The sequence below is a fragment of the Pinus tabuliformis genome, chromosome 9, assembly GCF_031772625.1.
Source record: "Pinus tabuliformis cultivar Carrire ecotype Pingquan chromosome 9, CPIR1, whole genome shotgun sequence".
Classification (NCBI taxonomy): Eukaryota; Viridiplantae; Streptophyta; class Pinopsida; order Pinales; family Pinaceae; genus Pinus; species Pinus tabuliformis.
The window spans coordinates 671,264,220-671,336,308 of NC_142307.1; positions in this window are offsets into that span (position 1 = coordinate 671,264,220).

Here is a 72,089-nt window from a genome sequence, read left to right on the forward strand (position 1 = left end):
GGAATCACTGATCCCAAAAACTATGCAGACCTATCCTATCTAGTCCCTCTACTACCCAGTCCTACCTTTCCTTATAAAACTAAGTAAACCTTCCTCCCAGGGTCCCACCTTGCAGCTATGACTGATGATCTCAGCTACACAATCCTTCCTCCCAGTGGCCTCTGTGCAATTTTTCTCGATAGTGAAGACTATGCTGAAGAGTTCCTTAGCCAAGTCTAAGTTGTGCTCTGTGCAGTCTCAGTGACCGGTCTCCCTCCCTGACACTTGGAACTATTGAATGCACAGTTACTGGACCCTGATTCCCAACTTGTCATTTGTCCTAGGCCCAATCCATGGATAGAAATGCATCATCTTAGACTAGGGGTTTTTTGGATTTTATGTCGTCCCATCATGAGTGAATTGTAGGAACATGTACATTGTTAGATCATGGAAAGATGATGAAGGAGATGAAGAAGGAGCGAACATGCTAGAAGAATCACTTGCAGCTACATGGACAAAAGAAGCTCATCAAGAGGAAGCAAAGGGAACACATGCATGCAATTTCCTTTCAATACCACAGATCATTGAAGACCTCGCATCATCAAGCCATCCAGAGGAGAAAAGAAAGCACATCCATGAACACATCTATCACTCAGCAATAATAGCGGCTTAACACTATCACCTTAGCAAGAAACTCCACTTTAGCATTATCATGTCATTTTGTGTCATGCGTTGTCAAAGGCCACAACACTATTATGGGCCATATATGTTGTAAATTGAGTGTAATTTAAAGTGGAAGTCTAATGGACACAGATGAATATGAAGAGTCGTGCAAATCAAAAGGTCATAGGAAGTTGAATAGTCACAACGAAAGTACAAGAGTCACAAGGATCAAGTATCACCCTTGGTTATATATACCACCCTCATTGTAAAAGCAAGGACTTTTCACCTTAGCCCCTCCCATGAAGCACAGAGAGTTTTTAGTCAATTCTTTGAGGAGCAAGGAGTGGCTCCAATGTCCCACAACTGGGGCTAGTGATGTATGATGTAAATATGTGTCTTGTAACCTTTTATTAACACAAAACCTTGTTTAGGCCAGCACATTTTCATGCATTTCTTGTGGATGTTTGTAAGACTATTCTTTTGGCATTTGTAATTCATGTGTTGTTTCACATGTACTAATATTTTTGAACTATTTTGGTTGTTTTAGTACTTTCAAATCTTAGATTTCTTTGATTCATGCTTTTTTGTACTAAGTTTTCTGGATCCATCACATCATAGAATTTTTCATCGACGTTTTGAACCTTCTACTGAGGTTCATTATTAAGATGTAGAAATAAGATTCATGTTTTAGTACTTACCTCGTTGGGAATGTGTTGTATTGGTTATCACTATTGTCTCATCCTTGTGGACTACTTCGTAGGATACTAGACATACCTTCTTCGCTTATTGGTTATAACGAGTGTCACATTCATTATGGATTACTCCACTGGATGGTGGATGGGTCTTCCCTTGTACTTTGGTTTAATGGTTGCCTCATCTACTGTGGACTATTCCACTGGATGTTGAACAAACCTTTTTGGTTCGCATGTGTCTCTTCTTGGGTTGTACTAGTACCTCTCACTTAGAGGATCACTTTATTTCCCCCCTTTTGGAGTAAGAAAGCATAGACATAGTTACATTAAAGACTCACCATGCACACTCACCTCGCTTTTTGAAGATATCAGTGTAACACTCTCATGTTTTGAACAACAAGAGCCGATGCAAACCTTTAAGTAAATGGCAACCAGACCATCATACTAGATGGGAATCCTACACCAAATGTTGTGAGGTCTAATTGGGACTTTATATTGGGGAGATCCCCTCAATGTTGGGGGATCCAGCACCTTCAACAAGTTCATTATCTCAAATGGCCAACTGTATTGGAAGGATCCAGTGGGGATATTACTATTGTGTCTGGTGGAAGAGGAGGTTCATAAGATGGTAATGAGTTCCATAGATGTGTTTGTGGATGACATTATAACTTGAGAGCTATGACCCATAATATTCTAAAGGTTGGTTTCTGTTGGCCTGGGTTATTTGGTGAAGTTCATTCTTATGTCAGAGACTATGAAAAATTCCAAATATTTGCTAAGAAGCAAAGGTTAGCACCCCTTCCTATGATCTCTGTTTTTGTAGAAGATCCATTCAGGCAATGGAGGACAAATTTCATTGGGGAAATACATCCGCCATCTAGTGGTCAACATAAGTGGATACTCACATTAATAGATTATTTCACTAAATGAGTGGAGGCCATCCCTACGAGGAATGCAACTGATGTAGTGGTCATTAAATTTAATGGGAATATTATTTCTAGATTTGGTTATCTAAGGAATATCGTCACTGATAATGCTCACACATTCAAATCAGCCAATTTTATTAACTTATGTTAGAATTACAATATCCTTTTTGGACATTCCACGACTTATTGTCCACAGGGAAATGGATTAGCAAAATCTTAAAACAAAACCTTAGTGAGAATTCTAAAGAAGACCATAGTAGAAAATAAAAAAAATTGGGACTCACAACAATAATTTGAATTATGGGCTAATAGAGTTACTACCAAGAGATCAACTGGGAAGTCTCCTTTTGAACTAGTATATGGAACTGCTGCAATTTTCCCTGTCCAATTAGCTATTCCAATGGAGAAATTCTTACAGGATGCTGAGGAGGATACCAACTGTTTAACCAAGAGTGTTGTGGGGAAAAATTCCTATGCAGGACGATCCTATCCAGCTAAGGTGTGACAGCGCCTTAGCAACAAACAAATACAGCTACTATGATTTCTTCCTTTATGAAATATGAAAGAGGGGAGATCGGCAGACTTACCGTTGTCTTGCGGTTGTCCCTCGATCTAGATCCTCTTCTCTTTGTGTATCCACAGCTACTTGAATCCCACGAGATCACAAGAGAACAACTACCTGTGACAAGAGAACAGCTACTTGCGACAAGAGAAGAACACAATACAAAGGAAAATATACATATTCATAAATGATTCAGGATTAGAAGTAAATCAAATATACTAATGCAATTATACAAAATACACCAGCATATAGGAAAGAATCAAGATAGCTTTATTGAAAGTAACAGGATTCAGGAAGAGATACAACCCATAGGGCTCCAACCCAGCATCTCCTTCCCAGCAGAATGGAATTCCTTCTTCAGCTCCTTTCAAAGCATAACACACCCAATGTTTCTAGCCACAAACCAACAGTAATTCTTTGCAAATACCAAATTCCAGCCTCCCTTGACCTCATGGAGAGAGATCTATATATAGGGATATTGGAGAGAGGATGAGTCAGTTTGAGACTGGTCTGAGACTGACTAGTGTCCTCTCTCACTTCAGTTCTTGAGTCCACTTGGAGGTTCTTGCTTCCACTTGGAGATTTGGAACCTCTTACTCATCACCAGTCGAATTCCTTGATCCAAGTGTCATTTTGGAAGCTTCCTGGGCATTGACACCTTGAGGAATGACTTTGCCACTTGTCCAAACTCGCTCAGCGCAGGTAGCCTTCTTTGCAGTTGACATTCAACGCAGGTAGACAGTGGATTAGTTGACATTCAGCGCAGATGCTTAGTGGAGCAGTTGACATGATCCAGAATTGCCTTGTTTTTGAGTGTTTTCAGGTGGAGAACTTTTGTGAATTGCTGTGGTTACTTGGCCTTGTTCCTCTAGGGGTAGGAACAACATGTTTAGGGACTTTGGATCCCTTGATTATTGACATTTCATGCTCAGTGATGCCAGGCACAAAAATTTCTATAACAGTTGCCCCCTAAAGTATGAGGCCGTTTATCGGGTGAAATGCTTTATCCAGGAGGGTCTGAAGTTCATCCATCTGCTGGGAGGAGACCTGTAATAAAATACAATACAATACATTATGATTCATACTGCTTTCATGATCTAGCTGAGGCAGGCATTCCCATGCTCAGCTTTATAAATTCATTTTTGTACATAGAACAGACGATCGTCTGATGGTAGACTAATAATTTTGGTGAAAATTATCATCCTTTGAGTAGGATGATCATCTGCTGCAATGATGTACATGTCAAATGTCTTTATTTTTCCTGAATATATATCGCAGCCCGGATGGATGAAACTAGATCCGGGGTCTTCAAACTCGTTCGATCTTCACTCTAAGTACAAGTCGATCCATGCGAGAATTACGCTGAAGTCGAACATGGAAAGACATCGCTTGATTACCGGTCAATGATGTAAACCGTTAACAAGCGCGAGAGGAATCACCGATAATGATAATGACCCTCAAGGTACTGCAGTACAATTCACGTGGTGTGAATAAAGGACTTGGCGTCGAACACCACGCAAAATCTTCTGGTCGAAGGTCATTGATGTATACCTGTCGCCGGAAGTGAGAAACTTGCCATTGAGGCATGCAAGCTTCAAAGTACTGAAGGGGTTGTTCCTAGATCAACTCCTTGGATAATGAGTTGATGTCGACAAGGAGTGACCCGTCAAAGGAGGGCCTTAATGAATCCCACATCAGTGACACGGAACGGAGCTAATGATTTTAATGGAGGTGAAAACAATCTGTGACATATGATTCAAGGTGGCGGTCATGAATGGATGAAGGATAATGTATGGCAGTGGATGGGACCCAGTTGACTCTTTCTGAACGACTTCTCTTGAACATATGGCGACACTGATGCGATGGATTGGTAGCATTACCCCAAATATGGATGGTATGGCAAGACCATGGTGATGTGACCGGTGAATGAAACAACCCAACCCGATTGTTGTACGGAGGAAAAGTGTCATGTTCAAGAGCGACCTGCTACCATCAAAGTTTTCTTGATTTTTCCCAATTTTTCCCCAGTCATTGCTGACCAGTACCTCTTTATTTTTGTCAAGCTTGAGGAGGATAACATATGCTTGTTCTATAACCTGCCCTTCGGGCAAGCCCATCGCTATGTTTTAACGAGCCTAGCGATAGGGAAACTCGTTCTCGTCTAAAGACAAGTTTGTCGCTATTTAATAATTTTAACGAGTCTAACGACAAGGATAACTCGGTCCTTTTCATTTTTAGAGAGTCTGAAAAGGTACATAAAGTTAACTCCAAAATTCCTTTTTCGTCATCTAATCCCTTAAGTCTAAAAAAGTATAAAACAATACAAAAGGGATGAGTTTTCGATAACTTTAACGAGCCGAATAAAACAAGCGCTCGACCTTTTTGTGCAATAATCCCTCAGGTCCAAAAAGATTAAAATCTAGAGGAGGGATAGCTCTTCCTGTCCTTTTAACGAGCTGGAAGGCCAAAACTCGGCAATCTTTTCATATTTTACGAGTCAGTTGAAAAGAGCTTAAAGAAGACTCGTCTTTTGAGGAACGAGTGATAAACAGGGATAGCAACTGATTCCAGGTACAGGTTGGAATTTTCCAATCACGGCAGTGTCACAAGGATGGCTAGGTGAAATCACTCTTCGCAGATGTTCCTCAAAATGGGTAAACAATCATATGGGGGTGAACGATCGGCCAAATGAAAGATGGAGGTGGCAGGTGCAAACACGACCAAGGTTTTTATGGCTGATAAATTTACGATCACAGTGGTTATTTACCGGGATAGGTTCATTTTTTAGATAAAAATGAGCTTAAACTCTGGAGGAAACATTGCTCACTGCATATATTTATTTTTTAACGAGCATGAAGACCGCGTTAAAACTGCTCGGATCTTGCGTTTATTTTTTAACGAGCATGAACTTTATGCTAAAACTGCTCGATTTACCCAGTCTTTTGATAAGAGTGTCTCATCAAGATTCTATTTTTTATGGAGCTTCATCTCACTAAGCTTTGCTCCCCATCCTTTCTTTATACAAGTTAGGAAACGACTAACCCAAAAAATAGATAAATAACCGCTCTTTGCTTGCACTCCAAAAGGTTTGCATGCCCCCAGGTATAAAACAGAGTTTCAAGGTTACCTCTACTTACCCTCCGCCAAAACATTTGTTTTAATCGAGAGAGGCTTACCTCTTTCAGGTTACCCAAAGATTGTCTCGTTAATCTTTCAAACAAAACACTTCCTCGGCAATGTCTACCGAAATAGACAAGGGTGAATGACTGGTGTCAAACACGTAACTTTGACAAAAGAATCCTATTCTAGAACAACCCCTCTTCCAACAACGGACGGGGTACGGACTAGTCATATTCTCCCGCGGAAACCTATCCTATACCCAAAGTTTCCCTGCCGAAGCAGGCCAGGATGCATGCCCCCTGGGTTCCAGTCATATCCTCCCGGATTACTCGCGCTCATCAGGAGGACGGACCGTGGGTTGAGACACTTCTTGCGTGAATAGACCATTTAGGGATGGCACATGACTATTTGCGATGTGTGATCCGGGAAACGAAAGTTGGTCCACGAGCTTGACCATTCTTCCTTCATGCGGAAAACACATTACTCTAAAGAGTGAGGAGACTACAGCTCCCATGCAATATATATAGTCTCGTCCAAGGAGTAGGTTATAATCCAAGGGTCCTTGAACGACCATCACGTTCATATGAACGGTCTTCCATTTCAATGTTATGGCCACATTGGGGAGGATCCCTAAAGGTCGACTGGTTCCTTTATCAAAACCTGATAGATTTCTCATCTCAGGTAAAAGCGCCGGCGAACCAAGAGCTTTCCAAGCAATAGAGGAAAGGATACTCACAGATGCCCCCTCATCAATGATAGTGCCAGCCATTACCATTCTGTATATTTGACAAATAATTCTGAATGGCACACTGGCTGGCAACCGGGGTCTGCCTAGTTGGTTCCAATCAAAGGACACAACCATGTTGCTTGGTGGTGGGACCGAATATACGGCCGAATAGCGCTCTGATGAACTTCCTTCCTGCGACAAAGGAATGGTGGCATTGCCCCCTTGATTATCAGAGTCAGTGCTGATGAAGAGAACCTGGACGGTGTCATCTGTATTCTCCTCTGTGATGGTGTCATTCGAAGATGGAGCCTCTGAAGGCAAAACCGGGTCAACTGCCGTATCAACCTTTTGACTTTCGTCAGGCATGGATCCAGACGGTTCTTCTTCAATGACAGGTGCTTCGGCTGACCATCTAAGTGGCTCAGCCAGATTCTCAACTAGTGAGGGACTTGGCAGGAGTCTTTGATATCCAGGAGGAAGATTCGCTCGTAAAATCGGGCGCTCTTCCAGAACTCTTTTTGCCTCGTCTAAGAAGGGACAACGGTGGATGGCGTGATCGCCTTCACACAGTTTGCAGGAAAATTTAACTCTCCCATTCTGTCCTGGAGCTTCACTCCCACTAGTTGACGGTGAGCAGTCGACATGGCTATCAGAGGTCGATGCTCCCGAATTGTGCAAACGGGGGGACCAGTCTCTTAGTATCCGTGGGATATAGGGACAATCTCTATGGAAATGGTCTCCCCTGCATATGACGCATGGCGATTTAGGCCTTACGAGTGCGGTGTGTGGATTTTTGTTAGATGACATTTGTTTGCCCCCAGTCGCCTTAGGCTCCTTCTTCTTCTTTTCTTTCTTCTTCTTCTCCTTCTTCTCCTTAGGAACCTGATTTTTTGATCGACCAATTCCGTCAAGCGAAGAGGAAGGAGGGGAGGAAGATGAGGTGGAAGGCTGGGAGGCAACTCTTGTCTGATCTAACTGTTGACTCGACTGTTCAGGAGTGGTGGTATTCTGAATGACATTGGTCGAAAAGAGCCAAACTAGTAGGCCAATTGTCAGTCCTGGAAGCGACAATGTGGCCATGTGGGGCGCACCAACATCTCCCCAAGAGGAGAAGGGACTAGGATTTCCACCCAAGGGAACTCCTTGGTTGGTGTGCTCCATCTTTTCAACCTAAAGATCAACGCAGGATTAAAGGGTGATTGTTCTGTTTAAAATAAATTGTTAACGACGCTTTTTAGACACAACTTGCTTTTTCAGTTTTAAAGAGTCGAGAAAAAGCTAAAGATGACTCTAGTCTCCTTCGATGTTTTAACGAGCCCGAAGTGACAAATGCTCGGATGGAATTTTTCTGTTATAGAGTCTGAAAAAGGCCAAAAGAAACTGCTCTGGAGATCTAGGCAGAGGGTGTGCCAAACTTTTCGCAAAACCACAGAATACTTTTTACGGTACGGGTGGTCGATCTTCGTGAATGCTGTGTTCACTGCATTGCGATCAGTAGGGCGGCCGACACGGCTTCCTAAGGATAAAAGATATATGCCTATAGGGGTCTCCCAATATATACGACGGTACGTGGGAGCACAAATCCGTATTAGCGCTACCGTCTCTCAGGAGGAATCACCCACCTTCTTCGAGATCGACAGTCACTATGTTTAACGACGCCGGAACACGTCTCTAGCCTAGACCTCTATGTTGTGCGTTATGTTACAAAGAATTGTTAGGTTCATTCAGTTTATTTTAGGTTGATCTTTTTAAAGTTTGCCTTTCAAGGTTCACCACGAGATGTATGATACAAATTCCTAAATGCAGTCTAAGATGATAAGCAAGCTTTATTATCTTTCAACTTTGAAAATCCTAGCTACTAAGGGAAAAGAATAACATAATCTTTTCTCAAAGAGAAATCAACACACTCTAATGCACTTTCCCTAAATCCAACATGCAAACTATCAAATGCAAAATGCACAATGCAGGTGTTTGTTTTCACTTTCTTAGTATAAATGCCTACAAAGAAAGCTTTTTGCACAACTTTGAATTTGCTTTTACAATGATCAAAATAAACAAGTTCACTTTCTTCGAAATCAACAAGGGTAGAAGAGATTACAATCACTTTGCGATTTTCGAAATAAAGACTTGTTTTGATACTTTGAAGGAGACAAATTCAAACCAATAAGCAAAAGTAAAACTATAATCAATCTGAACAAACAACCAATGAACTCTCTTCTAAGATCACTCTCAATCAGATCCGAATCAAAGGCTACAGAAAGACTACTTTACTTATGCAAAGGAAGACTGTAAATGACACCACAAACACATAAAAACATTCACAATATTTTTGTACAAAAATGGGGCAGAATTCAGGCAAAGAAAAGGGTTATCAGGCTAGTACCTATGCTGGTTAAAGGCTGCAAAAAACAGAGATCAAAACAGGGCAACAAAGGACAAAGAACCCCAACTGCTCAAGGCCACACTGGTTCAGCGCAGGTCCAACACTGTCAGTTTGACATTCAGCGTAGGTAGCCCCTTCGGGACCTGCGTTGAAATGCAGACTGCCTTCACAGTGCCTGCGCTGAAGAGAGAAACTCTCGTTTCTCTTGGTTTCTGGGTCACAAAATGCTCAAAAATCAATTGTTTCAGGCCAAATCAGAAACACAAGCAAGGTATAAACAGAGGGATGCTTTGATAGGGTACTAAAGACTATCACAAGGATCAATCAAATCATTTGTGGATCTAGTTTAGATCATAGACAAGTCCAACATACTGGATCAAAGCAGCAACTTTTACTTTGCATCCGGGAAAGATGCAGTTCAAGAATTGCTGTCAAGTCTATGAAGTAAACAAATGACGGAAACAAAAATGAAATGAATAAACAAGTTCTCCCCAGCGGAGTCGCCAATTTGTTGTGGGGAAAAATGCCTATGCAAGATGATCCTATCCACCTAAGGTGTGACAGTGCCTTAGCAACAAATGAATACAGCTACTATGATTTCTTCCTTTATGAAATATGAAAGAGGGGAGATCGGCAGACTTACCGTTGTCTTGCGGTTGTCCCTCGATCTAGATCCTCTTCTCTTTGTGTATCCACAGCTACTTGCCTCCTCGCTTGATCAAGAGAACAACTACTTGAATCCCACGAGATCACAAGAGAACAGCTACCTGTGACAAGAGAACAGCTACTTGCGACAAGAGAAGAACACAATACAAAGGCAAATATACATATTCATAAATGATTCAGGATTAGAAGTAAATCAAATATACTAATGCAATTATACAAAATACACCAGCATATAGGAAAGAATCAAGATAGCTTTATTGAAAGTAACAGGATTCAGGAAGAGATACAACCCATAGGGCTCCAACCCAGCATCTCCTTCCCAGCAGAATGGAATTCCTTCTTCAGCTCCTTTCAAAGCATAACACACCCAATGTTTCTAGCCACAAACCAACAACAATTCTTTGCAAATACCAAATTCCAGCCTCCCTTGACCTCATGGAGAGAGATCTATATATAGGGATATTAGAGAGAGGATGAGTCAGTTTGAGACTGGTCTGAGACTGACTAGTGTCCTCTCTCACTTCAGTTCTTGAGTCCACTTGGAGGTTCTTGCTTCCACTTGGAGATTTGGAACCTCTTACTCATCACCAGTCGAATTCCTTGATCCAAGTGTCATTTTGGAAGCTTCCTGGGCATTGACACCTTGAGGAATGACTTTGCCACTTGTCCAAACTCGCTCAGCGCAGGTAGCCTTCTTTGCAGTTGACATTCAACGCAGGTAGACAGTGGAGTAGTTGACATTCAGCGCAGATGCTCAGTGGAGCAGTTGACATGATCCAGAATTGCCTTGTTTTTGAGTGTTTTCAGGTGGAGAACTTTTGTGAATTGCTGTGGTTACTTGGCCTTGTTCCTCTAGGGGTAGGAACAACATGTTTAGGGACTTTGGATCCCTTGATTATTGACATTTCATGCTCAATGATGCCAGGCACAAAAATGTCTATAACAAAGAGGATAAATCAGCTAGTGGAAACTCAAGAATGTAGAGGGCAAGTAACTCAAAATCTAATCAGATATCAGGGGAAGATGAAGGCTCTCTTTGAAATAATGGTAAAGGAAATATCCCTACAACCAAGGGATTTAGTGCTTAGGTGGGATGTTAGGAGAGAAGATAAAGGAAAGCATGTGAAATTTGATCCTCTGTGGTTCATACCTTTTAGGATAGCTAAAGCAAAGGGAAATAATACCTTCTTGCTGGAGAACTTGGATGGTGAAGTGCTTGAACTGCCTGTAAATGGGAAGTTTCTCAAGATATATTTCCAACATTAAATAATTCCACTCCCATTCACTGTATATACTGATGAGCCATTGTACATACTAGATATATTTTTATATTGTCACTGCTTTTGTTTTAACTTTATACACACCTAAATAAATTGATTCTATGCCCAATGGATAAGGCACTAATCTACATGTTCTCAACGTGTTTCTTGCAATGCACTATCCCTAGTTTGAGCCGATGTTGTTCTCCTCTTTAGCATGATTAAAGATTCATTGAATGGTCCTAGATTTATCCCAATGCTGGTGAAGAAAAAATACACCTAGGTTAGCAAAAGGAAAAGAAAATATAGGTACTTTTTGAACACTAAACATGCTCAAGAAAAGGTAACAATAAACACTTTTATATTTGCAAATGCAACAATAAAATAGCTAGAGGTTAATGGAAGTTAGGATCCTTTTCTTGAAATCTAAGCAGGTTTCAGGCAACTCTTCATTAATTGCAACCCGTCCAAGCCCTAGAAGCATTACAGGGTGAGAACGATGCCACTGTTACATTGGCACCACCTCTCGGAAGAGAAAATACAACAAAGTACATTTGGAGGATTGATGGCCAAGATTAACTCTGGGGGGTCTCGGCTCGATCCCAAATCCCATTTATCCACCCACTGGAGAATGGTACAGACCACGTACACCACACCATACACCGAGGTGCCATCATTGTCATCAATCAAACGTTGTGGTAAAAGGTAAAAATATTCCCATTTCAATTGTCATCCAATCATCCCCGCAATCCCCTACCTCCATGTATCACCTTCTCATGAATCTGACTCATTAGCCATTTGAATTAAGAATTATATTGATTGTAGTCAAGTCCTCTTAGCACTCCATTGGTCCACAACATTGTTCACCTATCAGAAATCCAGAGCTTCCTCAATGTCATTTGTCCAAAATTTACCCGGTCAACCAGGTAACCCACATGCCTTCTATTTATATTTTTTATCCTTATGCTCAAAATGATAAGCCTATGCCTTAAACCCCTAAACTATGAGATTTTAATCCCTCTTCTAAAATTGAGCCTGTCATGGGCATAGAATCTAAAATCTATGACTCGCCATGCCTCTACCACTTGTCAGACCTCTGTTTCAACATGTATGATCACCATTTCAAGGGAGAATACCCCTTTAGGGTAGTGGATTCAAGGTTGTATTACAAAATTTCACCATTTTTCTAGCATTTTCTAGAGTTTATTTCATGGCTTTTCATGTCTTATGTTGAAGAAAAAAATTGTTTCATTTGTCTATTGGAGTGAACATCCTGGAGATTACTTCAAAGCTGATCCAAAAATATTGGTGTACCCAGTTTCTCCTGACTCTAAAAATTTTACTGAAACTACCTTGTTCTATAGCTATAATGCTCTTCCATATGGGGAACAACAAGATTTCTTACATATAATTGTGGCTCCTGGCTCCTAGTCACCAATCATTGCCAATTGTTGACTCTTTGTTTACAAAAGTAGTACATCCGATCCTCATAGTGATTTCACAACCTTTTGTTGAAGTAGATACTACTAGTGTTACCAGAGCTTCCATAGGGTTTCTGAGAGTGATCATGCAACTAGGCCATGATTTCTATATACCTTCATTCCTTGTTGAATCCATTAAATTCTAGTCGCACAATTTTCCTATTATTGCATTCTTTAGATATTAGTCCATTATGTTTTATCTATTCTTATACACACATGTGGATTAGTTTGAATACTTGGGCCTTAGTTTTATGGATTCCCACAAACATAGAAAGTATGTCTTTGACTGGGATGTTGTTGTTAGGAAGAAACCAAACAATGAGGGTTTTTCCCAATTCATATATATATATATATATATATATATATATATGGCCACAACATACAAAATTATTCACAATGTCTCTCCCCCAAGGATTCTTCCCCAGCAAAAAGAAATCCTCTAGCTTAGCAAAGACACTAGGGTGGGTGACTGGTACTTATTTGAGGATTACACTAAAATTAGGGTTTATGGGTGTGAGCTTCCTCCTTACCATTTACCTATCTTTATGCCCATGAGAATATTTTCCATAGAATTCATCAGGAAGATCCTACATGTGGATCAAATTAATTGTTTTCCTACCAAGAAAGGCTATATGTTCAAATTAGGCAAGCTAATAGGCCCTTTAATTGTAAATACCAAACAAGCCTTTTAGCCAGTTGAATATTTTTTAAAGGAGCCAAATTTTTAAATGAGAGACATTTGGTACTATGACCCCCATGGCATCATTTCAAAGAAAAGGAAAAGCATTAATGCCTCAACTTAATGTTACACAGTAATTTGTCACCATTTGTCACCGTCCCTATTACCCCTCTCCCGCACGCTGGATAACTCATTCCGGGACCTGTGAGAAGTGGCATGACCTGAAACCACTTGCATTATATTCCTCTAAGTATGAGCTTCATATGCCCTGAAGAGATCTCCTGCAGAATATCCATAAAAAGACCTCTTTTTTCATTGGCACGGTTCCACAGTGTACTGCTCGCGCCAATGGGGGAAATCCTCTAAAGAGGGCGTGCCAGTTGGCGCTCTGTCTCACAGTCACACTCGCGCCAACCCAGTTGGGTAAATTTTTTAACAAACAAACTTCTGAAGGTTCTCCTTAACCCATTCACCAACTGAATCCGTGTTGAGTTAGGATGGTTTGGCTTCGAATCTCCATAGAAGGGAAGTGGTTTTCCACCTTTCATGGAAGCTTCTAAGTGATAAAGCCAATCCCATGGAAATTGTGATTGATCTTATCTCCTTCCCCTCTATCTATAAAAGCTTGTTCTTTTGCCTTGAGCAAGCTAGTTCCAGCATAGTGCTAGTGATAGTGAGAATTCCAGGAGTTCAAGAGATTGAAGTTGCAAGAGCCTTCTTTGCATCCATAAGGCCAAATCTAAGTGAGGAGATTCTTGTCACCAAGGAGAGAGAGGCTTGTTTCCCATCCCAACAAGCTTTGCAAGACTTGTGTAGCTGATCACCCAGCCAAAGGAGGATTTGACGTCAGAACTATGGTTGTATTCTTCTTTGTTGTTTATCAATAATAGATGACTATCATTATGGTTCCACTCTCATTGTCCTTTGTAATGATTGATGTTGAGTTATATCTTTTCTGACTGATATATAATTGCATCTATTGGATTTTATGCTTGTATTTGTGTTGTTCTTTGCGTGTGCAGGTGTCCAATCACGGAGATCGTGGGGATCGTGACCGGCCGAAGCAAAGGAACGAGAGCGACATCTCCTCTACGAATATTAGCATTGGAATCCAAGTAGGTTCTCATCATCCACCTTTAATTTGCAATTAGGAACTTGCGTGATAGCATTGTTTGATTGTTGCTAGACCCGGTCTGGGCTAGTAGGGATCATCTCTGTCCGCAGAGAGGATTTACCTCCACAACAATTTGGCGACTCCGTTGGGGACTTAGCTTGTTCTTTGATTTGTAAACTTTAGACGGAGCCTGAAGTATGGCCAAATAGCCTTCGAAACGCTATTGCTTTGCATTAGCGAAGTAGATCAAAGCCACTTCAGTCAATCTCCGGTTTGGTTTGCGGACTAAACAACTTGGAGTTTGTCTTGTCTCTTTGGTTTTCTCTTGTTTGGATTGCTTAGATAGCTTTCTAGGTTGGATTTCTTGTTGTCTCTTGCTTCCTGGTCTGCCTGGGTACTATTAACCAAGCCTTGGACTGCTTGTTTTTATTTTTGACCTAGCAAGCTTGATTAGCGCGCTTTATTGCCTGACAGTTGCGCCAGTTGGCGCATGTTCCTTAAAGACAACCCACGCCAATCCCTTAAAAGCACGAGTTAAAGCCTGACAGTCGCACCAGGCCTGTCAACTTTTCTAGTTTGCTTGTTTGCATGCCTTCTGAGCTTGGATTTGAATCTTGCCACATCTTTTTCAATTACTGGTGTGTGTTTGATCCTTGTTTGACTGGTTTTCGACCTTCATCCTTCGGGTGTTTGCCATTTTCCACCGATTTCACATTTTAGCCCTAGGGAATCTAGTGGCTTTGTGCATCGAGCCTTCCTTAGGAGTTTTGGTCTTCTGTTGGTCCAGCCAACTTTTTGGTTACTCTCTTGCACTTGTTCAGTGATTATTAAACTTTTTATTGCGTTATTCGAGTGATTCTCTTCTTTTCGCTTGGATTTCGCTTGGCTTCGTTTTGGGCTTAGATTACATGGCCCATTGAGGTCTTTGAGATCTTCTCTTGGTTCTGGAGGACTGCCTTGGTATTTACGGACTTGATTGTATTTTCATTGAGTGAAATTTGTCTTTTTACTCTTTGTTATTGTTTCTCAAAATTTGTTTCGTGCATTTTTCCATCAAGAAAGAAACAAACAATCTCTTTTGCTTTGCTTTAGTTAATGGAAAATAAAGCTTTTCATTGTTATTAGCGATTAGTAACTTTAGAGAAAAGTTTTGTTAATTTCCGTTAGCTGCATTAGAGTTATTTTTGATTGTTTTATGGTCATTTTGTTTGATTGAAAAGTTCTCAACTCTCTCGTAGTTAGTGTTCATCGAACGAAAAGATACTTTTTGGCATATAGCTTGCATTTAGGGAATTGTGAGAGATTACATATGGTAGGACCTGGAAATCGAAACCTAATCAAAGATCAATCGTAAAATGAATTGAATGAACTTAAAAACGCATTGGAACATAATGCTCATTGTTTAGAGGTCTAGGCTAGATATGTGCTCCGGCATCGTTAAACCTAGTCACTTTTGTTTCACTTAAGGTTGGGTGATTCCTCCTTTCGTGACGCAACAAGTGGTCTAGCACAGACTTGAGCTCCCACGTACCATCGAGTATATGGGGAGACCCCACTAGGTTATCATCCTTTATCCACAGGAAGCCGTGTCTGCCGCCTTACAACCCGTAATGCATCGAACACAGAATTCGGGAAGATTGACTGCCATACGGGAAGTCCTTGGTTTTCATATGACTGCCAAGGTGTATATGTAGTTTTACGGATTTGTTTGGTAAATCTTTTTGCCTAGCTCTCCAGAGTAGTCACTTTTGATCCTTTTTAGACTCCTTAAACGAAAAGGCTCATCTGAGCATTTGTCACTTCGGGCTCACTAAACATTCGAAGGAGACTAGAGTCATCTTTTTGTCCTTTTCTCGACTCTTAAAACATGAAAAGGTCAAGTTGTGTCCTTGCGTCTTAAAATTTATTTGGCCGCGATTAACATTACCTGGTTAGATCTTTTTTGCGTTAGCTTGAGTAGGCTTATTTTCATTCTCGATGGCAACTTTTTCGGGTTTCACCAACCCAGGGACTCCCTCTGACGGGAACCCTGGTCATTTCGCTCCTTTTGGAAATGTTGGTGCTCCTTATATGACAACGTTGTCCCTCCCAGGGTTAATTGTTGGGTTGCCGGTTTGGTTGTTCTCAACCTCTTTGGTCCCTGCCGTCTCACCGTCTAGTCAATCCGTCCCTCCACCTGAACAACATCATGTTGATTCTAAGGTGGATCTCTCCCCTTCTACGCCCACTTCTATGTCCTCATCTTCTACTACACCTGGTGAAAGTCTAGATTCGAGTAACCAGGTGGCTAAGAAGAAGAAGAAGACGAAGAAGAAGAAGGCTCCTAAGGGAGAGGTTACAAGTGCAGCTACCCCCTCGAGTACACCTGAAGTGGGGCCCCCTTCCGCTCCTCCACGGAAGTTCAAGTTTCCTTGTCGATTATGCAAGGAGGACCATCTTCTTCGCGAGTGTCCTGGCATTCCCAGGATACTAGAAGTATGGTCTCACGATCCGGCCTGCCCCTCATCATCCTCTGAAGCTCACGGCGATGCTACCTTATCAGTCAGGAATGGTAAGGGAAAAGGGAAGATTCAAATCCCCTGTAGACTTTGTGAAGGAAATCATCCCCTTCACCTTTGTCCACTCATGGATAAAGCCTCCGTTGTCTTGGAAAGTCTTACAGCTCCTTCACCCCAACTTCTTGTTGGTTATCAACGTCTCTCTATAGCCATAGACCTTTCCCCTGCCGACAAAGATATTGATTCATATTCTTCTCTTGTCCAGCCTCCTCTTCCCGACCCTGGCTGTGCCCAGCCTGCTCCAGACCAACCATTGGTCGGAAAGCATGTCGACTCGAGTTCACCACTCGTCAATCACTCTGTTTCGGAAGAGTATCACTCCCATGTTCTTCTCGTCTCCTCAAATTCTCCTGAGTCTGGACATGACTCTCCTATCCCAGCTACTCCCAAGAGTCCTGCTTCAGTTCCTTTAGAGCAGGGGGTCAATCATATGATTCCCCCACCAAGTAGTTCAGTTGTTTCCTTCAACTGGAATCGTTTGACTACCTCCCACCTTCCATCCCATGTGCCTTTCTGGGTCACAGTACATGCCTATAATAAGGCACTACCTGGCACTGTGTTGGATGAGGGAGCATCGGTTAGTCTTATGCCTGCCACTACTTGGCAAGCCTTGGGTTCCCCACAGCTTGTGCCAGCCGCACCGAATCTGACAACTTTTGACGGAGGAACTAATCAACCATTAGGGATCCTTCCATGGTTCCATGTTACTTTGGGAGGCAAGACCGTCTATATAGACGTATCGGTTAACCAAGGTGCTTTAGACTTCAGTCTTCTCCATGGCCGTGACTATGTTTATGCCATGGGGGCCCTGGTCTCTTCACTTTTCCCGGTGGTTTGCTTTCCACACGATGGTAGAATCGTGACGATAGATCAATTATCGTTCGTCCATCCCCAGGTGCCTCCTGCGCAGTTGTCCTCCCCTCCTGGTTTTCATCCACCAGTTTCATCTGCCCCATCACAGATCAACTACGTGGCCACCTATCCCATGCCTGGATACAATGATACCGCCATCGTGCATAGTGTCCTGGGGGCATTGGGCCCTGACTTCCAAGATGTTTCCCTTCCACTGGGAGTGGCAATCTTGGAAGCCCCGACTTTCTATTCATTATGATGAAGTTTGGGTGGAGCATAGTTACTTTCCGGTGTCAAGCTCCTTAAAAAATGAAACTCGGTTTGGTCGGAGCATAGTTCGTTTTCCTGTGTCAAGCTCCTTACAAAATGAAACTAGGTGACAGAGCATAGTTCATTGTCCTATGTCAAGCTCCTTAAAAAATGAAACTAGGTTTGGTCGAGCATAGTTCCCTTATCTTGCGTCAAGCTCGTTAAAAAATGAAACAAGGGTTATGAGGATAGTTCTTTTACTGTGCCAACCTCATTAAAAATGAAACAACTCCCTTTCCAACTCGAGTCTTTTGATTAAGATCTCGTACAATCCAAGTCGAGTCTTTCCAAGATCTCGAAAGTGAACCTTCATTCCATTCACCTCGTTGAATGCAATAAAGCTTGGGGGGCATGTACCTCGATTTGCATTATTATGCTAGGGGGCATGCGAACTTATAACAAGCATAGTTTTTCGTTTCAAGCTTGTGTAAAAATGAAACCGAATCCAAGCAGAGTTCTCCATGGTTCAAGCTTGTGTAAAAATGAACCCATACCCGATTTACATCTTGTGATTGCCGCCTATCCGCTACATTTTGCTAGATGAGCCTTGGTTGTTTCATTCCATCGACACCATCTCTTTAGCTGATCATATGCTTTCACTTGGTTGTTTATCCTTTCCTAAGGAACCGTAGCGATGAGTGGTTTTATTAGCTAGCCTCTTGACCATTACATGTTTTGAGCAGTTCCACCATTACCAGAACCAGTTGCTACCCTTTATACCACTCGTTCCTCCAGGATGAGTCTCCTTTTAAGCTCTTTTCTAACTCATAAAAGATGAAAAGATAGCCGAGTATTTTTCCTTTTTCGACTCGTTAAAGAGAATAAAAATGGAGGTCTACTTTCAGCTCCTTTCTGACCGTTTAAATGTGAAAAGATCGCCGAGTTACCCCTTTTGACTCGTTAAACGTGAATAAGAGGTGGTCGTCTTTAAACTCTTTTTCCGACTGTGTAAAAATGAAAAGATCGTCAGACCCTTGTCGTTTCAGGTTCATTAACGGTCATGAAGCGATGTGGTTTCGATCGCTTTTTTAATTTTTCAGGTCGGAATCACTACTCATGAAAAGTACTCCTCGATCGTAATGATCGGGCGGTTCTTTCGAGCATTGTTTTATATTTTTTCGGGCTGTAGAGACACAAATTTACGAAAAAGGACCCCCCTAGAGTTTACTTTTCTGCTGTCTTTTCAAACTCTCTAAACATGAAAAGACGCCGAGTTCTTCCTTTGTCAGACTCGTTAAAACCTAAGGACATCGGATTCCGTCGAAATGATGCTCACAAGCACATGCTATCCCCATCAAGCTTGTTGATAAAAATAACTGGGGTACTTGGCAGCAATGGTGGGGAAAATGGAACCACAATTATTGTTGTGTCGGCAGTATGTCGCTCTTGAACATGGCACTTGTCTGCATTCATGTCTGGGTGGGAACCTCTCATCTTATTTTACACTAGCCTCTGTGGGTTTGGGTTATCCTGTTTGACCTCTCATCTGCTCATTGCCTTGTCACCATGACCCTTGATCATTTAATGTCAAATACTGCCAAGTCCACTGTCGTGTCGCCGATATGTTCAAGAGAAGTTGACCTCTGTAGAATTACAACCTCCCTCTGATACCTCACATAATTTTGATTCACCACAACATTCTTCCTCTGTCTCGTGTCAATGATGTGGGAAACACTATGGCCCACCTTTGATCAAGGTCACTTCTTGTCGACTTCAACTCATTATCCAGGAAGCTGATCTAGAGACTCCCTTCCGGTGCCTTGGAGCCTGCATGCCTCAATGGCAGGTTCTTCGTGTTCGACGAGAGGTTTTCATCATTGGCCTCCGATCGAATGATTCTACGGGTGTTTGACGCCATCTCACTCATTCGCACACCGTAGATTGTACCTATAGTACCTTGAGGGCCATTGTCATTATTGGTGGTACCTCTCGCGTCTGTTAACCGTTTTCACTATTGGTTGGTAATCAGACGATGTTCATGCATGTTCGACTCCAACTCATGTATTCGCATGCTTGAACTTGTACTCTGTTCGGGTCGAGATGGAGCGCAAGACCCTGGATTTTGCTTGTTGGAATCCAGGCTGCGATTTGTGGCTTATTATGATCATTACATGACTCATTCACTGGATGGCTGTGACCATGCCTGAGTCTATTTATCGATCCTCACTGGATGGCTGTGCCCATACCTTGGATCTAGATTCTTGTGTGCTCTGTTATGGATGGCTGTGCCCATACCACATATATCATGTACTTGAGATATCAGTTGTACTTCTTTACACAGGTTCTCCGGTGGTAGTGTTTTCAGTTACACATATTCTTGTAAAGCATTTCACCCCTCTCTCTCTCTCGGGCCTCATGCTTTAGGGGGCATCTGTTACACAGTAATTTGTCACCGTTTGTCACCGTCCCTGTTACCCCTCTCCCGCACGCTGGAGGACTCATTCCGGGACCTGTGAGAAGTGGCATGACCTGAAACCACTTGCATTATATTCCTCTAAGTATGAGCTTCATATGTCCTGAAGACATCTCCTGCAAAATATCCATAAAAAGACATCTTTTTGCATTGGCGCGGTTCCACAGTGTACTGCTCGCGCCAATGGGGGAAATCCTCTAAAGAGGGCGCGCCAGTTGGCGCTCTGTCTCAGAGTCGCACTCGCGCCAACCCAGTTGGGTAAAGTTTTTAACAAACAAACTTCCGAAGGTTCTCCTTAACCCATTCACCAACTGAATCCGTGTTGAGTTAGGATGGTTTGGCTTCGATTCTCCATAGAAGGGAAGTGGTTTGCCACCTTTCATGGAAGCTTCTAAGTGATAAATCCAATCCCATGGAAATTATGATTGATCTTATCTCCTTCCCCTCTATCTATAAAAGCTTGTTCTTTTGCCTTGAGCAAGCTAGTTCCAGCATAGTGCTAGTGATAGTGAGAATTCCAGGAGTTCAAGAGATTGAAGTTGCAAGAGCCTTCTTTACATCCATAAGGCCAAATCTAAGTGAGGAGATTCTTGTCACCAAGGAGAGAGAGGCTTGTTTCCCATCCCAACAAGCTTTGCAAGACTTGTGTAGCTGTTCACCCAGCCAAAGGAGGATTTGACGCCAGAACTATAGTTGTATCCTTCTTTGTTGTTTATCAATAATAGATGACTATCATTATGGTTCCACTCTCATTGTCCTTTGTAATGATTGATTTTGAGTTATATCTTTTCTGACTGATATATAATTGCATCTATTGGATTTTATGCTTGTATTTGTGTTGTTCTTTGCGTGTGCAGGTGTCCAATCACAGAGATCGTGGGGATCGTGACCGGCCGAAGCAAAGCAACAAGAGCGACATCTCTTCTATGAATATTAGCGTTGGAATCCAAGTAGGTTCTCATCATCCACCTTTAATTTGCAATTAGGAACTTGAGTGATAGCATTGTTTGATTGTTGCTAGACCCAGTCTGGGCTAGTAGGGATCGTCTCTATCCGCAGAGAGGATTTACCTCCACAACACTTAATATCATGAGTATAGGCTTGAAGTTTAATGAGAGGATATCTTCGATTCATAACCTATTAATATGGAGATGGAGATTGGGACTTTGATTTCAAAGGATAAAAATTAGAAGAGATATGTGGATGAGACTAGATATGTGGAGATGGAAGAAGCTATTCTAGTAAAAGGGCCAAAATCTAGGAAACAATTTATCAAGAGATCGAGACCGGGTTGATTGAGACAAAGTTGGACTAGCCAGGCTTCCAAATGACCTTAGAAGACCCACTTCAAGCTTCTACATCTTCATCAACAGAGGTAGTACTTTTGAGTTATGTTGAGAGCTCAACAACAATAGGATCTAGCTGGGCTGTAGGAAGTTAGTAGAATAAAGTAAAAAGAGGATGAGAGAGGAGATGCAACATCATCTAGCATCACATTCGTTCCCTTACCAAACTAGACTTCTGGCTACTATGGACCTGCAGAGAAATCAAATGAAATTTGTTCTACATCATCCCTCGACAAAGTCCCTTCCATCAAGCGCACAGTTTAGAGTGGTAGATGTATCTATGGGCATTACTATTTTCCCTCTACTAGATAAATTCAACTTTCATATATAGGTGGGATACATGGTTTACATGCTTTACTAGAAAAGGCTACCACAAAACTAAAGCAAGAGAGAGATAATTCCATAGCTCTACATTTACAGAATGAGAACTTCAAAGAACTTATTTTCAAGCTAGGAGTGAACCCAGAAGACAAAGTTGTGATAGAGACTCTTATCCAGAGTTCACAGGTTGAGATCCAAGACCTAAGACATAAGTTGAAGACACCTGCTAGTGAAAATGTACAATCCAAGGAATTAGCCCAGGTGGAAGGAGAAAAAGAGATTCTAGCCAAGGAGATGATATATAAGGATAATGAGGTAGTAGTCCTCAAGAAACAAGTGGAAGACATCTAATAGAGAACATATTCTCATATTTGTGCAATGAAGGTACTAGATAATCCATAAAATACCACTAAGAAGCTCACTAAGATCCTTAGTGAGATGCATCTCTCGGAAGGCGAACTCAAGAAGATGTAGGAGGGTTTGCATAATTCCAAGAATGCTCTTTCACAAAAGGAGAAACAACTAGAAACAACAAGGGCTAACGTTGATCTAATCAACAAAAATCTGCAAACTGCAAACCAGGAGGTTACTAAGCAAAAAAGCAGACTGAAAGGTAGCATGCCCCTCCTCTAGGCGAAATAGCTTATATGGGATGAAATAATAACCAAGATGAAGAATAACTAGAAGAATATAACCCTGATGGAAAACCAGAAAATTGCAGTCAAGGACTATGATTTCTTTATCCTATCTACCAAAGAGGAGGATGCAATAAATGCTTAAAAAACTAAAAAATCCATCCAGTATATTAATGAAAAACTAACGAGTGAGTTAAGGAACATAGATATTGTATATCGGGTAACTGCAATGTTGGAGGTCTCCATGATGATCTAGAAGGAATCTGCTAGAGTAAAGGCCAAGGAATTTCTGGAAAAAGTTCTTAAATATGTAGTCGTTTTTTACTTGAATTTTGAGAAGAGGGTTAGAGGGGGAGTTCCAAGCTGATGAGACGTGGTAGGAGGATTGATCCCATGCGAACAATACAATTAATTTTTTTTAGAGCCTAAGACCAGAGCTGACTCCTCTCATGAGAAGGCCTTCTCTCTAAAGGGGAAGATTGTAGTGAACTATCTTTGGAGGGATTTCTAACTGTTATCTCCGGTGAGGTCCTTGTTTTAGATGAGGCCAAATTATGCAAGGGCTCACCAATATTAATATTTCATATCAGAGCTTATTTTTCTCTCCTCTACCAAGCTCAACACTATGGCAGAAGTGTGACTAGGTCATCAATCCTACATGTCACCATATCATCGAGTCAATATCTTTTCCATCTGAGGTAGCTCAATAACGATGAATATATTTTGATCATGTTAATCGTAATACCTTGTAGTTTTTTTTATTTTTCTATATATTCCATTTTAAGAATGAAATCAAATCAGTTAGGTTTAATTTAGTGGAGTTGTGAAAGTAGCAGGCTCACACCATTTTGTTATGATGAATCATTAGAAGATCAAGAAGGAATATTTTGTAATGGGTACTCATCCATGAGGCCCTATAAAACTATGGAAAAGTAATTTTGAAAGGATTTGGAATTTTTTTTTCAAGGGGTTGTTTGTACTGTGAATAGAAGGGAACCAAAATTGTATGCTCCATTAGTGGATTTGTAAAGAAGTTAAGGTGATTCTTTCTTCAGGAAGTTGTACCATTTAATCTCTTCTTTGTTTATTCCATTATGTGTTTCTTTCTTCTCAGATGGCATGTAATAGTAGTTGCTAGATTTGATCTTAGAATCATGGATTCATCTATGTCTAATTCCAATTAAAGATGCCTATGATAAATGAGATATAATGTCCTTAATAAGCGCTCCATGTTCTCTGAAATTCATTTACATTTTCTCACTCTTTCATTTTCTCGCTAAAGTTTGATGCATAAGATTCTATGATAAGCCCTACATATTAAATTTATTTTCCTCGTGGTCTTCTTCCATATATGCTACAATGATCAAATGAACTACGTGCTTTTGTAAGTTAGCCACCATAGCTTTGATATTAATTACTCTTTTAGAGTTTTCTGTTAATAAGAAATCACACCCTTTTGGAAGAGATATCTGGACCATTTATCAATTCATAATGTGTTTTGAATGTCTAATATTAATGGAAAAATCTTACAAACATTCTAATATGTCCTAGGCACTGACCTCTCTCAACTTGGAGGTTGTCTCTAGGAGCTACAACATCCTCCATGCTCGCAAACTTGATGTGAATAATTTTAAAGTATTAAAATACCCTTTTTTCATTTAAACATGCAACTGTTGTCAGGCCTCCTCCTAGAATAAAGCCACATTTTTTTTTTACTTCCCAAAAAGCATATTTTCTCACAAGATCTCGATACTCTTGCACCCTAACCCATACACTAGAACCTGCAATGGCAAAGTTAAAATGGAGTCGATCCTCTTGAGACATAAGCAGTGCATACTTCGTTGTCCAATTTTTTTCCATAATTCATGACCTCCTAAAACCCAACGCCACCAAATTTTAGCATTAAAAGTTACATTTAACATTTTTGCGTTGTGCAAGCTGAGACCCACTACAATTTTAAGCTTTATGAGCTTTTCCCAATCTAATAATGACCATCGTTTCTCTTTCTCTGAGCCCTTCCAAAGGAAATCTTTCCATATTGAGATGAAACATTCCAAACCACCTTTTGCCTAGGCATAATAGACATCTGATAAAATGGAATATCCTAGGGTATTGATATTGTAAGAATGAGTAGCCCTATGAAATTTAGGGCACAAAAGGTCCAAATTTTTATCTTATTACTTCATTTCTCTAATAAATATTTCCAAACAAAGATTCTCCTCAGATTTAGCACTAGTGGAACCCCAAAATACTTACAAGGAAGAGTATCTCTTTGACACTCCAACACATGAGCTAAGTGAATCTAAATAAACTCCTTGTAGTTAAAAAATAACATATTTGTCTTGTCGTAATTGACGAGAGTACTTGAACCCTCCATGAAAATCAAAGTAAAGAATGGATCTCTTTTACCTCATGTTGGGAAGGCCAAATAAACACACATCATCTATGAATTTCTAATGTGTAATTGGTAGATTTTCACCCAGTAATCAGAGTCCTTTTCTTGATCCATTTTGGCATGAAATTATAAAGGATCGACCAAGCCCCTCCCTAGCTAAAATAAATAGGAATGGGTCTCCATATCATAGCCCTCGAGATGAGTTAAAGGTACCAAATGAAGATCCATTAATCAAAATTGAACAAAAAAGGAGTAAAAACAATAGATATAATCCAGGAAACCTAATGCGAAGAAAGTCCAAAAGCATCTAGAGCCTGGAACTAGTAATCCCAATTGATTATGTCATATTCCTTAGACAGATCAAGTTTTATCAACATATCGAGTTTATTTAGACTCTGAAGAGAATGTAGAACCTCATGTACTGTAATAATAACATCTAAAATCTGACGACCTTCTTCAAATATTGATTGTTCTGAAGATATGATATCCTAAAGTTGTGGTTTCAAACATTCACAATGAATATGGCTATACTTTTATAAATCACATTGCATAAAGAAATAGTTCTCAATCCTCTAAGATACTCCAACTTACCTTTCTTGGGAACTAAATAAATAAAATAGGCATTCATCCCTATCCACATTGATTGATATTTCCTGGATTCCTCAACTAGCTCATTGATAATCCTGGCCTAAACAATTTCTAGTAGCCATTAAAAAATTATGTAGTAAACCCATCTGGCCTAGCTGCCTTATTATGAGGCATATCCATAATGATGTCCTCCACTTCTTGAAGTGAAATCAGCCTCATTAAAGCTAAATTGTGTTCCTTACTAATAAGTTTGGGGATAGAAATTGTAATCTTGTTGATAGTTACTTGTCAATTGTGGAAAGGTTCCATAACCACCTCCTTTTTATAAGTGGCCATTTCTTATTCAATATAATAATGTTGTCATTTATGCTTACCATCTCTTCGAATTAGAGAAAAATGGTGATTATTCTGTCTTTGTTGAACCATTAATTTATGGAAAAAATTAAATTCTTCTCTCCCTATCTTAACAACTTAACCATGGACTTCTAGCTACATTATCCCCTGAATTCTCTTAACCATTATCCCTCTATCATAGAAAATGCAGTGTTGAAAGCCTTTTTATTCCACAATTTAATTTTCAATTTCAGATCCTTCAATCTTAATCAAAATTTGTGCATTTTAGTCTTACTTTGAACCATGATTTCCAGTGTGCACCTCCTCCATGCCTTATTTCACCATCAGACACCTTTCTCACACTTCATTATACCATTCCTACCATCTCCTAAGCTTTTAGCCTATTTCCTGTAGTAAAATAGGGCATCCTGTAGTAGAACTAGGACATCCTGTAGTGTTACAGATCCATTTGGTCACATCAATCCCATCATTCAGATCAATGTTTTAGGGCTCATCAAACACTAATTTCAGTTGCTACATGCCCTAAACAAGTCACCCCTTTGAATGCCTCCTTCCCAGATAGTTTCATGACTTGAAGACATCCAGAAATAGCCTCGAGAGGGACCAGTTGTTATAGACATTTTTGTGCCTTACAGCTCTAAGCATGAAATGTTCATAATCCAAGGGATCCAAAGTCCCTAAAAGTGTTTTTCCTGCCCCTAAAGGAACAAGGTCAACCAATGACAGCTTCTCCCAGAAGTTCTCCACCAGAAACTGCTCAAAACTAGTCAAATCAGGTTCAATTCAGAAGCTCCACTAGCTGCCTGCGTTGCAAAGCACCCAAATACACTGGCTAGGTGTGTTGAAACGCAGTTGAATGAACTACCCAGGTGCGTTGAGCGGGAAATGACAAGTGGCAGAGTCATTCAACGAGGTGGAGAGACAATGGAAGCTTCCAGAATCTTCTCCAATGACACTTGCCTCACTGAATTCGACCAGTGATGAGTAAGAGGCTCTCAGTCTCCAAGTGGAAGAAAGAACTGACAGAGAGAAGCCACAAGTCAAAACATAAGCTGACTCATCCTCTCTGCTTACATCTATATATGGATCCCTCATCCCAGAGATCCAGAGGCTGGAATTTTGTACTTTGCAGAGAATTGTTGTTGGTTTGAGATTGAGATTAGTGTATTGGGTGACTTATGCTTTGTTGGAGGTGAGGAAGGGATTCCTTTGCTGGGAGGTAGATGCTGGATCGGGACTCACTTGGTTTTATCTCCTCTTGGACTTTCTTATCATATCAATAAAATTATTTGAGTTTCTCCTACATGCTGTGTATCAATGATGTTTTGTTATATTTGCATGTTTAGCTTAATCTGATCCTAAGCTTTTTATGAATGTAAATCTATATCTTCGTGTAGTTTCTCTCTTCTGTGATCTTGGAGGAATTCGGTGAAGCTGGGCCAATAAGGGAGCAGGCAGCGGGAAGCAAACGAAGGGAAGAGCGATTGGATCAACAAACTAGCGAAAGACACAGGTTAGTTACATCCTTCCTCTTCATTTACATTTCATAAAGAAGAATACTCAAGTAGTTTTCCTTGTTTGTTGCTAAGGCACTATCACACCTTAGAGTGGGATAGGGGCATTCTGAATAGATACTTTTCCCAACAACAAATTGGCGACTCCGCTGGGGATCGTATCTAGTTAGTTTATTTGTGTTTCTATTGTTGTTCTTCTCATAAACTTAGGAGTGGCGAATCGAACTGCATTTGCCATTTACAAATGCAAAGTAGAGATCTGCTACTCTAGTCCATTCACTGGGCCTGTTTATGATCTGAACAAGCTGATCCACAAATGCTCTAACTGCCCTTTGTGATAGCTCTTAGTCCTCCTTTAAATCATCCCTCTAATTGTACCTTACCGATAGCTTTTATCCGGCCAAAAACCATAGATTAAACTGCAAACCGTGACCCAGAACCCAGAGAAAATTCTCGTTTCTGCTTCAGCGCAGGCTCTGTGAAGAGGTTCTGCATTTCAACGTAGGTCCTGAGAGGGCTACCTGCGCTGCAATTCAGTTTCTCTGTGCAACAGGTGCGCTGATCAGCCTTTGCCCTGTGCAGCTGTGGTTCTTTGCTTCATTTTGTTCAGTTTTATCTTTGATTTTTGCAGCCTGTTATCAATGTGTGTACCTATCTGAAAACCCCTTTTCTCTGCCTTAATTTCGCCTCAGTTGTATAAAAGAAACTGTATTTGTTTTTGTGTATTTGTTACATCATTTGCAGTTTCCCATTACAAAAGTAAACTAGTCATACTATCGCCCTTAGATCTAGACCTGTCGTAAGTGTCGTTTTGATCTTAGGAGTAAGTTTGTTTGCTGTTGACAGTTGATTGTGCTTTTACTTTTGTCTTTTGGTTTGAATTTGTGAATTTCTAGTGTCGAAACAAGTGTTTACTTCAAAATCACAAAGTGTCGTAATCGTCTTTTTGATTTCGAAAAGAATCTTGTTTGTGTTTTTCACTTGAAATCGAATTCAAATTTGTACAACAACTTTCTTTTTAGGCATCAATATTAAGAAAGTGAAAACAAATACATGCATATGTGCATTTGCATATTGATAGTTTGTATGGTTTGATTTAGGAAAAGTGCATTTACAGTGTGCTCTATGCTCTTTGAGAAAAGATTGTGTCTTTCTTTTCCCCTTGTAGCTAGGATTTCATTGTTGAAAAGAGATAAAAGCTTGCTTATCATCTTTAGACTGCATTTAGGAATTGTATCTACATCTCGTGGTGATCCAAAAAGGCAAACTTCTAAGAAAGATCAACCTAAAATAAATTGAATGAACTTAACAACGCATTGGAACTTAACGCACAACATAGAGGTCTAGGCTAGAGACGTGTTCTGGCATCGTAAAACCTGGTGACTGTCGGCCTCACTGATGGTTGGGTGATTCCTCCTAAGAGACGATAAGTGCCAGTACGGATTGTGCTCCCACGTACCGTCGAGTATATATTGGGAGACCCCTATAGGCATAAAACCTTTATCCATAGGAAGCCGTGTCGGCCGCCCTACTGATCGCAATGCACTGAACACAGCATTCGGGAAGATTGACCGCCCGTACCTTAAAAAGTATTCTGCGGTTTTGCGATTGGTTTGGCACACCCTCTACCTAGAACTCCAGAGTAGTCCCTTTTGTTCCTTTTCAGACTCCTTAACGGAAAAGGTCCATCTGAGCACTTGTCACTTCAGGCTCATTAAAAATCGAAGGAGACTAGAGTCATCTTTTACTTTTTCTCGACTCTTTAAAATTGAAAAAGCAAGTTGTGTCCAAGCGTCATTAAAATTTATTTTAAACGGAATATTCATACCCTTTTTCCTGCGTTGATCTTTAGGTTGAGAAAATGGAGCCTACCAACCAAGGAATTCCCCTTGGTGGAAATCCTAGTCCCTTCTCCTCTTGGGGAGATGTTGGTGCACCCCATATGGCCACATTGTCGCTTCCAGGACTGACAATTGGCTTGCCGGTCTGGCTCTTCTCAACCAATGTCGTTCAGAACACCACTACTCCTGAACAGTCGAATCAGCAGTTAGACCAGTCCAGAGTTACCCACCAACCTTCTACTTCCTCTAATTCTTCCTCTCCTCCTTCCTCTTCGCTTGATGGGGCTGGCAAAGCCAAAAGTCAATTTCCTAAGTAAAAGAAGGAAAAGAAGAAGAAAGAGAAGAAGAAGAAGGAGCCAAAAGCGACTGGGGGCAAACGAGTGTCGTCTAACGAAAATCCACACACTGCACTGACCAAGCCTAAATCGCCATGTGTCATTTGCAAGGGAGACCACTTTCACAGAGATTGTCCCTGCATCCCTCGGATACTAAGCGACTGGTCTCCCCGTTTGCACAATCTGGTGGCGTCAACCTCTGATAGCCATGTTGAAAGCACACCATCAACTAGCGAAAGTGAAGTCCCAGGACAAAAAGGGAGAGCTAGATCTCCTTGCAAACTGTGCGAAGGCAATCACGCCATCCACTGTTGTCCCTTCTTAGATGAAGCTAAAAGATTTTTGGATGATCGTCCGGTTTCACCATTATGAGTCCCTCCTGGATATAAAAAACTCTTGCCAAGTCCTTCGTTAGTTGAGAATCCAGCTGGCCTGCTCAAGTGGTCAGCTGAAGCGCCGGTCATTGAAGATGAACCAGCTGAATCCATACCCAACGAAAGTCAAAAGGTCGAGGCGGCAGTTGACCCGGTCTTGCCTTCAGAGGTTTTATCTTCGAATGATACAGTCACTGAGGAGAATAAGGATGACACCGTCCAAATTCTCTTCATCAACACAGACTCTGACGAACACGGGGGCAACCTACCCAGTCCTTTATCGCAGGAAGGAAGTTCGTCAGAGCCGTATCCGGCCGTCTACTCGGTCCCACCACCAAGCAACCTAGTTGTATCCTTCGACTAGAACCAACTAGGCAGACCTCGTTTGCCAGCAAGCATACCATTCTGAATTATCATTCAAATATACAGAATGGTCATGGCTGGCACCATCATTGATGAAGGGGCATATGTGAGTATCCTTTCCTCTATTGCTTGGAAAGCGCTTGGTTCGCCATCGCTTTTGCCTGAAATGAGAAATCTGACAGGTTTTGATAAAGGAACCAGTCGACCTTTAGGGATCCTCCCCAATGTGCCCATAACATTGAAAGGGAAGACTGTTCAAATGAACGTGATGGTCATTGAAGGACCCTTGGATTATAACCTACTCCTTGGACGAGACTATATATATTGCATGGGAGCCAGCGTCTCCTCACTCTTTAGAGTAATGTGTTTTCCGCACGAAGGAATAATGGTCAAGCTCATGGACCAGCTTTCATTTCCTGGATCATGCATCGCAAATAGTCATATACCGTCCCTAAATGGTCTCTTCACGCAAGAAATGTCTCAACCCACGGTCCATCCTCCCGATGAGCGCGAGTAATTCGGAGGGATATGACTGGAATCCAGGGGGCATGCGTCTTGGTCTGCTTCGGCAGGAAAACTTCGGGTATAGGGTAGGTTTCCATGGGAGAATATGACTAGTCTGTACCCCGTCCGTGATTGAGATAGGGGTTATTCTAGAATAAGATTCTTTTGTCAAAGTTATGTGAGTTGGCGGGCATCGTCGCTCACCTTTGTTTATCTCAGTAGACATCGCCGAAGAAGTGTTTTGTTTGAAAGATTAATGGAACAATCTTTGGGTGACCTGTAAGAGGTAGGCCTCTCTCGGTAAAACAATTTTTTTGGCGGAAGTGAAGTAGAGGTAACCTTGAAACTCTATTTTATACCTGGGGGCATGCAAAACTTGTTGGAGTGCAAGCAAAGAGCGATTATTTATCTGTTTTTTGGATTAGTCGTTTCCTAACTTGCATAAAGAAAGGAAGCGGGGAAAAAATCTAAATGTTGCCGTTTTATATGAAACGTTCTTATCATATGACTGGATTAATCGAGCAGTTTTAGCACATAGTTCATGCTCGTTAAAAAATAAACATAAGATCGAGCAAGTGTTTCAACCCACGTTTAAGCTCGTTAAAAAATGAACTATCCTCCGGTAAATAACCACCGTGAATGTAACATTATCAGCCATTAAATCCTTGGTCGTGTTTGCACCGTCACCTCCACTTTTCCATTGGCCGATCATTCACCTCCATTTGATTGTTTACCCATTTTGAGGAATAGCTGCGAAGAGTGATTTCACTAGCCATCCTTGTGACATTGCCGTGCTTGGAAAATTCCAACCCTTACCTGGAATCAACTGCTACACATTTTATCACTCGTTCCTCAAAAGACGAGTCTTCTTTAAGCTCTTTTCATTTGACTCGTAAAATATGAAAAGATTGCCGAGTTTTGGCCTTCCATCTCGTTAAAGCGACAGGAAGAGCTATCCCTCCTCTAGATTTTAATCTTTTTGGACCTGAGGGATTATTGCACAAAAAGATCGAGCGCTTGTTTTGTTCGGCTCGTTAAAACTATCGAAAATTCATCCCTTCTGTATTGTTTTATACTTTTTCGGACTTAAGGGATTAGATGACGAAAAAGGAATTTTGGAGTTAACTTTACGTACCTTTTCAGACTCTCTAAAAATGAAAAGGACCGAGTTATCTTTGTCGTTAGACTCGTTAAAAAGATTAATAGCGACAAACTTGTCTTTAGACGAGAACGAGTTTCACTATCGCTAGGCTCGTTAAAACATAGCGATGGGTTTGCCCGAAGGGAAAATTATAGAAGAAGCATATGTTATCCTCCTCAAGCTTGACAAAAATAAAGAGGTACTGGTCAGCAATGACTGGGGAAAAATTGGGAAGAAACTCAAAGAACCTTTATTGGTAGCAAGTCGCTCTTGAACATGACACTTCCACTCCGTGCCTGAGTCGGGCTGGGTTGTTTCATTCACCGGTCACATCACCATGGTCTCGCCATACCATCCACCTTTGGGGTAAATGCTACCAATCCATCATATAAGTGTCGCCGATATGTTCAAGAGAAGTCATCCAGAGAAGTCACCCGTGTCCCATCCACTGCAATATGTTATACTTCATTCTTTCATGACCGCCACCCTGAACCGTATATCATCAGATCGTTTTCACCTCCATCAAAATCATTTGCTCCGTTCCGTGTCATTGATGTGGGATTCATTAAGGCCCTCCTTTGATGGATCGCTTCTTGTCGACATCAGCTCATTATCCAAGAAGTTGATCTAGGAACACCCCCTTCAGTACTTTGAAGCTTGCATGCCTCAATGGCAAGTTTCTCACTTCCGGCGACAGGTATACATCAATGACCTTCGACCGAAAGATTTTTCGTGGTGTTCGATTCCAAGTCCTTTATTCACACCACGTGAATTGTACTGCAGTACCTTGAGGGTCATTATCATTATCGGTGATTCCTCTCGTGCTTGTTAACAGTTTACATCATTGACTGGTAATCAAGCGATGTCTTTCCATGTTCGACTTCAAAACATTTCTCACATGGATCGACTTGTACTTAGAGTGAAGATCGGATGAGATTAAAGACCCCGGATCTAGTTTCATCCATCCGGGCTGCGATGTATATTCAGGAAAAATAAAGACATTGACATGTACAACATTGCAGAACAGATAATCATCCTATGAAAAGGATGATGATTTCATCAGAATCATCAGTCTACCATCAGACGATTGTCTGTCCTATGTACATAAACATGAATTTATAAAGCTGAGCATGGGAATGCCTGCCTCAGCTAGATCATGAAAACAGTATGAAAAATAATGTATTGTATTGTATCTTATTACAGGTCTCCTCCTAGCATTGAAAGAACTTTGGATCCTCCTAATAAAGCATTTCACCCAATAAACGACCTCATACTTTAGGGGGCAACTGTTATAGACATTTTTGTGCCTTACAGCTCTAAGCATGAAATGTCCATAATCCAAGGGATCCAAAGTCCCTAAAAGTGTTGTTTCTGCCCCTAAAGGAACAAGGTCAACCAATGACAGCTTCTCCCAGAAGTTCTCCACTAGAAACTGCTCAAAACTAGTCAAATCAGGATCAATTCAGAAGCTCCACTAGCTGCCTGCGTTGCAAAGCACCCAAATACACTGGCTAGGTGCGTTGCAACGCACTTGAATGCACTACCTAGGTGCGTTGAGCGGGAAATGACAAGTGGCAGAGTCATTCAACGAGGTGGAGAGACATTGGAAGCTTCCAGAATCTTCTCCAATGACACTTGCCTCACTGAATTCGACCAGTGATGAGTAAGAGGCTCTCAGTCTCCAAGTGGAAGCAAGAACTGACAGATAGAAGCCACAAGTCAAAACATAAGCTGACTCATCCTCTCTGCTTACATCTATATATGGATCCCTCATCCCAGAGATCCAGAGATTGGAATTTTGTACTTTGCAGAGAATTGCTGTTGGTTTGAGATTGAGATTAGTGTATTGGGTGACTTATGCTTTGTTGGAGGTGAGGAAGGGATTCCTTTGCTGGGAGGTAGATGCTGGATCGGGACTCACTTGGTTGTATCTCCTCTTGGACTTTCTTATCATATCAATAAAATTATTTGAGTTTCTCCTACATGCTGTGTATCAATGATGTTTTGTTATATTTGCATGTTTAGCTTAATCTGATCCTAAGCTTTTTATGAATGTAAATCTATATCTTCGTGTAGTTTCTCTCTTCTGTGATCTTGCAGGAATTCGGTGAAGCTGGGCCAGTAAGGGAGCAGGCAGCGGGAAGCAAACGAAGGGAAGAGCGATTGGATCAACAAACTAGCGAAAGACACAGGTTAGTTACATCCTTCCTCTTCATTTACATTTCATAAAGAAGAATACTCAAGTAGTTTTCCTTGTTTGTTGCTAAGGCACTATCACACCTTAGAGTGGGATAGGGGCGTTCTGAATAGATACTTTTCCCAACAACACCAGTGTAGGTAGGCCAATGTAAGGGTGCGCTACAAAGTAGTTAAGTCCATGCCAGGGTGCTCTGTAGAGCACTTAGTCTTCCTTTCCCTTGCGTTGGGCGAGTTTCAGTGAAATTCACATAGAGTTTACGGAAAATTATTATCTTTTGGAGTCATCTAGAAGGTTCCCTCACTTATCAACTCCTATGAGCTCGAAAATGGATGAGCAATGAGTTAAGGTGCATCCTATTGTTTTTGGGAAAATTAGTGTCTTGTCAAACAACTAACCCTCTAGGTTTGGTAACTACCCTAGAAACAATAGTTTAAAGCAATTCAATGACTTTTCCTATGTGTAACAGATAAGAGAAAGATAGTGGAAACAACTTGGAACTTCCGCTTAATCCCTTGCTTGATCTCTCTCTCCTTTCGCAGATCCTACAACTCCTCCCCATACTTAACATGCTTGGAGAGTAGCTACACAAGTACAGCAGTAAAGAACCGTCAAAGCATCATGATCTATTACAACACAAACATTACAGAATCAGATATATAATGAACAAATAATATTATTCACAATTGCACAATCATATGGGAGAAAACTTGAAGAGCTTTATTAATAGAAAGGAGAATTACAACCCAGTTGTCTGATCTAGCGCCATCCTGCCAGCTTCAATCCTTCTTCACCTCATGAAATAGCAAGATCACACCAACAAGAATACAATGCTCACTCCTCAATGATAAACTATCAGCACTTCTTTGCAATTCACAATATTCCAGCCTTTAGATCTCTTGGATGAGGGATCCATTTATAGATGTTTGCAAGGGTTTGATTCATCCATGGGGTTTTATTAGTGTCATTCAACTTGTTGCAATTGGTTCCACAAGAGAAGGGATTGGAGATGGTTTCCTAGTTCCCTTGTTCATCCTTGGGTGAATTCAGAGAGGCAAGTGGCACAGAAGAAGCTTCTAGAAGATTCCATGAGCAACCAACTAATAAATTGTCCTGAAAATTTGTCCATCCTCACCCATCACACCCTATAGAAGGCCTAAATAGTATGCATCACACCCTGGTAGTGTACCACTTAGTATGCATTACACTTTGCCAATGGAGCAGTCAGTATGGTTCAATTTAGGCAATTTTTGGATGGTTTCTCAGATGGAACTTTTGGGGAATGATGTATTCAAATGACTATGTTCCTTTAGGGTATGAAACAACTCTTTTAGGGTTTGATGAGCCCTAATAAATCTACATATAAGTTTGGGGTTGATGTGCCCAAATATGTCTATAACAGTTGCCCCCTAAAGCATGAGATCGTAAATATTCATGTCGAGTGAAATGCTTTATCATGAGGATCTAAAGTTTCGAATTGGAAGGTGACCTACATAAGTTACAATACAATACATCATCATATATGATTTTCATTATCTAGCTAAAGGAGGCATTCCCATGCTTAGCTTTATAATTTTCATTTCATGTACATAGATTAGATAGTCGTCTGCAGATACAGACTAGTGATTCTTCAGATATAGAGTCATCATCCATGATTAGGATGACCATCTGTGTATAGCCTTTGTATATTTGATGTTTTTATATCCCTGAATATATCACAGCCCGGATGGATGAAACTAGATCTAGGGTCTTCAAACTCGTTCAATCTTCGCTCGATCGATCCATGTGAAAAGATGTTCTGAAGTCGAACATGGAAATACATTGCCTGATTACCAGCCAATGATGTGAGCTGTTAACGGACACGAGAGGGATCGCCAATAATTATAATGATCCTCAAGGTACTCCAATACAATTCACATGGTGTGAATACATGATCCGATGTCTAACACCACGCAAAATCTTTCGGTTGAAGGCCATTGATGTCAACCTGTCACTAGAAGTGAGAAACTTGCCATTGATGTATGCAAGCTTCAAAGCACTGAAAGGGTTGTTTCTAAGTCAACTTCTTGGATAATGAGCTGATGTTGACAAGAAGCAACTCATCGTAGGAGGGCCTTGATGTATCCCACATCTACAACACAAAATGAATCAAATGATTTCTGGAGGTGAAAATGAACTGACGACACAAGGTTCAGAAATGGTGGTCATGAAGAAATGAAGGTTGGAGGTATTGCAGTGTATGAGACATTAACTGGACGGTGATTTCTCAACTGAATGACTTCTCTTGAACATGTCAGTGACACTGAGATGAATTGGTAGCATTAACCCCAAAACATGGATGGTATGAAATACCAATGGTATGATGACCGGTGAACAGAATAACCCAACCCAACTCAATAATGGAGATGAAGTGAAAGTGTCATGTTCAAGATCGACCTACTACCATAAATTCTTGAAGTTTTTTCCCCTTTTTTCCTAGTCATTACTAACTAGTGCCTCTTTATTTTGTCAAGCTTGAGGAGGATAACATATGCTTGTTCTATAATTCGCCCTTCAGGAAAACCTATCGCTATTTAATATTTTAATGAGTCTAGCGACAGTGAAATTCGATCTCATCTAGATGGAAAAGTTTGTCGCTATTATTTTAATGAGTTTACGACAAGTATAACTCAGTCCTTTTCATTTTTAGAGAGTTTGAAAAGGGAAGAAAAGAAAACTCCATAAGTTATTTTTTGTAAAGTAATCCCTCAGGTCCAAAAAAGGATAAAATAATACAGGAGGGATGACATTTCCAATACTTTAACTAGCTGGAAAGGACAAGCGCTCAACAATCTTTTCATGTTTAATGAGTCTGAAAAGGGTTTAAAGAGGACCCTATAGTTTTCTTTTCATTTTTGGATCAAATCTCGAAAAGAAGACAAAAACTTTGTTTGGTGGTCAAAGATGTTCATTTCACTGTTTAGCACATTAGATTCTTTCATCAGTTGTTCAACCTACTCAAAACTCCATCAAATTGATTAGAAATACATATATATGGACAAAAAATGAACTAAAACCAACATTTCACTTTGAAGTACATGAAAAGTAAACATAAAAAGTAGTTTTAACATTTCATTTTCATCATTTCATTTCAAATTTTGGATTTTGGAGCTCTAAAGTAGTTTTCCCCCTCAAATTTCACCAGTCGATTTCGAGAGATCCTATGGACCATTCTTCATGCCATCAGGACTAGGTAGGAGCTATCCTTAGGCTCTTCATTTTCATTTCCTCTTTTCTCAATTCTGGGCAAGTTTTTTTCACTTTTCTAGGCCCCTGGGGTTTAAAGATTTTGTTCCCCAATCATCGCACCTAGCTTGTATCGAAAGGTGCGATGCATACTAAGCTGCTAATAGGCCAGTCAGTATGCATCTCACCTTGCTCAAAGGCAGGGTGCGATGGGCGCAAAAAGGAAACTTTATACAATGTTTTTTCATCAAATTTTTACCTATTTTTGTTCAAAATTGGATCCTAACTCATCTAATGTTTGAATTTCAGATATTTGTTGGATCAAGATGGTTGTCACATGGCGTGAATGAGAACATGAAGAGGAGGATATGATTTCTTTACATGACCACGACACAGTAGATGCACTAAGGAACTGTGGTTTACTGAAGTTTTTCCGCATATCCAGCATGAGACAACAGATGAGTTTGTTGCAGTATCTTCTCAATGCTTGGGATCCTATTGACCAAGCATTCTACATCAGAGGTAAATCTATTCCTTTGATGGTCGAGGATATTTATTTTCTAATGGGTTTGTCGAGGCGTGGTGCCCCTCTTTCACTATCAGGATTTGCTCGTGGGGGCGAATCTATGAAATATTACATTCGTCAGTTCTACAGGGATGGATCTCAACCCAGTAGAGATGGTAAGATTAATCCGGGATGTTATTGATCGAACTTTGAGGACCATTCTATTTACCTTTGCTAGATTGGCTGGCAGTGCGGCCTTACATTTAGCAAATAGATCCTACATGCAGTATGCTTTGGAATGCTTGGAACTGAAGGTGTTCAATTGGTGTGAGGTGATACTTCCTATCATAAAAGAACAACTATCCAAAGTAAAGAATGGAAGAACCAAGAACTTTGGTTATGGATCCATATTGACTGCTTTTTCTTTGGAAAGAATTCCACTGATGCAACCTCAAAACATTTCACTGGAATTGCCTACACCGAGGGACCATGGATGTATAGATGAGTGGACCTTATGGCTAGACATGCTAGCCAGTCACAGATCTCCTTCATAGATGCTTTTTTCGAGTGGTTCAACCGCCAGGAGATGGTGTTTGTGGAGTATCCATATACCTGGATGGATTTCCGAGGTGATCCAGATTTGGCTTTACCAGTTGGTGAGCAGTGGAGTGCTATAGGTAAAATGATTTGACCACATCTTTGTTTTTCAGTTTTATATTGTTTTTATGCTTTTGATGTTACCAAGACTGAACAAACTCATATGTGTGTGCAGATATTGGACTAGTGCGACCAGTGGCACGCCCATGGGAAGCAGATGATGCTCCAATAGGGGAGGCTGTAGGGAGGGCCGTCCTTCAGGATCTGGATATATCAGAGACCCTGGTAGTGTTGTAGGATCAGATTGAGGGCCTCATTCTCGGCATTTAGGATGTCAGGACCGATGAGTTACCTTTGAGGTTACAACACCATACTACTGGTGTACTGAGTTGCTGGACTAGACTCTTGCGCATGATGACATAAGCGGTGACATGTTATCACCGGCATCACTAGTCTAGGATGTTTTTCTACATTTACTTTGAGTTTCTTGTTTAGATGACCTAATTTTTCTTGGACACAAAACATTTTATGAAAACTTATAAACAGTTATCTACTTTGACTTTTGGAGTTTCATTTTGGCTAAGTGATGAAATCCTATGCAAATATTGATGTGAAATGCTTTCTTTACATATGCTGCAAATATCTATTTAACACATAGTTTGCTAATGAATCGGTCAATGTGTTCAAGTTTCTAGAAATGTGTTGATATTGAATGAAATCAAAATGTCTTTCCAAAATCCTAACTCTTAGGAACATGCGATGAATAGCTGGGTTCCGAACAGAATAAACGCCAGTAAGCTATAGAATGATGAGTTGTGAATCTAGCCTAACAATGAGTCAGTGTATGCCATGTGAAATGGCATCAGAGAGAATCTCAATCAACACGCTATACTCAGCAATATTTTTCCTCGATTGACCAATACATATCCCCCTGAAACACACTAACTCGCCGCTTGGAGTGAAGATGGCCCAGGCCACAGAAGATAGGTTTTGCGTGCTACAACTAGCTTCGTCAGCATACCCAACAAATGGATCCAAAAAGTCTGACATCTACAACAAATGTGAAGTGGATTACCTAACCAAAATGACAACTCTAAAAGGAAACACTCAAAAATGCAATAAAAGAATATGTACAATGAGTTTACTACACTTAATCAAGCATAGTAGCGTTTAAGATACAACTCGTTTCGGGGCTGCAATAGTGGAGTCCCATCATAATCGACTAGCTTGTAGGCTCCTTTTGTCAATACACGTTTAACAATGTAAGGGCCCATCCATAATGGTTCAAATTTACCTGCTCCTAATTTGTCAGAGTCTTGATCGTAAAACAAGGCCAAGTCACCTTCTGAGAAGACACGAGGCTTAACATTTTTATCATATTGTGCCTTGATGCATTTCTTATGTGCTTCGTTAGCCAATGTGGCATCATGATGGGTTTCATCTAGATGTACTAATTCCAAGAAATGAGCTTCTACTTCAGAAGTTTCAGGAAGCAAGTTGTTTGCAAGCTTGAGGGATGAGATTTCACACTAAATTGGTAACACTACTTCTAGATCATACACCAACTGAAAAGGCATAAATCTGGTCGCTTTTCTCACCAAAGTCCTATATGCCCACAGAGCTGAGTACAGGATTAAATGCCAATTCTGTTTATGGACTCCAATCATTCTCTGCAGCATGCGCTTAAGAGCTTTGTTGATTGCCTCAACTTGTCTGTTAGCCTGTGGATAACATGGAGTGGAATTATCATGGGACAGTCCCAATTTGGTAGTTAATTCGATCATCATGTGATTGCGAAAATGCAACCCATGATCTGTGACTATAGCCTATGGAACACCGAATCTAGAAACTACATGATTGAAAAAAAAGAGTGTAGCCATTTCGCCATTGTTGTTCAATGTAGGGCCCATTTTGTAAAGTAGTCAACAATGACTATAATATACCCATGCTCCCCGGCCGAGGTGGGATTACATGTCATGAAATCAATGCTCCATTTAGCGAATAGGCCAACAATAATGACTGGATGCAGTGGTGCGGGTGGTAATCTGGTTTTGCGATCGAAAATCTTACATGCATGGCAACTTTTGATTGCAAGTATGCAATATTTGAATATGGTGGGCTAGAAGTAACCAGCTCGTAAGATATTTTGTGCAGTAGCGTAACCAGATAGATGCCCCCCACAAGCACCTGAATTACAATCTTTCAAAACTTTTTCGGCCTCCTCATGCGTGAGGCCACTTTGTAAAACCGTATCGACACCACGATGATAAAGTGTATCACCAACGATCAGATAATATTTAGCTTGGTATCAAGTATGTTGATGTTCAGAGCGACAGGTATTAGGCCTAAAATCTTGGGTCTGGAGATAGATCAGTATATTCCCGTACCACAAATCACTTATCAGAAACAGAGTCTCATCCACGATTGTTGCCTCTGATGTTAAATCATTGGAGGACGAGGGAAGGTCACAAAGTAACTCTGCAAATATGAAAGACTTCTTTGATTTGGATTTGATGAATTCCAGATCAAACTCCTGCAAGATGACTATCCATTTGGAATATTTGTCCCCCAGCAATTGACGTGTCAGAATGTATGTCATAGGGTTGCATTCTGACACAATGGTAGTTTTGCAAAGGAGTATATAATGTCGAAATCTCTATACTACTTGAATGACTACTAAAGCGAACTTTTCAACATAAGAGTACTTAATTTCTATATCATTAAGATTATGACTTAAATAATACATAGGATGTTCAATTCTATCATCTTCTTGCACTAAAACGATATCGATGGTTTTATTTGCAGTGGCGAGATACAGGTTGAAGTCTTTTTGATAGTCAGGAGCATACATTAATGATGCTTTTATCAGGGAATCTTTGAGAGCATCAAAGGAAGCTTGTGTGACCTGATCCCAATGGAAAGGTACCCCTTTCTTCAAAAGACGTGTATAACCTTTAGCGATCTCAACATAATTTGGAATGAACCTCCTCAGAAAGTTATCTTTCCCTTGGAGTCTCTGAATCTGAAGTAAATTTGAAGGTGTTGGCATGTTAAGAATTGCTTGAACCTTTAATGGATTAAGTCTAATTCCATCCCTAGAAACTACAAAACCAAGTAGTTGACCAAAACCAACACAAAACACACATTTGTATGGATTGAGTCGTATCTTGTAGTGTCGGCAATGTAAAAATATGCCTCTCAAATGTTGAGAATGATGAGTCCGTTTTCGCGAACGAGCAAGCAGATTGTCGACATATGGTTGAATGATGTGTTTGATGTCATGGAAGGCGTAATTCATTTCCCTCTGAAATGTTGCCCCTGTGTTCTTCAAACCGAAAGGTAATTTACGATATGCAAATGTGCCCCAGGAACATATAAATGCAGTTTTTGACTGGTCCTGTGGGTGGATATTGATTTGATTATAGCCTGAAAATCCATCCATGAATGAAAAGATTTTGTATCTGGCACATTCATCAATAATCTGGTCGATAAAGGGTGTAGGATAGTTTTCCTTCAGACATGTTTGATTTACATCCCTATAATCGATGCACACTCTTATTGTTTCTTTATTTTTCGTCACAGGAACAATATTAGATACCCAATCAGTGAGAAGTACAGGGTAAATGAAACCAGCATGCAAAAGTTTTTCAACCTCTGCTTTAATGGAAGCGGCTTTCTTTAGATAAACAGGTTGAAGCTGTTGTCCTATTGGTTTGACATCAAGATACATCTTGATTTCATGTTCTACAATTCTCAAGTCAATGCCTGGAATTTCTTCATAAGACCATGCAAAAACATCTCTAAATTCGTGAAAAAGAGCACAGTAACTATCTAGTTTTGATGGAGAACAAGATTTGCCGACATGAATATTCTCTACAATATTAGGTTTGGTCACAATATTAATAGTGATAGTTTCTTCAATGTTGGATAGATTTTTCTCGGAATCTACTGTATTTACAGAATTTAATAAAAAATCAACAATTGAAGGGTGATTGAGGTCATTTGAATAATCTTCATTGTCATCTCGAACTTGGGAATGATGATGGTAATCTTCCCACGACGTCTCTCCTATCATCATTGATTGGATGATTCCTTTGTCTGTAGAATGTATACGAGACCAAGGATCAGAAGAGGTACCATATTCTAAAGACCTATCTACCCAAAAATTCGTTGAGTGTAGATTCGGGTTTGCCGCTCAAGCCCAAAATATTGATTGCTACAAAGATTTGATGGGGCTTGGTGGCAATGCCTCGTGATGATCATCACTTTCAAAATAGTTGGAACTCTTCTTAAACTCAGATGATGTAGAAGATATCATGTGTCAGGTTTCCACTGTGGCCACTTCCGCGAAACCAGATGGAGATGGGAGGGCAAAAGTACCCATCAAGGACGAATCTTTTAGGAGACCTACTCCAACATTTGAAGTGATTGTGAACTTCCATGGATCAATGGAATGTTTCCGGTAGCTTGTGAACTGTTAGCAAGAAAGGCTAGTTGGTCAATGATTGTGATTCCAACTTTGAAGGGAAATGCAATCATTCGGAAATATGTAGACACAACGGTAACCATAACATAAACCTAGGGCCTTCCTAGTAGAATATTGTAATCAAGGAGTCCATCAATGACCTCGATTTCAATTTCTACTATTTTTCCCCCCAGTTCAACTTGCAAGCTACTTAAAATCCCATATGGAGTGTATGTTCTTCCATCGAACGCTTTTAGTGTTGTTGGTGATCGTGACAAGGGTGGTGAACCAAGATTTTTCCAGCAACTCATTGACATAATACAGGTAGATGCCCCCTCATCAATGATGGTTCGATGAACATTTTTATTGAGGGCTTTTACCTGTATAAGGAAAGCGAGTTGGGCCAGTAACTGTGGCGTATATCCAGTATGATTAAAGACCACCAGATTGGAATCTTTGGGATCGATCCCACCTATCTCTGATAACAAAGCCTACTTTTGGCAGGGACAACTTTTCAATACCTCAAGTGTCGACATAGCAGATGGAAATCGAGACAGATCCTCCACTATATTATAATTCTAAGCAGCTCGAGCACAAGGATTAAATGTCTATTTATGTATGACTCCCTTTTCGTGGCTTAATGGTTAATTCAAGAATAATGGGTGGAACAACTTCTCGCGAAGTCATTGTTGAACCACTAGGTTGATCAGTAGCTTAGTTGTTCGACGATGATGGATTCCCATAATCTTTACTCCTTGTCGATAATAAAACATCATTTTTCTTGTTTGCAATGGATAGCATTAGCACTTGGGATGTGGAAGCATTATCGGTAGCAACCATATGAGTTTCTAGTCTTAGAAATGGATCAGTTAACACTACTGAGGCATTCGAAGCCTTCAAGGTTTTGAAACCTCAGATCGATGTGGACAATCTCTTGTAAAATGCTCCTTATTACATATCAAACATGGATAACGAGGAGGTTTCCTTGCCGCAGTGGGGTTTTCAGATGATTTTTTAGGAGTGGAATTCTCCTATTTATTCTTATTATTTTTCCATTACTTCTTGTCCCCTGGTTGCTTTTCATTTTTGCCTTTGTCAGATAACATGACATTAATCTTCGAGGCAAGAGAATTTTCATTTAAATTTTGACTAGAAACAACAAGAGCTTGACTAGATGGACCTCTTGCGGTTTGTGTACTTGAGGAACCGATCACACCGTCATCGGCATGAGAGTCCATACTCGATTTAGGAGGAGGTGGAAAGGAAAAAGCTGGTCTAAGAGCGTCAGGAATTTTGTCGTAGAGTGTGCCAGATTGTGTGTAGATAAAATCTAAATATTGAGCACGAGCAATGACTTGCTCTTTGGTGACAACTCCTCCTTTCGCCACGTCCTCAGTGATAGATGGCAATAAGGACTTAATAAACCACTCAGCTAAAAGATTATCAGGAACATACATATTTACCATTCGACGATGACACCACCACTCATGAATATGATCATATACGTGAGTGGACGTGGTCTGTTTAAAGTTGGTAAGAAGTTCTATTCCAGTTTCGTACCTAATGGGTAACTGAAAGTGGGTTAGAAAAGTAGTGGCAAGGATGGTGAAGTTATCAAACGAAGCTCTAGGCAGTTCAATATACCATTTCGCTACTATACCAGTATGCATTCTCTGAAAAAGAAGAAGTCTAATCGAATCATCATTCAGAGTGTTAGATGAACACCATAAATGAAAAGTCATTACGTGATTCGACAGGTCTTCACCTGGATTTCCATTGAACTTAGGAATATCAAAGGGAAGTTTATAACAAATCGCCAACCACCAAGGGGCGTATATAATTGGATCATTCATGAGCCAGTTCAAATCTGATAGTTCTAGAGTTGCTACAAAAGGCAACTGCTGATTCAGGTTAGGTGGAGCATACCTAGGATAAGATGGAATCGCCTGAGCAACAGGTCTTTGCATACCAGCATAAGGCATTTGTTGCTGGTAACCTTAATAAGGTTGTTGGACATAACCAGTATAGGGTGATTTTTGATAACCATTTTGGAAACGCGGCTGTCCATAACCTACAAAGCCTTGTTTCCCAAATCCTCGGTAGGCTTGATATTGACCAAATCCAGTCTGAGCTTGTGAACCAAGTCCAAACTGAGGTTGGGTTTGCTGGAATTGCGGTTGTTGATATTGTGCCATCCATGGTTGTTGGACCATTTTCTATTGCCCAGTACCAGAAGATTGACCAAGTTTCGGATTGATAATACCCATTTGTGCCTGAGTCATCCCAGTTAAAGTAGCACTAACCTGAGGTTGCAGTTGAGCCGTAGAGACAAGTGGCTGTTGTATCACAACCTGAGAGACTTGAGTCTTCTACCTCAAAACTTGAGGTTGTGAGGAAGAAGGTCCAGGTTGAGGTTGAGACACAACAGGTTGTGCTTGTGATTGCGGCATAATCAGAGCAACAGGTGTAGTGGGAATATTCGACACAGGTTGGATCAGTTGTGTTTGATATACAACCCTTGGTTGTTCTTCCAGTATTGGTATCCAACCACTAGATGTAATTCCAGTTTTACCTGAATATTGTTCAAAACTCTCATATGGTTGTCCCCCAGAAAAGGGAGGAAATAGTGAATAGGCATACTGCTCTCCATATGGTGGAAGTCCAGTGTTTAAAGGATATATCGGTCTTTGATGACTGGATTGCCCATATTGATACTAATATGCAGGATCAAATGGTTGAGTTTCAACATAAGAAAAACCATATGGGAGTCCGGATGAATAAATGGAAGCAAACCATGGTGCCAAAGCAGCCCTTGAGTGGACTCCCGCTAATGATTGATAACCAGCTGGAACAGATGGTGTACCATACAAATATGACTCAAGTGTACCAAAAAACATTGTAGGAACAGCAGCAGGAGATTCCACCACAGCTACATCAGATGACACATTCCTAGATGTTGATGGTTGCTCATACATGGTTAGCTTATCCAAAAGCTCTCCAAACGATTCGACAGGAACTTGCGGTGAAACAGTATTAAAAGGACCAAACTCAAGAGTAGAAGGATATAAATGAATCCTAGTTCCAAAATGAAATGGGGTAATAGATGGGGGATCCTCTACTATCTCCTCTATAGCAATCAGATAGGGGGAAGAGGTAGACCGTCGGGTCCATAAAAGATTTCTAGAGTCGAAGAAGGGATAGCTTTTGCAGTGACAAATACTGGAGGGGTAACACCTTCTAAATACTGAAACTCAAAGTCCAGATGTTCAGGTAAATGAAATTCAGTCTCAAAGGGAGGTTCTTGAACAACTACTGGTTCAAATATAGCCTCGGTTTGAACTGAGATGGGTTCTGGATCAACTCTAGATGGAGTTTTTTCAGATACGGAAGTGTTTACCATTACACTAGGATCAGTTCTAATGTCCTCTTATAACTACAGAACTTCCTCTTTAAAGGTAGATGTACCATAAATAATCACAGTAACTGGAGTCTCTAACGATGTTGAAACAAAAGTTTCAAATAAGCCAGATGAAGTGGACTCAGTTAAACAAGACCGTTTTGTCCAGATTGGCTTTGCTTCTCGTGGCAAAGACATTTGACTCGCTAATCTCCATGAATGATGGGATTTTAATTGAATTTCTTCCATTATTGCGGATTACTTGATCAACTTAAAATTAAGGGAAAAATGATGTTATTCCAAATTCAATTAATTTCAATGATGCTTGGACACAAATTTTCTTTTTCAGTTTTTAAGAGTCGAGAAAAAGCTAAAGATGACTCTAGTCTCCTTCGATTTTTAATGAGCCTGAAAGGACAAGTGCTCAGATGGACCTTTTATTTTAGAGTGTCGAAAAGGAATGAAAGTTACTACTCTGAAGAACCTAGACAAAGGGATTACCAAACCAATCGCAAAACTCCAATATACACCTTGGTGATAAATTAAAGAGAAATTATAAAGGACTTATGTATGGCAGTCAATCTTCTCGAATGTTGTGTTCAGTGCATTGCGATCAATAAGGCAGCAGACTCAGTTTCCTATGGATAAAGAATTTAAGCCTATTGTGGTCTCCCAATATATACACAATGGTACGGGGAGCACAAGTCCATGCTAGCACTTGTCATATCAAGGAGGAGGAATCACCCAACCTTCAATGAAAATGATAGCCACTATTTTTAACGACGCTAGAACACGTCACTAGCCTAGACCTCTACATATGTTGCATTAAGTTCCAAAGCGTTGTTAGGTTCATTGGAATTCATTTTAAAGTTGATCTTGTTTAGAGTTTTCCTTTCAATGGTTCACCGCGTAATGATGATCTGAAATTATAAGATGCAATCTACAATGATAAACAGTCTTTGTTTATTTGAGCAATGAAAATCCTAGCTACTAGGGAAAGAGGATAATAGTGCTTTTAAGCAAAGAGCAAAGAGCACACACTAGTGCATTTCCCTAAATCATTTTTTCGCACACAAATCATAAAATGCTAAATGGAAATGCATGTATTTTTTTTCGCTTTCCTTAATGTGAAACATGCAAAAAGGAAAACTAAATGCAGTAAAGATCTGAAATATTTCACTCAAAATGACATTTTCGACAATTTCTTTTCAAAAAGAGAAAGGAAGACTCAAAACGACAGTTTCAATTTTGAATAAAAATGCTTTTGAAACTTTGAATGTAAAAAAATCAAATCAAATGCATCGAGAAAAATTTAATCGATTATCAAGGGAAGGAAGATTTTACGACACTTCTCTTTTCGACAAAAAATGACAATTACGACACTTTTTGTATCAAAGCAACAAATCGACTAAAACAAGTTTTCGACAAAGGATTGTAAATGAGGAAAAAATACACAAAAACATTCACTAATCCTAATGTAATTGAAGCTGATCTAAGTGATGCAAGTAAGCTTCAGCGAAGAGGTATTGTTCATATGCAGCAAAACAACCAAACAAAACTGAAAACAGGTCAAAATCCTCAATTTCTAGATGGAAAAAGAGTTCAGTCAATCATCGCACCTAGGCTTAACATAAATTGAGATGCATTGCACCTTCTACACTCGAGAGGTGCTATGCATACTGGAACACAGTGGAAGGCAGTGCGATGGTCCAGGGAGCGCAATTGAAATGGGTTTTGGCTCAAATGTGGAGCTGTTTTCAATGAATTAAGCTAGGTTTTGATGAACAATGATGAGCAAAGTATGATGGAATGTCTTGAGAGGTTACTGAGCTACAAAAAGGGCATCTAGATGTGCTTGTAATTTAAATGTTTAATTCATAAACTAAACTAGAGATTGACTGAAGCAACATTCATCTACTATGCAATTGCAGAGCAAGAGTAGTTCAAAGGCTACCTGGCTGGGTTCAGACTCTATCTATAGTTTATCAAATTGAACATAAAACAAACAAACACCTGGTCTTCCCCAGTGGAGTCACCAATTTGTTACTGGGAAAATTAGTGTCTTGTGAAACGACTAACCCTTTAGGTTTGGCAGCTACCCTAGAAACAATAGTTTAAAGCAATTCAATGATTTTTCCTATGTGTAACAGATAAGAGAAAGATAGTGGAACCAACCTGGAACTTCCACTTAATCCCTTGCTTGATCTCTCTCTCCTTTGGTAGATCCTGCAACTCCTCCCTGTATTTAACATGCTTGGAGAGTAGCTGCACAAGTACAGCAACAAAGAACCATCAAAGCATCGTGATCTATTACAACATAAACATTATAGAATCAGATATATAATGAAAAAATAATAGCATTCACAATTGCACAATCATATGGGAAAAAACTTGAAGAGCTTTATTAATAGAAAGGAGAATTAGAACCTAGTTGTCTGATCTAGTTCCATCCTGCCAGCTTCAATCCTTCTTCACCTCATGAAATAGCAAGATCACACCAACAAGAATACAATGCTTTCTCCTCAATGAAAAACTATTAGCACTTCCTTGCAAATCACAATATTCCAGCCTTCAGATCTCTTGGATTAGGGATCCATTTATAGATGTTTGCAAGGGTGTGAGTCATCCATGGGGTTTGATTAGTGTCATTCCACTTGTTACAATTAGTTCCACAAGAGAATGGATTGGACATGGTTTCCTAGTTCCCTTGTTCATCGTTGGGCGAATTGAGAGAGGCAAGTGGCACAGGAGAAGTTTCTAGAAGATTCCATGAGCAACCAACTAACAAACTATCTCAGAAATTTGTCCATTCGCACCCATCGCACCGTATAGAAGGCCTAAACAGTATGCATCACACCCTAGCAGTGTAACACTCCGTATGCATCGCACTTTGCCAATGGAGCAGTCAGTATGGTTCAATTTAGGCAAGTTCTAGATGGTTTCTCAAATGGAACTTTTGGGGAATGATGTATTCAGATGACTATGTTCCTTTAGGGTATGAAACAACTCTTTTAGGGATTGATGAGCCCTAATACATCGACATATAAGTTTGGGGTTAATGTGCCCAAATATGTCTATAACACCTATCCTCTCATCCCTTCCTCCATGGAACTAATTCTAAGTATGGAAGGCCATTCAATGCCACCATTTATGACAAAACCTCCTTCATCTTCCTATAAATTGACCACTCATCGAAGTGATCAGGGGTAGATTATGTTGAATTGTAAGGAGATAATGTTGCTATGATATTTGGCTTTGAAGCAAGAATTGTAATGCTACAAGTTTGTCATGCTTTTGATGTGATGTGGATGGGATCCAAGCTGGAGGAATGTCTTTGAATCAGACACCAATGGTCGTAATTCCTTCTTCTATTCAATAAAGTGTTTGAACCTTTCTCCCATATGTTTGTATTGTTCTATAATGCTTATATGTGTGAATTGTACTTGATTCCTTTCACTTATATTCAATAGATATTTTCTTTGATCGATTCTTTGTTTTATGTTGTGTTAACAGGTACTTCTCAAGCGTATAAAATACAGGAAGGAGCGACAGGATTGATACAAATGAGACGAGAGGAAATCAGAACTACAAGTAGGTCTTCTCATCTTCTCATCTTATCTATTGCTTATAAGAAAAGACTAAAACACTTTAAACTATTGTTCTAGATATAGCTACTTATCTAGGGAATTAGTATTTATCTGTAGATACCAAATTCTCCAAAATAAATTGGTGTCTCCCCTGGGGAAGATCCTCTTCCCTAGTAGCTTATCCACCTCCTCAAGTATTCTTGCAGACCTTATTTGTGTCCATAGATTGTAATTCAGGAACAACGATGTATTCGATACCAAGCCAAAGATTATATGATCATTGGCGACACTCTTTACCGTTGTGGTATCGATACGATTTATGGAGGTGCCTCATGCATGAGGAAGCCGAGAAAGAATTGAATGATTTCCATTTAGGTGCCTGTGGTGGACACTTATCAGGATATGCAACTGCATAGAGAATTCTTCGTGCCAGTTACTTCTGGCCGACTATATTCAAAGATTGTATTATTACTGTTAGAAGCTGTCATGCATGCCAGATATATGACCGAAAAACTAGATTACTACCTGCACCATTGCATCCAATCATTGTTGTTGGACCATTTTTCAAATGGGGCATTGACTTTATGACATGTAACACCACCTCGGCTGGGGGACATGCGTATATTATAGTCATTGTTGACTATTTTACCAAATGGGCTTAGGCAATGCCAACGTTGAACAACACTGGCGAAATGGCTGCTCTTTTGTTTCTAACCATGTGGTTGCCCAGTTTGGTGTACCACAAGCCATAGCTATAGATCGTGGGTCGCATTTTCGCAATCACATGATGGATGAGTTAACTACTAAGTTAGGATTGTCACAGATAGTTCTACCCATTATTACCTGCAAGTGAATAGACAAGTTGAGGCCATCAACAATGTCTTGAAGCAGATGTTGCAGAGAATGATAGGGGTTCATAATCGAAACTAGCATTTAATCGTGTACTCTACCTTGTGGGAATATCGAAACTCAGTGAGAAATGCAACTCCATTCACACCTTTTTAGTTGGTGTATGGTTTGGAAGCAATCTTACCAATACAATGTGAAATTTATTGCTCAATCTTGCGATTGACCCGTTATCCGACACTTCTGATGGAGAAGCACATTTCTTGGAATTAATCTATCTGGATGAAACCTATCGTGATGCCACATTGGCTAACGAAGTGCATAAGAAATGAATCAAGGCACAATATGATAGAAATGTCAAGCCTCGTATCTTCTCAGAAGGAGACCTGGTCTTGCTTTACGATCAGGAAGCTGATAAACTTGGAGCAGGGAAATTCGAACCAATGTGGATGGGTCCTTATATTGTCAAGTGTGTTTTGGCAAAAGGTGCCTACGAGTTAGTAGATTATGATGGGATTCCATTGTCGCAGCCCCGAAATGGGTTGTACCTCAAATGTTACTATGCTTGATTGAGTGTAGTAAAACTCACTGTATATATGCTTTCATTGCATGTGTGTGTGTATCTTTTAGAGTTTTTATCTAGTTAGTAATCCGCTTTGTATTTGTTGTTGATGTTGGTTACGCCGATGGTGCTAGTCATAGTATGCAGAACTTGTCTTCTACAGCATGGGTTATTTTCACTCCAAGTAGTGAGTTAGTGAGTTTTCAAGGGATTTGTATTGGTCGATCAACGAACAACATCACTGAGTATAGCACATTGATTGAACTACTCTCTGATTCCACTTCACTTGGCATTAGCTGAATCATCATTAGGCTAGACTCGCAATTTATTATACTACAACTAATAAACTTTATTAAGTTTGAAATCCAAAAATTTTTCATATGTTCCTTAGAGTTGTATTTTGGAAAGACATTTTTAACACATACAATATCAACATATTTCCAGGAATCTTAACACATTAATTGATTCTCTAGTGAATTATGTGTTAAATAGACATTTTCAACACATGTAAAAGTAATATTTTCAATTCACATCATCAATTGAATAGGATTGCATATAACCATAGAAAACTCTGAAAGTAAAATAGATAGGTGTTTTAAAAGTTTTTACAAAAGTTATGTCCAAGACATGTTTGGTCATCTGACCCAAAAAACTCAAAATTCATGCAAAACATCCTAAGTAGATCTAGTGGTGCTCATGGTAACAGATCACAGCCTATGCTATCGTGTGTAAAAGCCTTGCCTAGCGGCTAGGAACACCAATCGTGTGGCACTGCAACCTCATAGGTAATCCTCGATCCCGACATTCAGAATACCAAGAGTTAATCTCTCTATGTGATCCTGCAACTCTGCTAAGGTATCGGCCAAATATAAGTCCTGGAGTATTTCTCTCCCAATGTTTCTCCATGCTGGCCCACCTGCAACCTGTTGGTGCCCCATAGGTCAAATAGTACCCACATATGCATGCATAAGAATGATTTTAGTTTAGTCTAGGAAACATTAAAAACACAAAGAACATGTAGAAACTTGAAAAATAAAAAAAACACTTTTGGTCAAACAATTTACCTATAGCAACCCATTTTGCTCCAACTAGTAGAATCAAATCTGGATCTCCACGAAAATCCATCCTTGAGTATGGATGCTCCTCGATGACAAGATGTTGTCACTTGAGCCAACTAAAGAATGAAGTGGAAAAAATTATTGTTTACTGACTCGCATGTCGAGCCATCAATTCAACCCACCTCTACATCAGTGGATCTCTAGGACTGGCTACACCTAGTGATACATGCTATTGTTGCATTAATGGGATTCTATCTAAGGTAAAAGTGATTAAGATCGAACCATAGCAGAAATTCTTCATCTTACCACTTTTTACCTTGGTCAGTTGTTCTTTCAGCGAAGAAAGCACAACCTCGCACCGGTTGAAAACTTTTGGCTCTAGAAACTCCAGTGCATACTACATATAAGATCTATTTGCCAGATGTAGTGTCACACTTCCAGCCAATTTTTTGATTGTGAAGAGGATCATTCTCAAAGGCAAATCACCTATATCCCTGATGTTTATTTTCCCATCCTTGCTAGGCTGTGTACTTGGCCGACAAAGCTGTCTAATATAATCTCTCACCGATTCACCTCCACAGGCAAATCCAGAAAGTGAGATGGGGGCATCTCACCTTGGCAGTCTGGTAAGAAAGTAAATATCATCAATTGTAATAGGGACCATCTTGTCCCTAATGTGAAATGTTTGATCTATCAGATCCCATGCATGAACAAGGAACTGCAGTAGTTCTATTTATTGCCTCATTCCAGACAACTTGAAGTATTTGAGTAACCCACAATTTTTGAGGGCCTTTATTGTACCCACATTGTTTAGGGAAACCACTTCTTATTCTTAGTGCTCTCTTTCTCACCATGTAATCAACATTCTGATATGGTGAAAGCCTAAAACACAATCATAAGCTTAGTTAGGATCCTTTCCATGCAAAAAACAAGACAAATTTTGGAGCAAACGGTTAAATCAAACTTGGGAAGCTCACCCAGCACAGCCCAGGCACAAAGACAGTGTGCTGCAAAGCATGAAACTTTCTATTTGGGTGCTCTTCTATGCAGTTTTCGATGTGAAAGCTTGTGATGATACCAGAGCGAAAAAATGAAACCCCAGGGCCCCCAAAAAACTCTAAAACTTGCATGAAATGACAAAAGAATGACCTGAAAATAAAGAAGAGAGGTTTATATCCTACTTTGTCCATATGGCTCGAGAAATGGTCCGCAGAATCTCTCGCAATCAACTGATGAAGTTCAAGGTAAAAAACTAGCTCAAAGCACAAAAATAAATGGTAAGTTCCAAATGGTAAAAATGTCATGGTAAAAACTTGTTTTATGTTTATTTCATGTTCATTAATCAAGTAAAAATTAGTATTTAGCTATTTTTTCCTATGAAATAGGTATTTTTTAATCCATTTGGTGGTGTTTTGAGTAGGTTTTGCAACTGACTTACAGAATTCAACATGCTCGATTGAAAATTGTATCTTTGACCAAAGAGCACACTTTTATCTCTTTTTTGAGCTCTGTTAAAAATGAAAAAGGAACCCCCTTGGAGTCCTCTTTAAGCTCTTTTCAGACTCTCTAAACATGAAAATATTGCCAAGTGCTTGTCCTTTCCAGCTTGTTAACGGATTGGAAACAATATCTCTATTGTATTATTTTACGCCTTTTTGGGCTTGAGATATTAATTTACAAAAAATAACTTGTGGAGTTTTCTTTTTGTCCCTTTTCAAACTCTGTAAACATGAAAAGAACTGAGTTATCTTTGTCATTAAACTCGTTAAAACATCAAATAATGAAAAACTTGTCCATCTAGACAAGACCAAGTTTCACCTTCGCTAGACTCGTTAAAACGTCAAATAGCGATGGATTCACCTGAAGGGTGGAATTATACAACAAGCATATGTTATCCTCCTCAAGCTTGATAAAAATAAAGAGGTACTAGTTAGCAATGACTGGGGAAAATGGGAAAAAGGGGAAAACCACTTTATTGTAGCAGGTCGCTCTTGAACATGACACTTTCACTCCATCACCGTGACTATCTAGTTTGGGTTATTAGTTTGATGGTTATCACACCATTGGTCTATCATACCATCCATCACTTTTTTTTGGGTCAATGCTGCCAATTCATTTTAGTGTCACCGACATGTTCAAGAGAAGTCATTTAGTCAAAATTCATCCTTTGCAATACCATAAACCTTCATTTTCATGACCGCCATTCCTAGACCTTGTGTCGTTAATCAAATTCCATATCAAAAATCACTACACTCATTTCGTGTCGTTGATGCGGGATACATCAAGGCCCTCTCGTGACGAGTCACTTCTTGTCAACATCAACACATTATCTAAGAAGTTGACTTAGAAACACCCTTCAAGTACCTTGAGGCTTGCATGCATCAATGGTAGTTTTCTCGCTTCCGGCAATAGGTTGACATCAATGGCCTTTGACTGAAAGACTTTGTATGGTGTTTGACATCAAATCATCCATTCACACCATGTAGAATGTACTGTAGTACCTTGAGGATCATTATCATTATCGATGATTTCTCTCATGTCTATTAATAGTTTACATCATTGGCTGGTAATCAGATGGTGTCTTCTCATGTTCGACTTCAGATCACATATTCAAATGGTTAGACTCGTACTTGAGTGAATGATTGAATGAGATAGAAGATCTCGGATCTAGTTTCATCCATCTGGGATGCAATTTTAGGAGTACTAAATCATATGTACAATGGCTTTACATTGACAGTCATTCCAATCATGGGTCTATATCTGTAGACTATTATTTATGTACATGTAATGAAAGTTTATAAGCTAAGCATGGGTATGCCTTCCCTCATTAATTCATGTAAAATAATATATCATGATATATGTATTGTAATTGATGCAGGTCACCTTCCACTTCGATACCTCCTCATCACATCATAAAGAATTTCATTCGACACTGGCATTTTTTTGAATTCATGCTTTAGGGGGAAACTGTTATAGATCCATTTGGGCACATCAATCCCATCATTCAGATCAATGTTTTAGGGCTCATAAAACCCTAATTTCAGTTGCTACATTCCCTAAATAAGTTACCCCTTTGAATGGCTCCTTCCCAAATAGTTTCATGACTTGAAGACATCCAGAAATAGCCTCTAGATGGATCAGTGCAGGTAGGCCCATGTAAGGGTGTAGTGCAGAGCAGTTAAGTCCATGCCAGAGTGCTCTGCAGAGCACTTAGGCTTCCTTTCACCTGCATTGGGCGAGCTTGAGTGAAATTCACATAAGGTTTGGGGAATATTATTATCTTTTGGAGTCATTTAAAAGGTTCCCTCACTTATCAAATCTTATGAGCTCGAAAATGGATGAGGAATGAATTAAGGTGCATCCTATCCTCTCATCCCTTCCTCCATGGAACTAATTCTAAGTATGGAAGGCCATTCAATGCCACCATTTATGACAAAACATCCTTCATCTTATTAGATATCATTTTGGGATTCAACTGCGTTAAGTAAGTCATTCACGTATGACCATTTCCATGAGAAGTAGTCGTAACTGACTAATTTCTCATGATTTTTGAATAGTTCACTTAGCACTCATTGCATTGGGTGATGCTCACAGGGGTGAAGAAGTGGGATTGAAACTAGTGAAATGAATCACATGGCATCAATCATCACTTCCGGGGCTTGCACCCGGTAACTAGGACTTCCTAGGAGGTCACCCGATGCAATGAGTGCTAAGTGAACTATTCAAAAATCATGAGAAATTAGTTAGTTACGACTACTTCTCATGGAAATGGTCATACGTGAATGACTTACTTAACGCGGTTGAATCCCAAAATGATATCTAATATAATGCACTGCGTAAACCCCCATACTTAAATCCTTCATCTTCCTATAAATTGACCACTCATATAAGTGATCAGGGGCTAGATTATGTTGAATTGGAAGGAGATAATGTTGCTATGAGATTTGTCTTTGAAGCAAGTATTGTAATGCTACAAGTTTGTCATGCTTTTGATGTGATGTGGATGGGATCCAAGCTAGAAGAATGGATTTGAATCAACACCAATGGTTGTAATTCCTTCTTCTATTCAATAAAGTGTTTGAACCTTTCTCCCATATGTTTGTATTGTTTTATAATGCTTATATGTGTGAATTGTATCTGATTCCTTTCACTTATATTCAATACATCTTTTGCTTTGATCAATTCTTTGTTTTATGTTGTGTTAACAGGTATTTATCAAGTGTATTAAGTATTGGAAGGAGCTATGGGATCGATACAAAGGAGACGAGAGGAAATCAGAACTACAAGTAGGTCTTCACATCTTCTCATCTTATCTATTGCTTATAGGAAAAGACTAAAAAACTTTAAACTTTTGTTCTAGATATGGCTACTTATCTAGGGAATTAGTATTTATCCGTAGATACCAAATTCTCCAAAACATGTAGTACTACAGGAAACCATGTAGCAACCTGTTTTAAGCTCGAATTTAGCATAAATTGTCATCTTAGCCTAGATTAGGCCTCCACTTGGCTTCCATACCCTTGAAACTATTCCATACGTTTTCCTCCATACCTGTCACCCTTGCCAAAGAACAAGTGAAAATTAGCATTTGCATTCATAAAACTAAACATCAAAAAAGGATTTTTCTGCAATTTCTAAATTAGCACATGCATGAAACATTCATAGTAATTCTTAGATCAAATTCCATGCTCAGTTGGTCCAGTTCATTAAATTCTATAAGCAAGGTTAAGGTAGGTTTCTTTTTCAAACAAAATGTGTAGATGTTTAGTTAGATGATTTCATGTCACTTTATAACATCTTCAAATTCAGTCTTTCATTTTCTAGAGTAGGCAACATTCCCCTTTTTTTTGCATTAAGGATAATTTCCCTTTTCCATTTGGTATTCAGACTCCTCCTAGTCAATAGAACACTGGTTTGAAAAACCCTAGCGGTCTATCACCCCAGTTGAAAAGTGACAAGAGTAGACCATTGTGTATACAACACTATCACCTACAAGTTTGTACGAACCCTAGGTTGATGAAGTAAAGTTTGTATCCCCAGGAGTTGCAACATTCTTACTGCAATACTAGTGCTCATCAAGGGGCATCCTCATGATCTGACAAATCATAAAGAGGGGATGATGGAAAACGAGAAATTTCACCCAACTTCATAGAAAGGTAAGATGAGGGATTGGGAGGATCAAGGAAGATATATTTGTCCTCTATGCATTCAAATGAAAAAATAGCATTTTATGTGTTCTGAGAGCGATTGAATGTAGAAACATTCAAAAATGAATTTTCACAAGATTGAACAAGAATGACATAATCATGGAATATGTCAGGATAAAGTGAAAAAGGTGTGAAAAAAAGGAGGTCATCCTTTAACACAGGTTCTTGTTCAGACTCCCACACATACTCATCAAAATGGTATCGCAGGTTGGTTTTTCAACACTAACTCAATCCAAAACATGATCCTCATGAACTCACAAGAGAGATCCAAGATAGGTGAACACAACACATCAAAATATGAAGGATCAAAGGGACCAAAGGATGGAGGATGAGGAGATAACACTTCATCACAACCATCGAAGTAACAACCCAACTCTACGCTAAAATTCTTAGTAAGTGGGGTAGGAGGATATGGTGGTAGATTAACAAGTGAATTTTCAACTTCTCCCACCCTAACTTGCAGAGCTGGAGTTGTTTGATAAGAAGGCGACAGAGGGTCACTTGGAACAACAACCTTGTCCATCTCAGTTTTAGAAGATCTAACACCGAGGTATGCTGGGAGAGGTCTGAAATTCTAACTCATGTGGATTTTCAAATTTGTGAACAAGATATTGAAATATTCTAGCCAAAAACTCCCAATTAACTTCATTTTGTAGAAATTCAAAGAAATAATGAATAAAACGATCATGAAACCTTGAAGAGATTCATGAGGTGCTTTTCATAATTTTAAAATTTTCTTATTAAGGTTTTTATGATCATAGAGAATGAAAGTGGGGTATGATTCTACAACAAACTATTTGAAAGAGAGTATGGAGACTATGGGGAATGTGTAACACCATTTCTTTATGTGCCCTTCGAACATGAGAGAAAACATACCACATGCAACATCCTTAGACAGGATGTCATGCATGTTGTAGAAACCAAGAAAAACAACTATGTGCCTGAGCAAGGTTGTTCCACCCTCGCCATTGAACTTAAATTTGAACAAGTCATTTAAAATGCTCATCGGCACTTTCAAATTTGCAAAGTTAGAAAAACATGTTTGGGTTATGATTTGGTGACAAGTCATAAAATATGTGTAGAAATTCAAAATGGACTTCAAGGGCTCAGCTTGTCATTTGGACCTCCTTCTAGCAGTATAACTATTGATGGTGTTGGATCCACCAAAATTCATAGGATATCCCCGATACGAAGTCCCAACTAGACCTCACATCATTTGGAGTAGGAGTCTCAACAGTGAATGGTAATGTTATAGCTTGACTTTGGAAATGCGTAGAGAAAAGTATGATAACTTTGGGTAAGAGCAAGTGTGTGACCCTGCGGAGAGTCAAGTGCGATGCATGAAGGTTCCAATACATGAAGGGAAAATGTAGTGCACCCCTTGGAAGCTCGTAATAGTACGCATCTTGAAAGGAACACACAAGCAAAATGGCATCACAGGCTAAGATGCGAAATAGTCAACAATTTAAAGTGATGAGTTAATATAACAAAATGCATTCAACAATATTCATACAAATGTAGAAAAAATAGTTCATAAGCATATTAATAAGTTAAATAACATACATTTCCAATGCAACAAGCATTGTCCTACTATATTGACAACATATGCATGAAATCGTGTTGGCTTTGATTTTATTATTATAAGTAAAAGTTTCATCCATACATAGACCATTGACAACCACTAACCCCAATAGTGGAACATTACATTCAAGAACACCTGCTCCTCCAAAGAAGTATACTCGCTCTACGCTATCGAGAATCCAAGGCTCTTCACAATACTCTCAAGCTCTATTTAAGCCTAAGCCTAGCAAAAATCTTGGCTCCTCGAAATCCTTTTACATGAGTGATGAGGTTCTATTTATAACAAGAGGGGATGACTCTTCAACTCCCATTTCTGATCGTTGGACTACCCTCATGAATCTTCAACTTGTTCACAAAATCACACATTACATTACATGATCACTTTTCATGTTCCAATATTAACACTTGGAATTTCACTTACAACATAATTACACATAATATTACATTTTCCACTTGTACCAATATAAGACAAAATAGGGTAGAGACAACCAAACAAGTCACAACACTATGATGATGGATTTTGGGGGAATTCTAGCTCAGCAACCTCCACTTGCTACTTCTCGGTCACATATTGATGCTAATCTTGGTACTGCGTGATGGTGTCCACAAACTGTTAACGGTGTCTTTCTGGAAGCGGAATCTAGCCTCCATGGCATCTAGGTACATTGTCTTTGAACATATGTCCAACTCATTTTGAAGCATGAGCAACATTGTTTTGACTTTGACAAGACCACTGATGAACTTTTGCATGTTATGTGCGCTCAGCTCCAACTCTTCCCTTGTGGCATCTTGCCTTAGCTAGTCCAAGTACTCTTCGACCTCCTACCACACTTGGTTCTTGCGTTTAGTTGTGGTGAGGGAACTGATTGATCGGATTTGGCGTGTTCTCACCAAGACATCAAAACTATTGTACAACCGCACATATGAGGCTTGTGTGCTGCCAACGAATGAGGTGAGTTGCTTTTTGTTCTGAATCAACATTCAAAATTTTTCTTTCTCCAACTGTTCCTGTGGATACATTTTCTTCACTAAGTCAAGCGGGGCCCCTTTGTGCCACATTGTACACTCCTATACACAGACGATGGAAGCATGTATGTCTTTTAGAGTTTTAACAAACTCTTTTCTAGCTTTAAGACCTCTATGGTTTATTTCTTCTGAATTAGTTACCGAAGAATCCACAGTAAGAACCATTTTCTGCCAACGTTTCAAATCCCAACCGGGATCCATCATCAAGACCACTTGAATGCTTGATAGAAGAAGAGCTAATTTGAGAGATTAAATAGTAATGAGGAGAGTAAATTAAGATGAATGTCGGCTCTCATTTTTTGAATAATAATTTTGCTTAATCATTGATGAGATGTCGGCTATTTATTTATTTATTTATTTTATTTTATTTATTTTTATTTATTTTTAATTAATTAATTTTATTTTATTTTATAATAATGAGCTAATTAATTGATTTAAATTAATATAAATTATTATTATGTTGATCATTATTAAAATTAATATTAATTTTAATTAATCAATTATAATATTTTTATAATGAGTTATTTTTTAATTTAATAAAATAATTAATAGTAATATTAATTGTTACACAAAATATTGTCACTGTGACTTTCTGTAGTCAGTGTGAGTCTATCACCACTCATACTGTCCTCCTTTGCAAGTCTAAAACCTTAGCTCTTCATGTCAAGCTTTAAAAATGAGAGAAAGTCTTTGAAAATCTATAAAACTCTGGTTCCGCACTTTCTCTTACCATTACCTGTGGTCCCACACCCCTTGGTCATGTTACCTATGGACCTGCCCGCTCTGTCTCTAAAGGAGTGGGTGTGGACCCCTGTGAAAGTCAAAAAGGCGCAAGTTTATTCTTAAAAACTCACTTTGGGTTAATTCTGGATGCTTCTAGAAGGAATCTTGACGTGGATGGTTCGCTTCTAGGTGGTTCATGCATCCCATAACTAAAGGAGCTAACCCCTTGATGAGAGGAGCTTATCCCTTTGAAGGAGGGCTCTATCCCTTTGAAGGTGGACCTAGTAACTTCTCTCCTCTGCACTATAAATTGAGGCATCAGGTTGGTTGCTAGGGAGGTTGAAAGCTGAACATTTTTTAGGGTAAATGCTGTTGGAATTGAGACTTCCTAGTTAAGCTTGAGAGGAGAGATTACATACCTTTTGGCTTCTTTGGGAAGAGAGTGAAACTTGTCAAAGTAGAGGAGATTCTTGCTGGACCCTGGGAGGAGCTTGTACAGCATCAAGGCACGAAGGTTGTAAAGTTCTTCTTTGATTAAAGTTAATACAATCAGATTCATTTTTCTCAATAAATTGTCTTCTATGGTTTGTTTCATGAATTCCTTGATCATCATGATAAGTATGGTTTATTATATTGGCTATGCAGGTGCTATTTAATATGTGTGCTTGTTTATGTTTGTATATTCTTTGAAAGGGAGCTCATTTGGATCAACGGAGTGTGGCTTCCACAAACTTGCACTGGACCTGAGGTATGCCTAAAACACTTGTTGGCCTTTATTTATAAATTGCATATTTAGAGAAAGATAGAATTTGTTTGGTTTGTTTGTCGCTAGATATCATTAGATACTAGGGAGATCAGTCTTGTTCGCAAGAACGATTCATCCGCCCGACAAAATGGCGACTCCGCTAGGGACTTGAATTTTTTGTTTTTGCCTTTGCTTTTACTTTGACTTGAGAAACTGTTTCTCTATTTCTAGTTTTTGCTTGCTGTGTGGGATTGGGTAGGTTCGTTTATATTTTGAATTATTTTTTGTTTTTCACGTTTTTGGAAGAGGACCGCACCCTCTGTTTGTAATGCAGTGCGGACATCCCCACTTTTTTGCTTTACACACAGAGCGGTACCGCACCTGGGTATACTAGGGGCCTGCGGACCCTGTCAAAATTTTGAAAAACTTAAAATCTTTTCATTCAATTAAGCTTAGGATTTGTTTATGTGTTTTAGCCTCTACCCAGATCTGCACGTGTCTTGTCAGAAACTTTTTCGTAGGTTAATTCCATTGGCATTTAAGTTTTAGGTGAATTTCTAGAAGCTTTGTGTGCCTGGCTTGATTTTTGTTTGGTCTTTGTAGTAACTCAAAGCTTAGGAGCCTTAGAAACCTCAGATCACCCTGGTTTTTGCTGGTCTTCTTACGAGTCTGACCGATTTGTAAAATCTACCTTTGTTGAGGAATACATCTCGTTTTTCTCTTTGCGAAGCTTTGAAAAGAACTTGTTTTGAAAGTTTTGGATTTCATTTTTAAAAAAGAAAACAAAAGCTGGTTGTTTTTCATTAATTTGTTATTCTGGACAAATTAGTCCTTAGTTTGATCATAGCTAAGTAAAACATCCTTGAAAAGAAATCTTGTAAGATTTTACTTCAATTAGTTTTTTAGAATTTATAGATCTCAAGATTAGATTTTTTAATAGTTTTGAGTGTTTTATAAAAATTAAAAGAAAATATCTCTTTTGAAAAAGTTTGTTTTTTGTGGTTTTTGATTGTTGAAGAAAAAGGATTTTTTCATGAGCATAATTAGTGGTCTCATTTTTGAGTTTATTGGAAAAGACAAAAAGTTCTTCTTTTCATTTGATTGTTAAGGAAATATTTGTTTTTACAAGCATTTGCATTCTCAACTCTTTCTTTAGCTAGAAGTTCATTGAAGAAAAATGATTGTTTATCATCTTAAGTGCATTTTTAGTGTTTTGGAGTCGAGTCTTCACACCATAAAGTTTCATCTCCGCACCTTTTGACTTAAGAAAAAAACCAATAAAATTAACGCTTAAAGTAAAATCTATCTAGTAATCTTTTTATTTCTAGGGCTCTTTATCACCAACATAGCTTAGGCTAGTATCTTGGAGTAGGGAGTAATTAACTCTCCAAGAGAGTAAAACCAAACAAGTAGCTGTATCTTGCGGTAGGAGATAAATTCCAATTGTTACATCTATGCTCTGGGAAGCTCCTCTTAAAGGATTCAAGCAACAGATCCTGTCCGAACCAGTGGGGTAATCAATCCTTCCTCATTGGGAACGATAGAAGATATACACGTATTAAAAATGGTAAACCTCGGATTAACCATTGTCGAGGACCCTGGGGTCACTTGTTGGCAAACCTTGGATTATGTTAAGGAGCCTTCAAGGGGATTGAGCTTGCTACTCTACCCTTGCGTGTGTATCAGATCACAGACTGTTCCCCCAGGTATATTTGTTTCCATTGGTAACCATACTGACCATAATCTATAGGATTCTTTCCTAAGGTGACGGTGGAGGGAAGATCCCACTGTACCTGGAGCAGACGTCGGCTAGACTCACATGGATTTGCTAGGGGGTTCTCTTCACTCGATACGGTTTAGTGGAGAAAATTGTTCCAGTCTATTCATTAAGTAGGTTGCCGGGGTAACTGTTCCAACCACCATTTCTGTATTGAATTCTGTGATGTTTGATTTCATCACCAACTAGTGTTTTCAGTAAGGAAAGTTATTGTTTGTGTGTGGTTTGACCTCCTAGATTCTTTAGGCGTGTGAATCAAATTGTTTGGTTCTTTAGAGACTTTAGGTGGTTTTCATTGAGATTTTTCTTTGTTTGCATGTGAAGTAATTAAAATTTTTAATCGTGGCTGAATTACCGAGGAAGTCCCGTAGACTTCGGGGCCAACCTCCTGAGTTTTCACCAAGCCAGCTTGAAGGGCTACGAGCCCTTGTAACTCCTAGTGACAGTAGAGTTGGGTCACCTAAAGAAGGAGAGTCTTCTTTAGTTGTACATCCTAATTATCAAGTTCAAGCACCAGAGTATATTATTGAACCTATTTCATTTTCTGAAGTTACTGGTAGTTTTTCTTCTACTAGTGAATTAGCCGAGGAACCTGAAACTGAACCTGCTACTACTCCATCATTAGGATTTGCCTCTCCAACTTCTAGTGGTCGCGGTTCACCCAGGGTAGAAAGAGTCATTACCCAAGATCTTCCTTCTGGACTTATTGCTATTGAAGAACTTGTTACTCCAGAAGAAGGTATACCTATCCCTGAAAAATCAACCAGCTATAGAACTTAGGGAGTGTGAATCGATCTTTTACAGTCCACCTAGGAGGGACGCTTGGTATCTTTCACTGACCAATTTTTTGGAAAACCCGGGACTAAGTTTTTCACCACCTCACATTCCTTTTCATCCGACACCTAGGGGTTATTATCCTCCTTTGAATATGTCGAGACAGTCATCCATGTTTTCTCAATCTCTAGAAACATTTTTATATGGTGGTCCTTCTGTTCCCTCTGGGTATCAGTCACTTACTGGTACTTTTTCGAGAGCATCTCCTCAACCTGTTGAACAAGGGTTATTAACTGGTATTAATGGAACTAAGCCGTTGAGTGTAGAAGATATTCCTATGATGTCAGGTACCATTCCAAATCTGCAACCTCAAGGTGGCCAGTTACCGCCTGGGGGGCAGCCTCAAGGTCCTCAATTATCGCATGGGGGGAAACCTCAAGGTACCCAATTACTGCCTGGGGGGCAACCTCAAGGATAGTACATTCCTCAAGTTCAACCCCAGACTCAGTATGTACCTCAAGGTCAATCCCAGTATCAATATGTACCTCAATGTCAACCCCAGTATCAGTACGTGCCTCAAGGTTATCAACCTCAAGGTCAGTACCCAACCCAAGGTTTCCAACCACCTTTAGGTCAGTCATTTGTCCAAGGAAATGGAAATGTACCTTTGAATTATCAACCCTACCCTCAACCTGGTTATGGTCCTCAATATGATCAACCTTCTATGGGTCCATACCCCGGAATGAACTTAGTGTGGGATCCATCTTAATCTCAACAGATCTTGCAATCGAATGTGCAGTTGTCATCTCAATCTGGACAACCCTTGGTTTCTGGTTCAACACAGCAACCTATCCAGCCTACTATTCAAACTTTTGCACCTGCTGTAGTTTCTCAGCCTGGGCCTAGTTCGCCTCAAACTCTGCCTCAAATGGCTGCTGCAACTGCTACAACATCTGTTCAATCTACCCCACCTACTTCTGGAGTATCGGCAGCTCCGGTTTCTACTGTTCCTGCATCAATTACTCAAGCATCTTTACCTCAGTCTGGACCCACAATTCAGACTTCGGTTCAAATGCCTATAGGACAACCTGGTCTAATTACGGTCGTCACAAGTCAACCTCAATTTACTTATCAACCGTACCAGGGACAGTACCAATTCGGTCCTGCTGTGCAGAACCCAGTCTATCAGTATCAACCATACCCTGGATATACTTATCAGCAACCTCAACAACCCCAGTACGGTCTGGTTAATTCTAGTTTTCCTAGAGGATATAATATCCCAAATGCAATTCCAATTCCTAGTTATCCTGGATATCCTCCTCCTGGGGCTGGTCTCATGACCCAGGGTTTCAAGGACCCTAATCATTAGTTATCATTCATTGCAACTTTAGACTTGCATGATTTGTCGTGCCTTACACACGATCTGATAAATTATCTTTTGTTTTGGTTGCCAATGCTGAATAAGTTGCCCAGTGACATCCCTAAGTTTGAAGGTAAATCAGGAGAGGATCCATCGAACCATGTGATGACTTATCACCTCTGGTGTGCATCTAACTCCATTTCAGATGATTCAATTCTTTTACGGATTTTTCAGCGCACTCTAATTGGTCTTGCGGCCAAGTGGTATATTGAGTTACCGCGAGCCACTATTTATAATTTTAGTCAGTTAGCTACTTCATTTTTAACTCATTTTCAGTTGCCTGTCAGATATGATAATGGCACGGAATTATTAACTTCATTAAAACAGTCAACGTCCACTTACATTTCATATCACATTCATGAATGGAGACGTCGATGGTGTTTAGTGAAAGTTTTTATTCCGGATCAGATCTTAGCAAAATGGTTTGTTAAATCTTTATTACCGAAAATCACTGAGGATGTAGCTAAGGCAGGAGTCGTCACTGAAGAGCAAGTAATTGCTCAAGCTCAGTACCTTGACCTCGTTTATACGCAGTCGGGTACCTTACATGAGAAAATCCTCGACCTTCCTAAACAAAATCAAATAACTGCAGCTCCTTCAGGGTCTCATGCCACTGATGGTATGATTGGTATAGTTAATCCCAAAAGTAAGAAGAAATCTTCCAAGAATTCTTCTCCTATCATAACTTTACTAGATTTCCCGACAAGAGATTCTTCTACGGAAATTTCTATCGATATTCATGTCGTAGAGTCATCTACGGCCAAATCAAAATCTGGCGGTAAAAAGAAGGGGAAGAAGAAAAATAAATCAGATAAAAATTCTAAAGAGAAACCAGATAAAACGGAAACTACTGATGAGAAACGTAAACCTCGTTATCCTTGTCTCATTTGTGACGAAGAGCATTTTACAAGAGACTGCCCTCATCGCGCTGAGGTTGCGAAAATCGTCAAAGGTTCTCAAACGCCTGTTGTTTTGAAGGATCCTTTTCCGAGTCAAGACAATAAGATGATAGGTTCTTCCTCAAATGCCTCAGAAGAACCCATAATGATGATGTCCCATGTTAGGATTGCAACATGATTGCAAGATTATGGAAGTAAAAGTCATGTTGGTGGTAAGGAAGTAGAATCTTCTAATTCGAACCCATCAACTTCAACTCCTGGTTCCGATCTGCTACAGATCGAGAGACATAACCCAAACTTAGTAATAAAACCGCCCGCCAAGGGTATTCTTCAAAAGTCAGCTTTCAATCCACATGTGAGAGTTGCCCAAAACTATAACATTGTTGAAGATTTAGCCATTTCAGCTTTAGCAATGTCGGCTTTGGAAGTGCTGCAATCATGTCCAGCACAGTGTAAATTGCTATTGTCGGTTATAGGAGTTGTTGATATTCAGGACTTGAACCTTATAATCTTTGATTTAGAAAATAGTACACCTCACTTACCTCATCAAATGGCTTTCCAGATTCTAGTGTTAGTCAAAAACAGACCTTGCTATAGGACTGTAATTGATGAGGGAGCTTCAATGTGTATTATGTCGATCAAGTGTTGGAGATCACTTGGTTCTCCTACACTTAATCAATCCCCGAAGATTCTAAAGGCTTTTGATGGCCGTGGGTTCCATCCTTTTGACATTCTATAGGATTTACCTATAGGGGTTGAAGGCAAAACTGTTAATCTAGATGTGGAGGTGGTTGATGCCCCTCTAGATTACAACCTTCTCTTGGGTCGTAGTTGGTCTTACGCTATGACAGTTTTTGTTTCATCGGTCTTTCGGCTTATAAAGTTTCCTCATAATGGAAATATCGTAACTATAGACCAGCTAACTTACTTTTCATCCGACCCAGCCTCTTCTGAAAGTATCTAGCATGTCGGCAAAACAACTATCCCTTATAAGGATGTTGGAGTAGGACTAGTTAAAGATTCTGGTTTACTATGAACTTTTTCCTTTCCTCCTCCAAACGTATCGCCTTCTACTACAACCATTCATATGATTTCATCAGACACTATTGTTTATGATGATCCTTGGATCGTACCCTCCGAATTTGAGATAGATTCATTTGGTGATGTTATGCCTTTGAAATTGCGTATCAGGCCGTACAGTCGTTTTCCGACCCTTCTTCAACCGGAATTGACTTAATGAATGTAGTCCATGAAGAATCACTTTCAACATAAAACTCAGGTTCAACAACGTTTTCCGAACTTGTTCACACTGATGAGAAAATTCATGAAATCTTGTTTGTTGATGATTTACCATGGGAAGATCTTCATCATAAATCTTCGTTTTTACTTGAGATTTATCATTTTGAAAATGATTTTTCATCTATTTTTACAACTGATTATGTCAAGGAACCTCAGAATCCATTGAAAAATCCTGATTCTGAGTTAAATTTGGGAAATATTTCTCGAACTATTCCTATTGACATTTCAGTTAAGCCTGGAATTGTTGAAAACATTCATATAGGTGCCTCATGTACGGAAAATGAAATTCAAACATATAAGGCCCTATTTCAAGAATTTCATGACGTGTTTTCCTTGTCATATGAGGAAATGCCAGGAATTGACCCAACAATTGTTCTTCATGAAATAAAAACTTACCCGGATGCTAAACCTGTCCGGCAACGTTTGCGTCAGATTCACCCGTGAAAGGCTGCTGCAATTAAAGCAGAAGTTGAAAATTTACTTAAAGCAGGTTTCATTTATCCAATTCCTTTAACGGATTGGGTATCGAATATTTTTCTTGTTAACAAAAAGCAAGGAACGATAAGAATATGTATCGATTATAGGGATATTAATCGAGCCTATCCAAAAGACAATTACCCAACTCCCTATATCGATCAAATCATTGATGATTGTGCTGACAGTATTCTCCTTCATGGATGGTTTTTCCGGTTATAATCAAATAAATATTCTACCTGCTGATCAACCAAAAATGGCTTTCATTTGTCCATGGGGGACATTTTCTTATTGCAAATTACCTTTTGGGCTTAAGAACGCCGGTGCAACTTTTCAAAGGGCCATGTCTTACGCGTTTCATGACATCAAGCACATTGTGCAACTCTATCTCGATGATTTACCTGTGCATTCATTACATCGAGTCGATCATCTCATCCATTTACGAGAAATCTTTATGAGGTGTAGGCATTATCGAATTAGGTTGAATCCACACAAGTGTGTTTTCTGTATAGAAACGGGTCAGTTATTGGGATTTGTTGTTTCGAAAGCCGGCATTTGTGTCGATCCCTTGAAGGTTGAAGCTATTGTCAAATTGCCTCCTCCTTCAACTATTCACCAACTGCAAAGTTTGCAAAGGAAAGCAAACTTTTTACGTCGATTCATTCCTAACTACGCTGAGATAAAAAATGGTTTTACTCGGTTGTTGAAACAGAATACTCCATTCTTTTGGGATGAGATAGCTGACAAATATTTTGATGCACTAAAACACACGTTGACCCATGCACCGTTATTGCATCTTCCCAGCTACAACCAGGACTACTTCTTATATCTCGCCGCCTCTCATTCCACCATTGGAATGGTCCTAGTTCAGGAAGATGAATTTGGTAGTGAACATGTGATATACTACCTTAGTCAAACCTTAAATCCAACTGAGCTAAATTATTCACATGTGGAGAAATTGGCCTTGGCAGCTGTTCAAGTTGTCCAACGTTTTTGTCATTATATTTTACTATGAAAAACTACTGTAATTTCCGATTGCAACCCTATGATATATATTTTGACCAAACAATTGCTAGGGGGCAAGTATTCCAAATGGATTGTTATCCTGCAGGAATTCGACTTGGAGTTTGAAAAATATTAGTCAAAGAATTCTTTAGTTTTTCCGGAGTTGATGTGTGACTTCCCACGTGTTGATACTAAAACTGTGGCAGAAGAGCTCATTACGGACAAATCCTTGTTTCCAATCAGCACTCTTGATCCATGGTATGGAGATATCATAGTTTATCTCCAAATCCAATCCTTTCGGCCTAAAATTTCAAGAACTCAGCGTCGGAAAATACAATTCCAATCCCAACAATTCAAAATTATTGGAGATACACTTTATCATCATGGGGCAGACTCTGTTTTCTGACGTTGTTTAAACCATGAGGAAGCTCAAAGGGTTCTAAATGACTGTCACTCTGGAGCGTGTGGCGGTCATATGTCTGGGTTTGCCACAGCCCAAAAGATATTGCGCGCTGGCTATTTCTGGCTGTCATTGTTTAAAGACTGTATTAACGCGGTCCGAAAATGCCACAACTACCAAATTTTTGATCGAAAGATGCGTGCTCCACCTGCTCCTCTCCACCCTATAATTGTCGTCGGTCATTTTGCGAAATGGGGTATCGATTTTATTACATGTAACCCTCACTCGGCCGGGGGGCATGTGTATATCATCCTTGCGGTAGATTATTTTACCAAGTGGGCCGAGGCGATGCCTACATTTTCGGCAGACGGAAAAATTGCTGCAATTTTCGTTTTCAATCATATAATAGCTAGGTTCGGTGTTCCACAAGCGATTATCACTGATCATGAGTGTCATTTTCAAAACATTATGATGACTGAACTAATAGACCAACTTGGCCTGTGTCACGATAGTTCAACTCCATATTATCCACAGGCTAATGGTCTGGTTGAAGCCATCAACAAAGTTCTAGTCATTATGATCTGATGAATCATTGGGATTCATAGGTTGAATTGGAATAACATGTTATTTTCAGCGCTTTGGTCGTATCAAACCTTAGTAAAAACATCAACCGGTTTCACTCCTTTCCAACTAGTTTTTCGGTTTGGAAGCTGTGTTACCCATTGAATGTGAAATCTCGTCATTGCAAATGGCCATAGAATTACTTCCAACCACTTCCGAAGAGGAGAAATGTTTGTTGTACTTGGCTCAGCTAGATGAGAATCGACGTGATGCTGCACTAGCAATCGAAACTCATGCCAAACGTATTAAAGCTCAGTATGATCGAAATGTTACGCCTCGTAATTTTTCGGAAGGAGACCTAGTCTTACTGTACGATCAAGCAAATGATAAATTAGGCACTGGAAAATTCGTACCCATGTGGCATGGTCCTTATGTTGTTAAGCGAAAGCTGGCAAAAGGGGCCTATGAATTGCTAGACTTTGACGGAGTCTCTTTAAGTAAACCCAGAAATGGTCTTTACTTGAAGAGATATTATGCTTAAATCTAGGTGTGGAGACTTTTAACTAGGTTAGTTTTCTTTCTAGCTGGTGTGTTTTAGATTAAAAAGTGTGCTTAGCTTAGAGAGTGTTTTTGTCATTATTCCTGCTTATCTTGATTTTACTCTTGATATTGCAGATGTCGACGTCTCTCCAAACATACATTGGTTTTGCTAATGGTGCTTGTCGTAATACACGGAACATTTCTTCCACAGCTTGGGTTATCTATTCGCCCTATGAGGAGTTGGTATCTCTGCATGGGGTAAGCCTCAGTCAAACAACGAACAACATTGCAGAGTATAGTGCAGTGATTGAGTTATTATCTGAATCCATCTCATTTGGGATTCGGAGTTTGATTGTGAGGTTAGATTCTAAACTCGTTTTATTGCAGCTTAATAGAGTGTATGCCATTAGAAATCCAGTGTTATTGAGATAATTTTTGAGAGTTCGTCTCTTGGAATGTGAATTTGACTATATTGAATATCAGCATATTCCAAGATATTTAAATACATTAGCAGATGCAATTGCTTCTCAAATGTTAAGTAGACATTTGCAGTAATCAAGCAAGTAAATTTAAAAACATTCCATAACATGTTTTACAAGATAGCCGGTAATAGTGATATAGCATAGCATAGAAGTGTGTCAAATATACATCGTCTTCGATCATAGGTTGAAAAACACCTTATGATCGGCAAAAATGATAGTACAAAAATAAAAAATGTCATATGAGTCTAAAACAAGTGATCATCCTATCACTGGTGATGATCACAATAAGAAACCATTGTACGGGTTGTTAGCACCTAAATCTGCCTTAGGCTGAAGGAAGGCAAAAATTAGGGTAACCACAAACCATGCTTAGTCTGGTAGCTAGCCCTACCAGAGCAGGAGAGGGCTCTCTTTGAGTCACACTCAACGAATGGATATGCAAAATGGTCTAAGATGACTTACAATGCAGTATTTACCTTAGGCTAGTAAGTGAAAAGGGATTTTAGAAAAGATTTTTTGAAGTGACCGAGCTTCTGGGATGTATATGGGAGTGGCGCTTAGTAAAGAACAGAGAATTGAGAATGAAGGCACAGATTATTCCGTGAGGCAAGGTAGGCAGGAAGCGCAACAATTTTGACTTAAG